General features: G+C 36.2%; 5 protein-coding genes and 1 non-coding gene across 6 annotated transcripts; 4 read left to right on the top strand and 2 right to left on the bottom strand.

The window, feature by feature from the left end:
- Positions 1 to 20,479: 20,479 nt before the first annotated feature.
- Positions 20,480 to 37,548, top strand: LOC131947857 (Fanconi anemia group D2 protein). Its single transcript, XM_059309234.1, has 28 exons — positions 20,480 to 20,565; positions 20,980 to 21,102; positions 21,279 to 21,349; positions 21,472 to 21,524; positions 21,790 to 21,837; positions 22,061 to 22,121; positions 22,527 to 22,585; positions 22,704 to 22,791; positions 23,073 to 23,197; positions 23,516 to 23,603; positions 23,815 to 23,919; positions 24,135 to 24,205; positions 24,377 to 24,461; positions 24,717 to 24,881; positions 25,464 to 25,598; positions 25,881 to 26,012; positions 26,179 to 26,292; positions 26,886 to 26,935; positions 27,084 to 27,183; positions 27,802 to 27,949; positions 28,159 to 28,324; positions 28,692 to 28,959; positions 29,362 to 30,263; positions 32,126 to 32,253; positions 32,707 to 32,929; positions 33,511 to 33,865; positions 36,289 to 36,435; positions 37,026 to 37,548. Exons 1-28 carry the CDS (start codon positions 20,505 to 20,507, stop codon positions 37,200 to 37,202), a joined length of 4,248 nt encoding a protein of 1,415 aa, XP_059165217.1. The 5' UTR covers positions 20,480 to 20,504; the 3' UTR covers positions 37,203 to 37,548.
- A 2,036-nt stretch (positions 37,549 to 39,584) lies between these two features.
- Positions 39,585 to 47,098, top strand: LOC131947856 (uncharacterized). The gene is made up of 5 exons (XM_059309233.1): positions 39,585 to 39,713; positions 40,372 to 40,538; positions 44,700 to 44,843; positions 45,899 to 46,124; positions 46,962 to 47,098. Exons 1-5 carry the CDS (start codon positions 39,647 to 39,649, stop codon positions 47,096 to 47,098), a joined length of 741 nt encoding a protein of 246 aa, XP_059165216.1. The 5' UTR covers positions 39,585 to 39,646.
- Positions 47,099 to 47,264: 166 nt separating this feature from the next.
- Positions 47,265 to 59,805, bottom strand: LOC131947870 (heat shock 70 kDa protein 14). The gene is made up of 14 exons (XM_059309254.1): positions 59,720 to 59,805; positions 55,063 to 55,143; positions 54,636 to 54,767; positions 54,270 to 54,375; positions 53,872 to 53,962; positions 53,662 to 53,766; positions 53,289 to 53,450; positions 52,867 to 53,022; positions 50,014 to 50,116; positions 49,656 to 49,784; positions 49,476 to 49,574; positions 48,660 to 48,821; positions 48,347 to 48,405; positions 47,265 to 48,047 (listed from the first exon to the last, which is right to left on the bottom strand). Exons 1-14 carry the CDS (start codon positions 59,774 to 59,776, stop codon positions 47,972 to 47,974), a joined length of 1,518 nt encoding a protein of 505 aa, XP_059165237.1. The 5' UTR covers positions 59,777 to 59,805; the 3' UTR covers positions 47,265 to 47,971.
- Trnah-gug (transfer RNA histidin (anticodon GUG)) lies at positions 56,584 to 56,655 on the top strand. Its single transcript has one exon. It is a non-coding gene; the product is annotated as a tRNA-His (tRNA).
- A 261-nt stretch (positions 59,806 to 60,066) lies between the features above and the next one.
- LOC131947872 (neuferricin-like) lies at positions 60,067 to 63,095 on the top strand. Its single transcript, XM_059309255.1, has one exon. The coding sequence runs from the start codon at positions 60,118 to 60,120 to the stop codon at positions 60,943 to 60,945; it is 828 nt and encodes a 275-aa protein (XP_059165238.1). The 5' UTR covers positions 60,067 to 60,117; the 3' UTR covers positions 60,946 to 63,095.
- Positions 63,096 to 63,639: 544 nt separating this feature from the next.
- LOC131947859 (putative imidazolonepropionase) lies at positions 63,640 to 71,307 on the bottom strand (the record flags this gene model as incomplete). The annotated part of the gene is given in 6 exon segments (XM_059309235.1): positions 63,640 to 63,894; positions 64,344 to 64,504; positions 65,302 to 65,520; positions 66,083 to 66,308; positions 69,730 to 70,007; positions 71,249 to 71,307. Coding segments are annotated over 6 exon segments (1,040 nt in total), but the record flags the coding sequence as incomplete, so codon positions are not given.
- Positions 71,308 to 72,089: the final 782 nt, after the last annotated feature.

The following is a 72,089-nucleotide window of genomic DNA, read 5'->3' as shown; positions in this document are numbered from 1 at the left end:
ATTACGATACCTTAGCCACTTTGGTTAGGTCGTGGAAATGGATTGTGTTGGGCTATAAGACTATAGGCAAAGAGCAGGGTTAAAACGTTTAAATTGGACTCAGGGTCGGGACAGTGAAGGGGGGGGGGGGGGGTGGTGGTTTAGGGGGGGGGCGTGACGAGGCGCACTATCAGATAATTACTCTCAGGGGAGAGAAAACTCCAAAATCAAATGACTGCTGCCTTGCAGATTGTTCCTGGCTGAACTAAGCCTATGGAAGATAATCCAGAAAGAAAAGCAGGTTGAAGTCTGAGTCAGTGGTCTATATGACTCATGACATGTTGACACGTAATACTTAATTGTGCTGTAGGAAATCCCTTTCAATGTTACAATTAAGAACGAAGAAGAAATATGTAGGACCCAGGGTTCAATTATCATTACTAGCGACACTAGGTTTGTTAATACCTATCTTGAAATATTCGATATGCACTTGTTATGTTAGGGTTGGTGTGTTTTCAATCTATATATATATAATTCTATTCTTCGAGCCGTTAGAAAACAAGCTGCAAACGCTCTCCCTACCTCCCCACCCCTACATGGTTTTAGTGAGCTGTGTTCACTCTAAATGTTTACAAGCAGAGCCAACGATTTTAAACGTAGGGGGGGGGGGGGAGGAGGGGGGGGAGGGAAGGAAGGGGGGGGGTTATGGTCCTTAACGAGCTACTTATAGTGTTTTAAAGAAATATTTCAGTGTCAGCGTTGGTACTGTCGAATTCACAAATTATGAATTATTGAAAATTAGAAACAACTAAATAGCGGCGTATGTTATGCCGCGGGCCGGCTCGTATTAAAATATTTTACCTAGCTCTGTTATGATAAAATTAGTAATCAAATAATATAACTATACGACTATCCCAAATCCAATTTAGGAGTCAATAACTTTTTTTTTCTTTGCGGACATCACCGGCTCAGGAGGTGTCTCCCATAGCCCGGCAGCCCTAAACACGGTCAACTCCGACTACTGGCTTGGGTAACGGTCGCTTCTGTCTTCGGTTCTCACCAGGCTTATCTTTCTACCCACTGAACGCAGGGTAAACTCCTACCCCACCGTAGGAAGCTAATAACTTTTTAAAAAAAACACACGTCACTTAGGTCAAATTAATGCATACTGACCGACAGAGGAATGCATTCTGAATAAGAATAATATTCCTCATTTAACGATATTCGAAAAAGTCGGCAGTAGCAAGAATGGAACCTTCGCCACGGGGCGAGCTACAGGACTGTTGTGGAATGGTTAGGGGAAAGGGGGGGGGGTTAGTGTTTTAAAGCAAATATTTTCAGTGGCAGCATTGGTACTGTCGAATTCACAAATTATGAATTACTGAAAAGTAGAAAATAAAACAACTAAATAGCGGCGTATGATACGCCGCGGGTCGGCTCGTAGTTTTTAACATAATAAAAAATGTAGACTTTTCACTACTCTGGTTGGTAATCGGAGAGACTCGAGTTTATAAATCAAATTTTAAAATCACTTTCTGGTCATTGTCACAAGAGGAATGTGTTTATGTGGGGGGGGGGGGAGGCGGGGGAGTATGGGTAGTATTTGGGGGTTTGGGGTCTACCTTGTTGTGACACCAGTGTTTCTTTCAGAATTTTTTCTCCTGGAGGGGGGGTGCACTTGAAAATCAGTGGCGTAGCAAGGTCGGGTGTCACCCGGTGCCAGAGGCGAAGCGAGGGGGGGGGGTGTGGACCGCACCGGGTGACACCAATTAGGGGGTGACACCAAGGTAAAAAAATAGCAAAATATATAGAGAAAAACTTGAGGGGGGGTGCAAATCGAAAGTTTGAGGGGGGGTGCAAATCGAAAAATTGAAAGTTTGTCCCCGGGAAGGGTCGCTACGCCTCTGGGGGGTGACACCATTAAGTGCCGCACCGGGTGACACCCGACCTCGCTACGCCACTGTCCGTTGCGGCACTCAATGGTGTGTCCCCCCCCCCCCCCCCCCCCCAGAGGCGTAGCGACCCGTCCCGGGGACAAACTTTCAATTTTCGTTTGCACCCCCCCCCCCATCTCAAACTTTCGATTTGCACACACACCCCTCAAACTTTCGATTTGCACCCCCCCCCCCTCAAATTTTTCTCTATATATTTTGCTTTTTTTTGCCTTGGTGTCACCCCCTAAATGGTGTCACCCGGTGCGGTCCGCACCCCCGCACCCCCCCCCCCCCCCCTCTCCTCGCTACGCCTCTGGAATTGATTCAAGTCAGTAGAACGTCCCTAAACCAACCCAGCTCTGATGGGTACCTAACTCACGTTAGCAAAAATAAAGGCGGTTTGGGCATTCATAAACCGAGGTCACTGACTCTACTTCATCTGCCCCATGTGTGTTGGGCTAAAACCGGAAAAGATGAGGATGATTTAGAAACGTAGTAAACAAAACAACGGATAATTCCGTTATCTCTATTTTAAGATGTGTGTACCGTGTAGTGGAAATTTACTTCCCTTTTAGTAAAAGGAGAAGGTACGAATTTCGTCAGCGTTAGTCATTGTGGTAAAAGTGCAGGCGAACAGTGGGCTATGTAGAGTGTAAGGTAGCCTGTATGGATGCATTCAGTAAGTTTAAAGTCAATGAAATTAAATCACAACAACACAAAAAGAAATGGTGATTTACGCTTTGCTAACTGTAAAATCCTGCACGTTGCTAATGTATGTTATGTTATTTTTTTTCCAAAGTAATATAAACATTTAAAAATCTAATGGTGGCCTAGCGGTATAGAACTAACCAGAAAGTCACGAGTTCGAATCCTGGTTCAAGTTAATAGAATGTCCCTGAGTCCACCCAGCTTACGTTAGGGAAAACAAAGGCGACTATCCCTTCGTATGCTGAGGTCTATGAAGCAGGTGAACTACTCTACATCTGCCCCATGTGATGAAAAACTCTATGGTTTACTGTAATAATCTGCCTTGCACCATCCAAACAGTAAAGTTTTTGAGCAGATATTATAATTTTGGTAACTTTCATCAGCCATGTCTAAAAACATCAGTTTTTTTTTGTAAATTATCACATGGTTAATTAATCATAAAGTTAATTACTGAAAGTCTGTACCTTTTTCTCGATCTTTCCCTATGAAACTCTCCAACACAGCCTGACCATGGTCAGCGCCAAGCCCAATGGTTGTCAGGTCCATAGTGTCCAGTTCTCAATGGTGAGGTCTAGACGTTGACTGTCTGGTTGTATGGTCCATAGTGTCCAGTTCTCAATGGTGAGGTCTAGACTTTGAATGTGGTCCAGTTCTCAATGGTGAGGTCTAGACGTTGACTGTCTGGTTGTATGGTCCATAGTGTCCAGTTCTCAATGGTGAGGTCTAGACTGTGTGTCTTGACTGTTTTAAACTTTTAGATAACTTGCAGCTATGACCAAGAGATAGTTTTTAGAAAGATAAAAATAAACAAAATGTATTCTCCGTATCGTTGGTTAGTTTGAAAAACGCAAGATCAAGTGTTAAAGCCAGTGGTGTAGGTAGGGGGGGGGGGGGGGGGGGGGTCATAACCCCCCATAGACCCCTCGGTATATATAAAGTATGAGGGGGGGTGCAAATCGAATGTTTGAGGGTGGGGGGTTGAAAATCGAAAGTTTGAGGGGGGATGCAAATCAAAAGTCTGAGGGGGGGGGGGTGCAAATCGAAAGTTTGTCCCCGGATAAAAATTGGACCCCCCCCCCCCCCCTTGAGACGACCCTGCTACGCCACTGATTAAAGCGAATAATAGCAAATTAAATGCAAGCAAATTACATTCCGTAAATAAAATGATTGCTAATCGAGTGTTTACTGAATCATATGAGCTCGTTTTTAGTCCATACGCCCGCGGTTCGAAAAAACTTCATTCCATTAAATTACTCTTAAAGTAAATCCTACTCAACAATCTTTAGTTATTTTCTATAATTATATTAGGACAAGTTATTATTGGTGAAACACAATTTTTTAATGAAAAATCCTGATTAAGGATATGCACTAGTGCCCAAGAATATATCTGGTGAAAGCGGCTGTTGAATCTCAATCAATTTTGTTTCTAAATGTCGAACTTAAAGTCTATTTTAAAAAATTAATTGAAAAGTTTACTTTCCTTATTTCCAATGTGACAACAATACACGTTAAAGCTGACCACAAAATGAAAACAATAAGAAATTCTTTATATTAGTCATATTTATATTAGAGTTAAAAATTAGGGTCGCTTAAAACAAAGTTTATAACATTAAAAATATTTAATTTTAACTTACATGATTTTTACTTTCTCGTATATACGTAGTATAGAGAAAGTATTGTAATCGTGCAAAAAAAAAAATCGAGATTTTTACAAATCTCGACGTTTTACACCTCACTGATACGGAAAAACATAATTTTGCAATCTTGTCCGTATGTCTGTGTGTGTGTGTGTCTGTGTGTGTGTCCGTGTGTAAACACGATAACTTGAGTACCGTTACAGCTAGGTTGATGAAATTTCATATATAAGTATTATATCAAAATCGTAGATCCGTATCAACTTTTGAGCGATTTCCGACAACCGGAAGTGGTACTTTTTCTACTTTGAATTTTTCAAAAGCCTATAACTTGAGTACTATTTCATATAGATAAATGAAATTTCACATGTAAGTAAAAGATCTAATTCTCTACCTTCTGTTAAATTTTGAGTAATTTCCGTTGACCGGAAGTAGTAATTTACGCTACTTCCGATTTCTCAAAAAACTAATGTAAATTTATTAAGTACTAATACTATTGCGCACTATTATACACACCTTTATTAGGCGTTCGCTTGGTGCGCAATTGTTTTTTACTGAGATTCTATTCTATTTTTAAAAGTTTCAGTATTTAAAATGGATTAAAAATCATAACTATATCCCCAGTTACCATCCCCTGTTGTTTTATATAAGAATATTCGAGAAAGTTTAGGGGAGATCACTACCGGTTTATTTTAAATCTAACAACCTACTGCTACAAAAATCTAAATCAACACTTGGGATGTATATTCATTGTATACGGTCTTAGTCTGTGCAAAGCAAAAGCGAAACACTAATGATTCACTCCTATTTTTAGCTAAACCTTGCGGGATAAGCCTTTGCACTTTTTAAGTATATCACTAGGCTTGTTGTTAAAGTTAAAAGTATTTCTTTTATATTTTTATAAATAGACGTGTTTACACTTTACAGCACTTTGTATTAATAGTACATAGACATAAACAAATAAAGCTAAATAGTATCTTACGTATCAGTGGTATGTATGTTATACAGCCTTGGGGAGAAGGGTTCTGCTTTACAAAAGTGTTGCTGATTTCCTAGAAAGCAAAGCCCAATACGTCTCCTAGACTATGATCCGAAAATCAATCAAAATTTTAATAATAGGAACCGCAAAGAAGGGTTAAATGTTGAAACGTCGCGTGATAAGAGTCAATGACACGTCTGCAAGTTAGTCTTCGTTAGAGGGGAAATTTTCGATGTATCTTTTCTCGACATGTTGATTAAAAATTGAATTATTATAAACATTGTTGAATGAACGAAATGTCAGCATGTACGAATGTGCAGTATATGAAGTTACCGAAAGACACCCGACCTAGAGACGCCACTGTTATATATTACACGGTTTGCAAAAAATTATTAATAGCAGTTTTTTATGAACCAGAAAAGTATATTTATGGGACGGCGTGGCCGAGCGGTAGAGCGCTAGCCAGCTAACCCGAAAGTCTCAAGTTCGAATCCTAGTTCAATCCAGTAGAACATCCCTGAGTCCCTTAGTCTCATGTTACGAAAAGTAAAAACGCGCTGGGCATAGTGCTGAGCCTTCACATGCAAAGGTCACAGAAACAGATTAACTCTACATCACTTGCCGTATGGACCGTCAGGCTTGGAAAGGGAACTTTACTTACTCACGTATTACTAGCTACGTATATCTTAGATCTGAAGACTACACTCCCTGATAGCAGCCAACACTGTAGTAGCATCTTGTTTTTTCTACTATTAAAATGTGTTTCCATTTTTCTTAACTTTTGTTTTTATCGAAACTTTGTCATTTATGCAAAAAAATAGTTTTGTTATTGTCATGGATTAAAATATTTTTTACTTCAAATCTGATTGTAAATTTTGTTTATCAATCAAATTAGACATTAAAGCGCCATAATAGTGATCTAAATATTCTAGCAGCGAGCTGAAGCGTTCATAAGAAAAACTATCCAAAAGGACATCTTCAACATACTATTGTAAAAAGCAGCAAGCGATCACATTCTTCACAGACGACATAGAATAGTTTAAGAAATCTGGGGGAAAACCCGGTACCAACACTCACGTAGTGTCTAATAGTGTTACAACAAACATTATTAGAATTTGTTTTGGTTTGGTTTGTTAACCAGAGTCAATCAACAAAGTAGCTTTCAAACTTCTCGTTTCACTCGGGTTTCTAGTACTCAAGAAATTACGCACTTATGTTTCCACGAAATATAAATAGTATAAAGAGATTCAATGTTTTCTTTTCTAATCGATAATTAGTTGTAAGAAAAACGGTTATTAACTATGTAAATGCAATTGAGTGATTTGAACACAATATTTCATGACCTATAATTTGTTTTATGCCTCGAGAAGATATTTAATATTTATTTAATCTTTCACAGCACCCCCACCCACACCTTTATCTTTATTGTGGAACTGCCTCCACCCCCCCCCCCACATACACACACACACACCAACACAACTTTATCTATATCCAGTGCCCCAACCCTTGTGGAACCGTGGCATTTGCCTCCACCACCCCCCCACACACACACACCCACACCTTTATCTTTATCCGACCCTTGTGGCTATTGCCTCCCCACCCGCCTTTCCCCCCCATCATCCCCCCCCCCCCCCCCCCCATCATTCCAGTTATTCATTTTCCAGTGGGTCATCGCTTGCTTGATTTGATCGACATTGCAATCACCTATTTGTCAGGTACCCACCTGTAGTACAGTAGGGAACATTCATGTCGACATCTACTTAGTATTTCTTTAACAAAAATAGATATTTAAAATAAACAATGGTTCTTTATTGTAAAACTCGGACAGATTGTGACTGTGGTCAAAAGCCTCGTGATGCAGAGGCGTAGCGAGGGGGCGGGGGGGGGGACATGTGTCCCCGGGCGCCGACCTTAGGGGGGGGCGCCAAAATGGGTTGGAAAAACAAATTGAAAGTTTGAGGGGGGTGCAAATGAAAAGTTCGAGGGGGGGGTGTAAATCGAAACTTTGAGGGGGTGGGTGCAAATCAAAATCAAAATCAAAATCAAGGGGTGGTGCAAATCGAACGTTTGTCCTCGGGCGCCGGGAAGGGTCGCTACGCCTCTGTCGTGATGAAATCTACTTTACTTACATTTTACATTAAAAAGACCTGCCGACGCAGAGTGCTTTTCAATGTTAAAGCAAAAGTTGAGTCCAAATCCATACTTGATTACGCATGATCGGTAATTCCCATAAATTTCTAAATAAAGATATGTATTTTGTTAGCTGCAATAGGCGACAACGACATAAAAACAATTAGTTTCAGCTTTTAGCAAAATGCATTCTACATTGAAATTACATAAGCGTGCTTGAAAAACACACAAGCAAATGTGTGTACATATGTTTTGATGAAATAGGCATACCCAACCAGAGGCGTAGCGACGGGGGGGGGGGGGTGCGGACCACACCTGGTGACACCATTTAGGGGGGGGGGATGAAACCAAGGCAAAAAAATAGCAAAATATATTAAAGAGAAAATTTTGAATGGAGGGGGATGGGTGCAAATCGAAAGTTTGAGGGATGGGGGGTGCAAATCGAAAATTGGAAGTCTGTCCCCGGGAAGGGTCGCTACGCCTCTGGGGGGTAACACCATTAAGTGCCGCACCGGGTGACACCCAACCTCGCTCCCCACTGTACCCAACTAATACACGCTACTTTAGTAAATGCGCAGCACTTTCTCTCGGGTATTTCCGTAAAGATCTCCGCCAACGGATAGTCAATCAGTTCTTAATTTTTTGAAGAAAACAAAATATTTGTATGCATAGTTATAGAATGTAGTTTTGCTTTTCCGTGAATTTTGTAAAGAAATATATTGTGTTGAACTTTCAAATGAAATAAATAAACGCAATAGCTATTTCAACATATGTAGTATCAATTATTCCTTGTTATTTCTTTAAACAGAATAAAAATAGATCTGAGTAAGGGATAGAACTTAAAAATAGATCTTACAAAAGAACATACGGCCTATAAGCATTTACTCGCTCCTCCCTATCTCTCTCCCTCTCTCTCTGAGTATCTTTCAGGCATCTCTTTGAAAAGGGCGGGGGGGGGGGAGTGATGCCACCGCTCCCCGGTTGAAAAAGAAAACAAAATTTATTTTTATATGGAAAATATATTTTTTGACCAGTGTGCGCCACCCCGGCCCCCTCGGAATTATAAGTGCGCCCCCCACCCCCGCAGAAAAAAGTGTGAAATATACATTGCTCTCTATCAATCTCCCCTACTCTCTCTCTCTCTCTCTCTGGATATATATATATATATATATATATATATATATATATATATATATATATATATATATATATATATATATATATATATATATATATATATATATGCGTGTTTGTGTGTTACTTTGTTAATTTTCATTAATTGGTTGGAATTCAGCTTATTTACTTTTTTATAGCCCATTACATTATCCTACCGCTGTTTTCTTATATATCAGCTTTTAAATTTTGTAAGAATCAGCAACGATTAACACACAGACATTTTAAAACTGTAAGAAACAGTTGAAACATTTAAACATGATAACAGAATATGTGAATTGTAATCCAGTTTTTTATTATACACAACGTGTCAGTGCTTGATTTAATCAGATACTTCACTCAATTAACACTCGCATCTAATTTATAATACACAATGGCAAAAGTAAACAAATATTTACTATAAGGTTATTTACACCATTAGCTGCCTATATAGCATCTAGCAAGATTTTTTACTAATTAAAACAGGCTAGAATGTGTAGGACGGACCTGAGTCCACCTAGCTCTGGTGGGTCATTAACTCACGTTAAGGAGACCAGAGCGGCTGGGCATAGTGCTGACCACTCGATACCTTCATGTGCCGAGAGGTCAGAGAAATACGTGAACTCTACCTCATCTGTTGCATGTGTCTTGGGCACGAAAGGGATAAGATGATGGTGACATAGAACAACAAATGCCTGAGACATCTTCAACATGGTTTTAAAATCTAAGTTAGTAAAGTTATACAAAGTTATTAGGCATACACACACACTCACACACGAACACACACACACACACACACATTTATATATATATATATATATATATATATATATATATATATATATATATATATATATATATATATATATATATATATATATATATATATATATATACTGGCATTTATTCTCGTACACAAATATTTTAATATACATTTTTTAAACTCAATGCGCTAGTGGTATGCATTTACGTAATCGTATGGGTTTAGCGGTCCAAAGCATAATATAAGTGGATTGTATGTGCATCTGATTCGACACCATGCTGTCATTGTGGATGGGTGGATTAATGGACATCACGTGATTCCATTCCTAGAATAGAAGTACAGAAGTTGAAGGCAAGTAATCGTGTTCCTTACCACTCCACCACTCCCTTCCAGTATTGCGTATTCGAATAGATGAGTCCAAGATGGTACTTCCACAGCCCCTTTTTCAATGAACTAATGGTCAAAATTTCCAAATGCGATAAGTTTTAACTTATACTAAACGCCATGAATATAAAATCATTACTCTTTATCCTTAAGTGTGGCAAAGTCTCTTGGTGTTGTGAGGAAATGTTGTTCTGTTGACTAAACTTGGTTTAATAACTTTATTCCAAAGCTACAATGGCGATGTAATGTATTCAACCAAGCTCTTATAATTTATGTTACAGTAACATAGCTTCGCCGATCATACATTTTCAAGCAGCCCGCGTGAATCAGGTTTGGGCTTGATTTCGAGAATCTTCTCCTCAACCTGTTTCAAGTTGTCATTGTAATGTCCAGCAGACCTGCGTCCGAAAAACCGGCCTCCAATAGAATCAATGCCAGAAACCCTTCGATACAGCCCGTAGATTGTAAACCCCACAGCCGGTAGTAGAAAAACCATGGCCAGTGCGATAAAGCCGATGGTCAAAGCATCCATTTTATCTGGCGAATCGGTACTGAGGTAGAAGGCTATTAGGGCCAAAATTTGAGTGGATAAATCTTGGCACTATGTACTCGTGCTTGTATATCTGATACTCTGTTGCGAGTCTCGCAGAGTGAGGTACCACTTTAACAGATTCTAGAAAAAAGATATGTAAAAATTTAAAATAAAACATTATTAATGAAATAAATCAATATATATATATATATATATATATATATATAAGAGATAACCGTAAGAAAGTGGGGCTGGGTAGGACACTTATAAAATCACAAGCAACTCTACACCATTAGTATTAATGTCCAACCCACAATATTAGATTTATTAAAAGAGCACCGACGTGAATATACCCAAGAGCAATTTAAAATGATCTAAAAATTATAAATAGAAACGGAGGTGTATTTTAGAATTCTTTCAGTACCATAGCATATTAGCAAAGATATTTTCTATGATGATATGGTGTTTTAAATGGCATGGCCTGATATAAATAAAATATCAGCGATTCGAGTTTGTCGGCAAATTGAGGCCTCGGCCTTTAGACCATAGCCCAAATCCTTACAGTAACAGGAGTACCGGCTTGAAAACAAAACTCCACATCAACATTATCTCCCCTGACAAGATAGGGGAGACAATCGCGTGCTTAATAAAAGTAAGTCAAATACCAACAGATGTCTTAAAGACGTTGACGAACTTGAATAACAGCAGACAATAATCCTCTTTCAAACAAAATGGGTGTTACAATTTTACGAACAAACTATATAATATTTCAGTTCGTTAAGAAATTCTCGATCTACCTCTAACGATCAGTCTACTCTGTCTTGAAAATAATTTTAATTTATAAAAAAAACGTGTGAATTTATACATAGGAAACTAAACGGGAATATCGATGACTCAAGTCTATTTTTGTATTAATATTCTACTCTTTAACAACAAATACTTATACTGCTTACAGACAAATGGCTTTTTTTTAAATGTGCATAAACAAAAGCATGACGTATGTTTATTTATAGAGCTTACGGCTACGACCTTCAATGTCAACCTTAAATATAGTTCCAAATTTCTTTTTTGCAGGAATTCTCATATAATTACCTGTGTGCGCAATTAGTGTTTGTTTATATTCCGGTCCGTGAACACTTTTAAATTTTAGTAAATATAATGTAGTATTACTTTTTTTAATCTAATAGCGTTTGGAATTCGATATGCTGATTAAGAGAAGTCAGTTATTATTTAACTTCTATCTTCTACAATCTACATGTATAGAAGGGTAGGACAATCATATATTCAATGAGACGTTTTTGGACTAGAATAGGTGCTAAAATAGTACCAGAAAAGTTGTAACTTTTTAAAATGGTCATTACATTAGAATTGAGCTTCTATGTTTAAAATTTAAAGGTAGACAACCAGAGAAATAAGAGTCTGTAGCAAGCCGACAAGAGTTACCCTCCGTAGAGAAAAAAAAACACCCGGTCAATGCTTTTTACGGAGGGCTTTGGTGGTTTATGCGGCATACTTTATATTAATTCATTTTAAAATACAAACTTTAAAGGAATTCAGTATTTTTAAACGAAGGTTCTTATCGCATCCATGTTTTCTCAACATCGATATACCGATCCGAGGCTGCAGATGTTACCCAAATCAGAAACACCGTAGTTCTAGATCGATCAATAATAACACGGTGTCGATATTCTCGATATACTGGTGACATTCTACGGATGTCAGCCAACTGGGTACTGAGCCAGGAGTCCCACTCAAACCCCCCCCCCCCCCCCCTTTCCAACCCAGTCCCCAGTGAGATAATAAAGTCCCTGCACGACATTGTCTTATCTCCCTTAAACAAAGATTCCGTCCCTTAGCTCGACGGTTGACGCCTTACATTTTAAAATTTGACCTTGACCTTTAGCCTCTCAATATTGACCCCTATAATTCAACAGCTAGGTAATAAAATTTACCGATAGATTACATTATAAGTTACTTGACAGATGTGTGTGTTGGGGGAGGGGGGGGGGGATTTATGATTAGATAAATTCTGATACCCACTTTCGCTTCACACTAGTCCATAAATAAATCTGAACCCTAACGCCACATTAGCTGTGCTTTGCTCTTTTTTGTTTAAGCCTATTTTGTTAGGACGAAACCGTTATTGACTCTTACAACAGCCAACACATACATAGCACATACAACGTAACATCTAAATGTATGCTCTACGTGAGATCTATTTGGAAATCAAATTCATGCAGTTTGGAAAATAACCAACATATTTTACGCTAAAGTTGAGGTATCTAAAAATGGGTTTGCAGTCAAGATATTTTCATGAAGGTGATCTACAAGGTAAATATGAATCATTTTTGGTTCAATACGCTAGCTCTATATTTAGTCTTTCAGTGGGGTTTTTCCAAGCAGTATTTGGGTATTTAAAAATTGGTAGTTTATATAAAAATCGATTATTTAAGATCATGTTGACTAAGTGCCTAAATTTAATTTAGAAATAAAATTTAAAAAGCATTACCATAGACATACTGTATTTAAACAAGTTAATTAAAAAAAGTCTAGTGACATTTATGCGCAATTTCCTTATGTTATCTAAAAATAGCTCTGACGTATAATGCTGTGGTGCGTTCAAGCTAGAAGAACGATCGGTTTGTAGGTGTTTATGTAATTTTAAAAATTTTGACCGAACGAGAGGATATTTTTGAAAACTTTCTTCGGCAATATTGTTCTAAATTATGGCAGAAATCGATTGGTACATGTTTCAAGTCGCTAAGTGGTCTGGTTGCCGAGATATGGGCCACAAACTGAATTTTTTCGAGGTTTTTTGGCTTTTCCGGGAAATACATGAAAGAAACCCGGAATTTTTATGGCCTATGCTCATTCTCGTAACTTGCTTAACATAATTGCTTTTGGAACTAGTCATCGATATTGCTTCGTTGAGGAGGAGATACGACTTAAAGCCCGGACACACATTCATCCATACATTCATTCATTCATCCATCCATTCCCAGAAATGACGAGTTAATAAACGCAATTCTCCAGAATGGAAATTGCGCTAAAAAAAAAAAAACTTGACATAGTAGTCTTGGCGGCCTTGCAAGGTGGCAGGGGGAGTTGACATAGACACAGTGTTTCTTCCAGACTTTTTTCTCCGGGGGGGGCACTTGAAATTTTCGGGGGGGGGGGGGGCGGTAGACTTTCTTCGGGGGGGGGCGGACACTGTTAAAAGTATATATTTTCTATATAAATTATATAAATTTCATTTCGCTCGGGGGGGGGGGGGGGCGGTAAAAAATCCCCCCCCCCCACCCGAAGAGATGCTTGGAAGAAACTCTGCATAGACATACTCATACAATAGGTCGCATAAACAGAAATGGGGGAGTGGGAACAATGTGTTAGGGAGATGTCAAAATTAGGGATAGTGACTATGTTCGTGAGAGCTGACGTCACCTAACAGTATCTAAATTTAGAAGCGGTACTTTCCTTAACGCCCAACTGTCCGATATATTTACATCGGAGATTTATTTCTCCTTTCAACAAAGGCTCCATGTTTTGACAATTTTTACTTTCTCGTATATACGAAGTAGGCCTATAGAGAAAGTCTTGTAATCGTGCAAAAAAAAAAATCGAGATTTTTGCAAATCTCGACGTTTTACATCTCACTGATACGGAAAAACATAATTTTGCAATCTTGTCCGTATGTCTGTGTGTGTGTGTGTGTGTCCGTGTGTAAACACGATAACTTGAGTACCGTTACAGCTAGGTTGATGAAATTTCATATACAAGTATTTTATCAAAATCGTAGATCCGTATCAACTTTTGAGCGATTTCGGATAACCGGAAGTGGTACTTTTTCTACTTTGAATTTTTCAAAAGCCTATAACTTGAGTACTATTTCAGATAGATAAATGAAATTTGATATGTAAGTAAAAGATCTAATTCTCTACCTTCTGTCAAATTTTGAGAATTTTTCGTTGACCGGAAGTACTTATTTACGCTACTTCCGATTTCTCAAAAAACTAATGTAAATTTTAAAAGTACTAATAATATTGCGCACTATTATGCGCTTTTTTATTCGCGTTCACTTGGTGTGCAATTAATTTGTCTACGAGATTTTATTCTATTTTTAAAACTTTAAGTATTTTAAATGGATTAAAAATCATGTCTATAGCCCGAGTTCCCATCCACTGTTATTTTATATAAGAATATTCGAGAAAGTTTAGGGGAGATCACTCCCGGTTTATTCTAAGGGATTTTCCGATTTTACTTTATAAAACAAACTGCAGTTCTTTAAACGATTTGTTTGACATAAAAGACTACTTTGTTAAGTCCAACTCCAGTTTAAAAATAGCTATGTCCACAAAAATAAAGATTCACGAGAAAAAGTTACACTGTGAAATATGAAATCCTTATGAACGACCAAGTTTATTCTCCATTTGTGTAGATCTTGTATAGATCTAGTATTTGTTTTCAAATACTAGGTAGTAGGTTGAAGTGGGGTTTTTTGTTGTTTTTTTTTACTGCCGGAAAACAGCTGACTTAAATTGGACCATGGCCAGGTGTTGTCCTACTTTATATGTGTGTGTGTGCATAGAGGGACAGTATATGCAGACAGTGAGGGGGGGGGGGTGAACAAATCTAAAACTTGTTGTTGTTGTTTTTTTTTAAAGCAGTGTATCCGTTTTGTATGATTTCATCATAATTATTTTAGAAGTAGTCAAATAGTAACAAATAGGTCTATAAAAGACGTGGTAATCCTATTTATAGTTATTTCGGCAATAATTTGACAAAGAAGTATTTAGACTACCAACTAGTTTGTTAAACCAGCGCAGTTTTTGTAGTTGTTTTAGAAGAAGTAGTTTGACAAAAGTCTACTTAGACTACCAAATAGTTTGATGAGGAGTCTTTGTGATCCTATTATTTAGTCTGAACCACTGTGGTCAGCTGTCATAAGGTTTTCAGGCTGCCATTTCTTATCTGCCACACAGCTGATGAAGGCACAGACCTTGACCCGTAACGAAATAGCTGAACTTTGTTGACCTCTGATATATTGGATTGTGTAGCTTTAATTCAAGATAGGGGAATCTGTGTCCTGGTTTAGCTGTCTTTAAACGAGATCCCACCCATGTCTAGATCCCACCCATGTCGAGATCGAGATCCCACCCATGTCGAGATCCCACCCATGTCGAGATCCCACCCATGTCGAGATCCCACCCATGTCGAGATCCCACCCATGTTGAGATCCCACCCATGTCGAGATCCCACCCATGTTGAGATCCCACCCATGTCGAGATCCCACCCATGTCGAGATCCCACCCACGTCGAGATCCCACCCAAGTCGAGATTCCACCCGTCGAGATCCCACCCATGTCGAGATCCCACCCATGTCGAGATCCCACCCATGTCGAGATCCCACCCATGTCGAGATCCCACCCAAGTCGAATGAACCCTAGCCGTTAAAAAATGGCTGGTGTGTTGACGCCATGAAAAGCCATATCCCATCACATGCGTTAATTTGGGTTTTGTTATGCTATAGCTCTTGAGTGTGTTAACAAGCCCCCCCCCCCCCTTTTATTACTAGTACAACGCGTAGGAGTGGCCTAGCGGTAGAGATATGGACTGCTAACCAATAAGTCTCGAGTTCGAACCGGGTTCTAGTCAGTAGACCGTCCACCCAACTCTGATGGGTACCTAACTCACGTTAGGGTAAGTAAAAGCGGCTGAGCATAGTGCTGACCACACTATCCCTTCATATGCCGAGGTCACAGAAACTAGTGAACTCTACTTCACTTGCCCCATAGACCGTCAGGTTTGAAAAGGAACTTTACTACAACGCGAACATGACCTAGACTACAATCCCAACTCCCTTGTAAAATATGAAGCAATGTAAGCCTAGCTCATCTTCAGAGACGCATGTGTGCATCAGTTTAAACCACGAGACACACACAATATAATGCTTGACGGAGTATAAGGCTACACATATACGTTACCTCTAGCTTTCGCCCTCTTCAAATCTATAATTACATACAGTTCTTAACGAACTTTTTTTAAGAAAACAAAATATACCACTTACCTTCGATACGCTAAAGACGGAACAATTCAAGTTGACCGACTAAAATTGATTCGACAGGGCCACTGTTCGTAGCTTCGGGGCCAAATTCTCTCCGTGTTCCTCTGATATCCCAAAGTCCAGTTTTTATAAACACCAGGGGCGAATACTCCTTGGTAGCGCCGCCGTGAACTAGTTTCTGCAATCTACTCTTCAGTCTTAGTGTTGGCGTCTCTATTATTTAACAAGTGACACATTTAATGGTAGGTCCACACAGAGGCGTAGCGAGGGGGGGGGGGGGGGCGCGGGGGTGCGGACCGCACCGGGTGACACCATTTAGGGGGGTGACACCAAGGCAAAAAATGGTAAAATAAATAGAGAAAAATTTGAGGGGGGGGGGCAAATCGAAAGTTTGAGTGGGGGGGTGGGGGGGGGTGCAAATCGAAAGTTTGAGTGGGGGTTGCAAATCGAAAGTTCGAGAGGGGGGTGCAAATCGAGAGTTTGTGGGGGGGGGGGTGCAAATCGAAAATTGAAAGTTTGTCCCCGGGAAGAGTCGTACGCATCTGGGTGGGTGACACCATTAAGTGCCGCACCGGGTGACACCCAACCTCGCTACGCCACTGGGTCCACATCTTGTCAGCCGGGATATCGTACACAGCCCCCCCCCCCAATTTATTCTTATCTAGAAGATTGCAAACTATATAGACCTACACACAACTATTAGATAACTAGTGACATAGTGGACAGAAAAGTTGAATAATATATTTTTTATTTAAAACTTACACTTATTTATTTCTGACGTAATATTAAATAAACCACACTATTTCAACAATCGTTCTACCCAGATTTTTTTATAAATAAAAGAGCTCTCATATGTATAATTGGGGTTATTGAGTTGGGGGAGGGTTGCTAAACTGTATTGCCGGTATGTTTGTTTTGTGAGAAGCATCAGAGAATTAGTTCTAGTTTTTAAGTTAGTTGTGTCGCTGTCATAAACCTTGTCCTACTTGACTACTGTCCTATTCTTCAACTATCAGTTACTTGTCTAACTCCTTATTTGACCAGCTCTGGTTTCTAAGTTTATGTCACCTCCACACCCCCCCCCCCCCCAACCCATCCAGATAATCTGGATTCTCCTCTGATGTACAGGTCGCTTGGCCCAGGTGTCGTTAGCCACCTTCTTGTGTTACGCCATAGATAAGAGAGATAGGAACTTTTGTTCACCGTTGAAAGTCTCCTTACCTGTATATGCTACATAGATAGCATGGTATCGAGTCCTTATTCTGGTGCTGTATGGAGATGCAGTGTAGAAAAAAAAACAGTGGTTCTCAAAAAAAGTGAACATGGGAACAGAAGTATTTAGGGGATTATCTTTTTTTTTAAATTGATTTTCACACCATTGTTACCCCCTGTTGTCGAATATCATAATAAAAAGTCATACTACTCTCATAAAAACGTCAAAAAGCAACATCATGCAACTCTCCGGGGGAAAACACCCCATGGCACTAAAAATAAAAACTATGTCGGAAATAGGCCTATATAAATAGGCCTATATATATATATATATATATATATATATATATATATATATATATATATATACTTTTATAGGAACGGCGTGGTCTAATTGTATAGCGTTCGGTTGCTAACCCGAAAGTTTCGAGTTCGTAAGACGTCCCCAAGTACACCTTGCTATTGTAGTTATCTGACTTAAGTTAGCAAAAGTAAATGCGGCGGGCATTGTGCTGACCACACATCCCTTCAAATGCCGAGGTCACTGAAACAGGTAACTTTACTTCATGTGCCCTATGAACCGTAAGATTTCACAACGCACTTTACTTTTACTTTTTATATATAGCCCTACTTTACCCAGAGCCCCCCCCCCCCCCCCCTTCGGAAATAATTTTATCATTGAGTAAAAAGTAAAAGCAAAGTTGACATTTTTTACTATTCCAAATAAGTCTGATATCATCACCAATGCTGTTCTAAAATAAAAATACATATTGTTTCATAGTCAATCGATTTTCTACCCAAATAATTTTTTAGTGGTATCAGTATCAGCAAAGAAAAGCTCTCTAAGACTTTCCAATCTAATACCATCTTATTCACTTAAACACTAGAAAGTCTCGTGGTAGTTGTTTTTTACTAAGGTGGCAAGTATAGTATTACTCGGTGATAGTATTTTGGATGTTTGAGCAATAAACCTTACGTTTTGGTTTATGACTAAAAACAATTTTGTCCATGATCCCTGGGCCATTTGGCAAGTTGTTTCGGTTACATAATGCTGCCAGGTTTGATAAAATGAATGCCAAAACCTAAAATAATAAAACTCTTTAATCATAACACATCGATTCTGTAAATTTAGTAGATCGCACATAGTCTAGATCTAAGTAAAAGAAATTTTAATATATTGATTATTTTTACAACTGCATTTAAACAAACAGTAATTGTTAATCTATAAACCAATATCTACTTTAATCAATTTTTTACTACAATCAATTTTGGCTCAAGTTGATCGCGGGAAGTTAGAATCTGTCTGCTATTTTTGTTATGAAACTGAGTTAGTGAGTTAGTGTGTTAAGGACTGTTAGATTCGACCTTATCTCATCTTATCTAGATCTAGATCTAGATCTAGCTATTTAGATTTAGAACTCTACATCTAGATCTAGATTCTAAATCTATATACTTTTTTAGGCTATATAGTCTACATCTAAAAATCTAGAAATCTATATTCCAGTGAAAAGATTATGCTTCACTGTAAATAAAAAATATCACTGGACTGTTACTTCAGTGTTTGTGTTACTGTACTGTAACAGACAGTGTTACTTGTACAGTTACACTGTACACTAGTGTACACTACTGTAGTACTGTACAGTTAGACTAGACTGTTAGACATAGTGTTATACTGTTAGTGTTACTGTGAGACCTAGATCTAGCTGTTAGACAGAGTTAGAGATCTAGAATTCATTGAACATAGTTCTAGATCTAGATCTAGTACGTCTTATGACCGTCATAGTCATACACGTACGTAAACGTAGTAAATCTAGATTAGATAGTAGATAGATCTAGATCTATATTTTATTCTAGATTAGATTTAGATCTAGAAATCTACATAGATTCTATTGTATAATTATAATATAATCTATGTTACTACTTTGACTTCTTAGTTTTAGTGACCTTTTCTTTCTAACTCTTAGTTCTGAGTCTTGACTTGGCTAAAAGGCAAAAGTTACTTAAAACAAAAATAACTTACTTAGTCTAGCAACTAGATCTAGATCTAGATAACTAGAGTCTTGCTAGACTGTAGATTTAATTAGATCTGGAATCTATTCTAGATCTACTGCTGTTAAGTTCTACTCAAGAGAAATTACACTTGTAAATCACTTAATTAGTAGGGGGTCATCCATAAATGACGACATGCTTTTTTTGACGATTTTTACCTCCCCCCTCTCCTCCATCACACGTCATCACAAAAAGCCAGACCCTCCCCCCTAAAATGACGTCACACCTCAGCATACAACCCCCCTCAAAATTGCAGTTGAATTTTTTTTTAAACATGGATATTTTTCTAAAATTTTGTCTGAACTCTGTCAAAATAGAGTATTTTAATCAATTCCTATTACAATTTATTAAAACAGTTTTCTAAAACGCAAAATAACGTCTATAATTCGTTTTCTAACATTGCTTTTTGATAATGCAAAAGTGTGACGTCGCACCATCTGGACCCCCACTACCCCTCATCACACACCGTCACAAAATTACGGACCCCCCCCCCTCCCCCCTACGAGTGTGACGTCATTTATCGACGACCCCTAGGCCTAATACTATAATTAAGAATAGTTATTAACAGTCTCTAGCTACATTGACAGTTAAGAAGGGTATGAACACTGGTTGAAGTATAGTATAGACCTATAATTATAATTTGTCTAATTTGTCCAGGAGAGGGAAGATGTGGACAAGGTGGTGGTGGGGGGGGGGGGGGGGTTGCAGTGGATATCCCAGCACCCTCCCCTCCTAGAAACTCTCTAAATCTGGTTACTATTTAATAAGTATATAGGCCCTAATAATTAACACAATTAATTTTTGAATGACTTTAATAATAAATAGATATGATGTAAATATTTTACTATTATTTCTGTATGTTTGGCATATTTCTATTATTCCAAATACCCTTACAAAAATTAATCATTTTAATTACTGAATAGGTCTAATTAGGCTAATGGTCTCTTTTTTACCCCAAGCAGTAACTGGCCCTTTCATATCTGAATAATGGTGAACACAAAGGTTACTTCAAAAAACAAGCGGAGGCAGTCATTTGTACCCCCTTCTGGTAAGTACCCCTCTTTGTTTAATTACTTTTACAAGATCTTTCAGTGCTGAACAAAATTAATAAACTAAGTGTTAGTTGATGTTTTTTTTTTTTTTGCTTAATTGGAAAAAATAGGCCTATCTATCGGCTGAGGGCCTAGGTCTCAAAGTGTGGATCTTGTTATTATGTATTTTACTTCAGTCAAAACTGTGACAACTAGAAATGAAGGTTTAACTCAAAGATGAAGTAAAATTAGTAGGCATGATCTACTCATTATAGATGCATTCTTGCCCTTCTTTTTAGACCCTCTCTGATGATTTAAAACATTTGCTTAAGTTACGGAGAGTGACTCAGTCCTCTAAATTCCCCAACAAAGCTCGTATAATAATTTTACATTAGCTTTTTCCGTTGAGTCTGTTTCAAAATTGTCCTCAGCAAGCAGTGCTAAGCAAGCCAAACGAAGTGACAGTTCCTTTGATGATCAAAACAACTTGCTCTTTGAGATAACTTCTGAAGCGGGTCTGACATTAAATAATGGAGTTGACGCCAATGAAATCAGTAAAATACTAAATTGTGTTTATTTTCTTGTTACTTCTGAATTCTTCGTAAAGATAAAAGAAAGATTTTATATAACTTAAATTTTAATTTTGTCATTTTATGGTGTATTTTAGCAGATTTTTCAATCTTTCCTTTTCAACTATTAGCTATAAATAAATGTGCCAATCAATTTTCAGGTGTTTCGAGAGTTATATTTCAAAAACAGATGGGACTGGCTTTAAAAACACATAGCGGAGATCTGTTACAGGTGACTTGTGATCTCATGAAACTTGCGTCCTGTTACAAAACAAAAAATCAAATTTATTTGAAAGTTATCTTTTTTTTTGTATTTAATTTGATTGATCACACTAATAAGGATCTGTTTTTCAGAATGTTGAAACATTTATTGAAGACTTTGGAGATTACATAGATGACCCAAAGAGGTGAAAATGTGTTATAATGTGTTTAATTTAGTCAAAAACAGGATACTACAGCTGTTATCACTTTTGTGGTTACTGATACCATAAGGCTAGCGTTATGTTAACAGTAACACCTTAAATAATAAACCCAAATTTTTATCCTGCCTGCATTTTATTATGAATACTCTCATTTTTCCTAATATTTTCACTTAACTTGTATTGTAAAGAGATGAAATTTATTTATAATTCAATAATTGTATAGATAGTGTATTGATGTTTTTAATCACAGGTTTCACAAAAGTTTGATGCCCTCTACTTTCTCAGGGGAAGGCAAAAGGTAATGGAAATCAAATGAAAATTACTGATGCAATTGTTTTCAATAAAAATTGTAATAACACTTTAGCTGAACAACCTGTGTATTATGATGTACACTGTATCTCTAGCATAGTTTGTTGGTGATAAATAACTTTTTATATGCAAAAAAAAAGTGCTTGAAAAACTCAAGCTTAAGACTTAATTATTAAATTTTAATTCGTTGTATGTTTAAAAAAATATTTCAGTGTCCAGAATACAGTTCCAGATTCTGTTGTAAGACTACTGCTTGGAGTTGATGTCATCCAGGTAAACTAATAAGTGTCAAAAAATGTGTTCAGCAAATTTATATTACGCCTTTGTTTTTGTTTTGTCTTTGTTAGCAATGGCTAATAAATGTTTTGTAGAGTAAAGTTTTCTTTCAAACAGGTTGGTCTACGGGCAAGTGAAGTATAATAAATATTTTGAAATATCATTTTTGTTTTCGATGCAAAAAAAATCAGTAATTGTTTTACAGTATCAAACACAGTTTTTACTAAATTAAATATATTGTAAAATAAAGTTCCCTTTCAAACGGGACGGTCTACGGGGTAAGTGAAGTATAATACTATTTTGAAATATTATTCTGTTTTCAATGTAAAAGATAATCAGTAATTGTTTTACAGTATCAAACACAATTTTTACTAAATTTTTCTCCTTTTTGTGTGCTTTCAGTCCCCTTTGATGAATTTACTGCTTGATAAACTACAGCAGTTTACAGACGATGAAGATAAGTAAGAAAAATTTATTATCTTCAGCATGCCTAATATCTTGTTCAGATATAATCTAACAAAATATGTTCTGTCAGTAGTGCATAGAACAGACACATTGTATCTCCGTGTTTTGTTACAGCTTCATCTTTCAGAATGGCCAAAAAGTTTATATCCCTAGACTTCTACTCAGCCAGTTTAGGTTCCTAGACAGAATTGTTGATGGAAAGGTAACTCAATTTTTTTTCAATCTACATTTTAAGTATTTAAGTTTCAATTTTAAAATGGTAAATTAGCCTGACTTGGTTTTTACTTTTTTACTATTGTATTTAAAAATACGATTGTAAATTTTATTCAAATAGTATTGTTACGCAGTGTTTGTTTCTCACTTGCTATTTTTGTTGTCATGATTGAAGAAAGACTTTTTGTGATGTTCAGGAATTTAAAAAAAAAAAATTTAAAATGTCTCAAAGTTTAATACTTTTGAATATAGAATGTATGCCATATTTAGGAATTGTCTAAGAAACTTCTGGAAGTTTTGAGTACAACAGCTCTAGATGTGCAGAAGGAAATTATGGCTTGTATTCCTGACATCGTGGAGGACTCTGAGCATGGCGATGTAGCCAGAAAACTGAGGTACCACATATTTTAATGTATGTTAGACTGCGATAATTTAAATTTGCAAACTTCCTAGAGTGTGTTTTAGAAGATAAAAGAGGTACTATATATTTTAATGTATGTTAGACTGTGATAATTTAAATTTGCAAAGTTCCTAGAGTATGTTTTAGAAGAGTAGAAGATAAAAGAGGTACTACATATTTTAATGCATGTTAGACTGCAATAATTTAAATTTGCAAACTTCCTAGAGTATGTTTTAAAAGTATTGTACAAGGTGCCTTTTTCTGTGACAAAAAATATATATTTTTTGTTTTTCAAATGTACAATAAAAATTAGAGATGAACTGATGAGCAATAAAGCTTTGATTTGTCCAGTGATTGATGCTTTAACCTACCTGAATATTTCTTCAGATTTAGTTGTTGAAGTAAGTATGAAAATTGTTGTTGCTATTTCTACTATAACTAGTTTTAGTCACTGTAAAACATTCATAGGGTTTACATAAAGCTTTCTTTAGACATATCATAATATGCTCAGCACAGTTTGACTAAGATTGTTTTGTGATTGTGTAATATTCCTTCATGTTTTTTATGAAAAGTAAATTGAATTATATTATTTCTATTTGAATTTTTGTGTAGGTTCGCAACTCTGTAGTAGATATCCTCAAATCTTTCAGTCTACACGACCTCCCGATTGTCATTAATTTCTTGCTGCAATCTGTTACCTCACAGGATGCCTTGGAGGTTTCTTGTTTGTTTGTTTAATTAGGGTTAAATTAGTAGGGCTTCTATGTTTGCGTGTTTCACATACAACAACTTTCATAACACTGATGTATCATGTACTGGAAAGCTTGTAAATAGTTTAACACCAAGCTTATGTTATTTTTTTAATAATTTTTTAGAAAGATTTTTATATTGCATTTTATTTTGGTATTTATATTATATTTTACATCTTCCAGGTTGTGAATGAGATCAGATCCAGCATTGATTTAGTGGCTTATCTTACCTCTAAAAAGGAAGATTCAGAAAAGTGAGCACAGAAGTATTTTTATTAAATTATGAAACACTGATACTTTTAAAAGTTTTGATGTGGTAGTCTATGTTACATAACTTAACATAACTGTTGTTCATTGTGTGATCCATTTGAGTAGCTAGTAGAAAGAATATTTAATGCTATCTTAAATATCATCATTATTCTTAGGATAAAAACCAGCGTTAAATTAACCATTGACGCACTTAAAGGAAGAATACAATTCCAACGAGTTGTTGCTGATGCTTGGGTCAAGGTAAAGTTGGACCATAAATAACCAAATTAGCTCTTATTTCAAGCAATTAAAATGTAACTAGCCTTATCAGCTGTTTACTTTTCATCTTTTGTGATTACCCATTTCAAATATTTTACACACTGTTAAGATTTTTTTATCTAAAAAAAAATTTAAAGAGGTCACTTACTACTTGAACTAGAAAACAAAAGTAATAATAGTTTTAAAATTTACTTTGTAAACCATGAACATGACAAGATTGGAACTTCTACCCACTAGGCTCTCGATGCTGCCAAAGACTTCACTGTGATCGATGTCTTTGTCTTGCTGATTCTCCACTGGCTAAACAATAAGAAAACTGTAGAGAGTGTGGTGCGGAACAAAATACGCTCTGGTGTTATCACAGAGGTGCTGCTCAGTAAAGCATTCACATCATTTACAATGGTATGTTGTTTTTGTTTTATTAGTTAAAGAAGCTTAATAAATGTTAAATTGTTTAAAATTATGTCTGTAGGACATCCTTGAGTCCATCTAGCTCTGATGGGTACCTGACTTACGTTAGGGAAACTAAGGCAGCTGGGCTTAGTGCTGACCACACTACTCCCCTGTATGGCAAGGTAGGTTAATCGAACTGATGTGTCTTGGGACCAAACAGGAAAAGATTATAAGATGTATAGTAACTGAAATATAGAAACAAATAAAGCGTTTACACATGATTGGGGACAGTGGTCAAATGTTGAGCTGATGATTACTAAACCTAAATTCTCAAGTTTATATCTTGTAGGACATACCTGGGCCCACCCAGCTCTGATGGGTATCTGACTTACATTAGGGAAGCAATTGCAGCTGGGCATAGTGCTGATCACATTATCCCCCTGTATGCCAAGGTCATTTAAACAGATGAAATCTACTTTATCTGCCCCATGTGTCGTGGGCACGAACGGAAAATATAATGGATAACACATTAGATAAAACCTATCAAACTGTGTATGCATCAAGACTCATTAATTATATCTGTCACTGCAGGTGATGAGAGATTATTTCCCATCCATCTTGTCTGTGGCCCAGTCACTACTTCGCTCACCAGAGCCGTCTGTGTGTTACATTGGATGTTTCATGTACAAGATGTCCTTCTCATCGTTTGACTCCTGCAGCAAACAGGTCAGGAGGTGGTTCTGTGTATTATATTAACCTGATAAAAATGGAATGTTAACAGCATACAGTTTTACTTGAGTAGAAGCTAAAGTAATAAAAAAGATAATTTAAGCTATCAAATAACAAATAATTTTTTTATTATAACTATCTATTGATATGCATTTTGTATCATGTTTGCAAAAAAAAAATTAAACTTTTTTTGTAGATTAATTTGTAAAGCAATATTTTTGCTTCTAGCTATTTAAATAGATTAAAAACATTAAAAAATATTGTGATGTTGTAAATCAGGAAATTGTGGGAAAGCTGGTGAACCACATTGGGAGTGGGTTTGCTGGAGAAATTGAATCCTCACTAAACATCTTGGCTGACTTGGTTAGAGATGAGATCCTTGCCATGACCCGCTTTGCTGCTTATTTAAAGGTAATTTTTTTTTTTAATTCTACAACTACTAATTCAAAATAGAATCACTAATAGAATTATTTTGCCCGTTATTTAAAACTGTAATGATGGCTAAAATATTTACAACACCCAGCAGTTTTATTTGTTAAAAAAAATGTACTAACAGAACTTTTGCTTCAAACTACAGCGTGTCCTGGACTATTTAGACCACAACAACTTAACTGTGGCCCAAATAAAGAAGTTGTACCTGCTGCTGGCCAAACTGGCATTCCATCCCTCGCAGGACGGCAGCTGTCTACAGGTAAAGAAGACAGTAAAAATATTATTAATCTTTTTTGTACTATTGACCTTTCTCTTTTTAGCTCAGTAAGTTTATGTAAGTTCTTAATAAGTGTCTCATTGTACTAGCTTTTATCATGGTTGACATATTTTTTTAAATTGTTTTTTTACTGTTGCTTTAGTTTGTTCTGGCATTTATTTAGTTAGACAACACAACTTATTAACACAAGATTAGGATGTGAAATCTGGCAATTGTGTACTTAACAGTAAAAAGTAAAGTTCCCTGTCAAACCTTATGGTCTATGGGGCAAGTGACGTAGAATTCGCCTTTTTCTGTGACCTCGGCATATGAAGGGATAGTGTGGTCAGCACTATGCCCAACCACCTTTACTTACCCTAACGAAAGTTAGGTACCCATCAGAGTTGGGTGGACTCTAGGACGGTCTACTTACTTAAACTAGGAATTGAACTAGAGACTTATGGGTTAGCAGTCCAGCTCTCTACCGCTAGGCCACTCCATCCGAGTGCAGTGTAAATGTGACAATTTTTATTGTTTTAATGTCATGCTTATTTAGCCTTTAAGTGTTCATTTTAATAAATTACTTTGTTTTCTAGGATGATCTTCATATCATCATTAGAAAACAGCTAACTAGCTGCAATCCAAAGTGAGTTAACTTTCTCTTTATGAGTTTGATTTATTATCTTTTTATAATTTGCTTGAGCTGTAAAGAAATAGGTGTGTTCAGAGCCTCATTTTGTTTTCTTTGATACAACAGTCAAGAAGAAGGCAATATTGTGATCTGTCTCTCACAGGTATAAGAGAATGGGTGTGATGGGAGCCTTATCTATTATACATGCAGTGTCAGAGACTACCAAAGATAATGAAGCTTTACCTAATGAGGAGCTAAAGCAGGTATGGGTTCAGTTGGTCACTTGAGGGGTAGGTAGGTTCTCGCTGTGAAGGAAAAGCTAGCTGGGCTTGATGCTGATTACACAAGACCATTAAGTGTTAAGAAAACTCAGCTTAATTAACCCTAATACAAATTACTGAGAATCTCTTATTGACTTTGATGCTGTATTTTTTAAATTGCTTTAAAACAAATGTTATTAGAATAATTCTCTACCCTAACTTTCTAATGCCAACTTTGTACTACATTAAATATACAAAAACTGTTGAGTGTGGTGTGACGAAATTGAATCAATTACACACACCTAATACCACCCCTACTCAAAGTTACTTACCATACAGCAAAGTATGGAACCTGAAATTCTGTACAGTTCCTTATATTTTGTACTCTGCCTTGGCATTCAATAGAACTAAATAAATTGTAGAACTAGCTTATTCCACCCAAAGTTCCAAAATATTTCCTAACCTTAAAATTAACGAGCAGGTAGGTTTAGGGTTAGGTTTATGATCAATTTGTGATTGACAGTGTTTGGGTTGGAGGGTAATGTACAAGGGTGTGACATCCTGTACCACTATTATACTCTCTATCCTATGTTCTACTCTACTCTTTTCATTGTGAATCAGGTGCTTCAGCTGCTAGAGCTTGTGAACACCAGTGGCAAGAGAGATCCAGCCACCGCTGCCTTGTTCATGGACAGTCTAGCCGCCATGATCTCATCAGGAGAGCTGCCTGGCAATGTGGTGGAATGGATCGCACAGAACATGACCAGTGGTAAATATTGTGTTCACCTTGCTCTGTGGAAAATTGAGAAAGAATGTTTAGGCAGTGGAGCATTTCATGGACCCCCTAATTTACAGCTGTCATACCTTAAATTTCGCTTTAGAAGATTTTTTTTTTTGTTTTTTTTCCCCATTTCAATTTTTTTATTTTGATCAGTTTTTAATTTCTTTTAATTACGTTTTTTCCCCCTTTTGAAACAGATTTTGAAGAAAATTATGTGGTGGATCTGGTTGAAGATGCTGAACTAAAGACAAAATGCTTGGTGCCTGTTGATGGGCTGTTTGGTTTAAACAATGAAGAGGAAAGCACCATTGTCATTAGCTTGATCCCATTAGTGGAGAAATTCTGCGAGGGACAGAAAATCGAGTAGGTTGCTTTTAATCAATTTTAATAATAGTTTTTATTTAAATAGATTTTTTTTTTATATATTCTATCACATGTTCACTATTCTTACACTTTAAAATTTGTAATTATCCTCAACTACAAAATATCTACAAAACAAATTTACATATTTTTTGATTGCTGTGAATTTGATATTAATGAGTAAAGTGGTTGAAGTTGAATAACTAAGTGAAACTTATCCTGTCATCCAACTAGGATATATTCCTCCTTGCTATTATGTTTACCTCCCTTGTTTTCGACTAATTCTATCACAGATCATTACACATCCCCTTGTGCTTAAATCCCCTGTTGTTATGTTTACCTCCCTTGTTTTCCACTAATTCTATCACAGGTCATCACACAGCCCCTTGTGCTTAACTCCCCTGTTCCACCTAGTCACAGCCTGCGAGATGAGGCAGTCCAATGAAAACTTGGAGAACATTGATGCCCTTCTAGGGTGTCCCCTGTTCATGATCAAGCCAGATGTGTACGACAAGTTTGACTCCCTCGCTCCCAAAGAAAAGGACGTTGTTTGTGCAGGGCTTTTCTTCTGCATCAACTGGTTTAGAGAAGTTATAAATAGCTTTGCTGCAATGCCCCAGCCTGAGATGAAAGGCAAGGTAAATCCCCAATTTATTATATACAGGTCAATATAGCTTATCTATTTTTTACTAAATTTTACATTACTTAAAAGATATTATTGGATAAGCTTTCACACTTTGATTTTCACATCAACTTTTATTAGCCAAGTCGGAATAATCACAAAATGATTATCATTAGTTGGGTTCACACTATTCAAATGTGTTTATTTAGCTATTTAAGGCATAATTTCTGTCTCCTTCAATTTTTATATACAGTAGGTTTTTTTTTTATTGGTTATACTTTAAATGAGGCTAGAGATATATATAGAGTTGGGGTAATTGTCAGAGTTAGGGTAGCAATCCTATTAACAAAGTAACCTCTTTGATAGCATCCTACTGTTATTTTATTGACTTTCTACTTTCTGTTTCCCCTCCACCCAGGTTATAATGAGGTTAAACCACATCACACAACTCATGTCAGCGCTGGAGCGATGCCTAGCCAGCCACCCGACCTTTCAACCCCCCATGGCTATATTTGACATGGAGGCAACTCCAGTTGTTGTAGCCGCAGCTGTTCCAACCACCTCAGGGGCAGAGAAGAAAAAGGGAAGGAAGCCAGCCGGAAAGAAAAAGAAAGGGAAACCACTCACTGATTCTACCATCAACACATCAGATATTGACGAAACATTTTTTCCTTCACAACCTGCTGAATCTGAGTCGACTGGGAATAAAAAAGATAAAACCGTCGACCTTTCAAATTTCAAAAAACATTTTCGGGAACTGGATTTCAAAGTTTTTACAATTCTGAAAACAGGTATCATCACAAGAGCGGCTCTGGATTCTGAGATGAACACGAAAGCGACCGAGCAACTCCAGATAGGAGTACCACAGCTGTGTTTTCTGTTGGAGGACCTGTCCAGTAAACTCTCTCACTCTCTGTTGACCTCCGCCTCAAAGAGGAGGACCTTCTTCAGAACCAAGGGAGATAAAAATGTTGGGTTTTCGCTTTTGGAAAACCACTCGCCACGCGAGATAGTCACACAGGTCGTTGAACTACTGCCGAGCTTGTGTGACCATCTAGAGGAGGCTTGTACGTATTTCCAGACTCAAACATCAGACGACAGCGTTGTGGGCGAGGACGCCACTAGAGTTTTAGACGAGTCGGCTAAAATGGCCTGCTGTTATAACTTGCTGTTGAAGTGTATTATCTCCCTTCTGTCGTGGAACGGGTTCTGCAGTGAGGAAAACAAAACACTGCTGGTGGACTCCCTGATGGTGATGGTCCGCAGGATTCGTGTGGCTCAGGATGCGAGCTCTTCTGTGTCCCTGTCTGATGCCCTCAGGTAATTTTATTTCCCCTGGTTAAAAAAATAATATGCAAAACTATCGAGTTTGGATACCAGGCTTGTGTTCGTATGATGTCCCTGAGTCCAACCAGCTTTGATGGGTACCTGACTCTCATTTTAGAGATGCGGGGCAATTAGCTGATCCCTTAATATGTCAATGTCACTAAAAATAGGTGAACTCTACCTCGCCTGCTCTATCGACCATGAGGTTGGCAAAATTATTTTTTTCATAAACTAGTTTTATAGACACATTAAATAACGTGCTTTTCTTTAGAGATGAGGAATCATCTGTTTTTAAGAACTGTCTGAAAAAATTTAAAACACGTACACAAACAACAGTAAACCTCTTCTGCTGAAACTAGCATATTTAGCAAAGTATTTTATTGAAATAAAGTAATACAAATTACCTTTTAAGTTAATTGTCATGTTATCAGGTGCTTTCAGATTTTTCATGTACTCTCCAACTGTGCTCTCAGATATTTTGTCTACTCTACAGCTGTGCTCTTAGATATTTTGTCTACTCTCCAGCTGTGCTCTCAGATATTTTGTCTACTCTCCAGCTGTGCTCTCAGATATTTTGTCTACTCTCCAGCTGTTCTTTCAGATATTTTGTCTACTCTCCAGCTGTGCTCTCAGATATTTTGTCTACTCTCCAGCTGTGCTCTCAGATATTTTGTCTACTCTCCAGCTGTGCTCTCAGATATTTTGTCTACTCTCCAGCTGTGCTCTTAGATATTTTGTCTACTCTCCAGCTGTGCTCTCAGATATTTTGTCTACTCTCCAGCTGTGCTCTCAGATATTTTGTCTACTCTCCAGCTGTGCTCTCAGATATTTTGTCTACTCTCCAGCTGTGCTCTCAGATATTTTGTCTACTCTCCAGCTGTGCTCTCAGATATTTTGTCTACTCTCCAGCTGTGCTCTCAGATATTTTGTCTACTCTCCAGCTGTGCTCTCAGATATTTTGTCTACTCTCCAAATGGGCTCTCAGATATTTTGTCTACTCTCCAACTGTACTCTCAGATATTTTGTCTACTCTCCAAATGTGCTCTCAGATATTTTGTCTACTCTCCATCTGTGCTCTCAGATATTTTGTCTACTCTCCAAATGTGCTCTCAGATATTTTGTCTACTCTCCAGCTGTGCTCTCAGATATTTTGTCTACTCTCCAGCTGTGCTCTCAGATATTTTGTCTACTCTCCAAATGTGCTCTCAGATATTTTGTCTACTCTCCAAATGTGCTCTCAGATATTTTGTCTACTCTCCAGCTGTGCTCTCAGATATTTTGTCTACTCTCCAGTTGTGCTCTCAGATATTTTGTCTACTCTCCAGCTGTGCTCTCAGATATTTTGTCTACTCTCCAAATGTGCTCTCAGATATTTTGTCTACTCTCCAAATGTGCTCTCAGATATTTTGTCTACTCTCCAAATGTGCTCTCAGATATTTTGTCTACTCTCCAGCTGTGCTCTCAGATATTTTGTCTTCTCTCAGATATTTTGTCTACTCTCCAGCTGTGCTCTCAGATATTTTGTCTACTCTCCAGTTGTGCTCTCAGATATTTTGTCTACTCTCCAGCTGTGCTCTCAGATATTTTGTCTACTCTCCAAATGTGCTCTCAGATATTTTGTCTACTCTCCAACTGTGCTCTCAGATATTTTGTCTACTCTCCAAATGTGCTCTCAGATATTTTGTCTACTCTCCAGCTGTGCTCTCAGATATTTTGTCTACTCTCCAGCTGTGCTCTCAGATATTTTGTCGTCTCTCCAGCTGTGCTCTCTGATATTTTGTGTGCTCTCCAACTGTGCTCTAAGATATTTTGTGTGCTCTCCAGCTGTGCTCTCAGATATTTTGTGTACTCTCCAGCTGTGCTCTCAGATATTTTGGTAACCTGGTTGAGACCAGCCCTGACCTTGACACTGCCGTCACCCTGATCAAGCTTCTGATGGTTCTGGCAGACAAATGTCAGAGTGAAGAGCTCAATGAAAAACTGGGTAACTTTCTTTGTTTATTTATTATTGCTAGTAATATAAACTTATGGAATTTATAAAAAATAATACTTAAATTACTGATTTATTAATTACTTAAAAGACTGCGCAACTTTTTAAATTCTAAGAATAAAAAAAATTGATGTTAAACCTCAGCAAATCTGGATGGGAACTTTGTGGTTGGATGGTACATTATAATAAGTTTTGATCCCAGTCTTGAGTCAACAAGACTTCCCTAAGTCCACCCTGCTCTGATGGGTGTTGGACTCAAGTTAGGGAAAGCAAAGGTGGCTGGGCCTAGTGATGACCACATAATCCCTTTATATGCCAATGTCACAGAAATAAATAAACTCCACTTCATCTGACCCTCGGGTTTTAAAATGGGAACTTTTTCTCCCTAAAACCTTATAATTGTTTTACTGTCATATGCTCTGATGGTTTTGAACCCCTTTCATCTAGTGGCACATGCCAAGACTTTCCTGTGTCGAGACTGGCGTGGAACAGATGGGGAGAGACTGAAAGGAGCAAAGCACACCGCCAACCTGCAGGTGATCATCACCACATACATAGTCTACAGCACTGAACCTCTGGAGTCTCTGGAAGAACTTGCCACTAAAGGTCTGGCTGAGCTGGCCAACATGGACAAGAAAGGCTGTGCTGATGAGTTTGCTTCTCTCAATAGGTGCCGGATACTTTGTTTATAGTGTGTTGTTGGTCAGTTTTTGTTAACATTGTGTTATTGACCAGTCTTTGTTATTATTGTTGGCCATTTTTTGTTTATATTGTGTTGTTGGTCAGTCTTTGTTTACATTGTGTTGTTGGCCAGTCTTTGTTTACATTGTGTTGTTTGTCAGTCTTTGTTTATACTGTGTTGTTGCCCAGTCTTTGTTTATATTGTGTTGTTGGTCAGTTTTTGTTTTTATTGTGTTGTTGGTCAGTCTTTGTTTATATTGTGTTGTTGGTCAGTCTTTGTTTATATTGTGTTGTTGGTCAGTCTTTGTTTATACTGTGATGTTGGACAGTCTTTTTTTATTATGTGTTGTTAACCAGTCTATATTTATTTTTTGTATTGTTGGCCAGTCTGTGTTTATATTATGTTATTGAGATGTTAGGGGGGGAGGGTAATTTGATTACTTCCCATTTGTTTTTGTTATTATTCTGGGTTGGGGAAGAAGTAAGACATGCGCAAATAAATTTTATTTTTCTATAGATTTTCTAGCTGATCACTATCAATTCCCAAAACAAATTTTCCCTCCCCAACAGGCAGACATTGCCAATATTTTATAAAGTCCTGCTGTGTGAACTGATCAACAAGCTGAAGAGAATCCCGGCCAGCAAGAAGAGTGACCCTGAGAGTGTCCAGGAGGACAAGCTCCTCTTATGGACCCTGGCGGTCAAGGTTCTTCATGTGGCCGTCAGCCTGACCAAAGTCTTCAGTGCCCGCAGTAACCTGGGCGCTGCCTTGAAGTACGGGCGTCAGTTCCTGGAGATATTTCTGCGCCAGTGCATGCCATTGTTGGACATAACCTTCAGGCGGCATCATAGTGATGTGGAGAGATTGTTAAAGACATTGCAGCAGAGCACTCGGATGCTGCACCATCTGTGTGGTCACTCTAAGGTTAGCATAAATTTTGTGTGGTCACTCTATGGTCAGCATAAATTTTTTTTGGTCAATCTAAGGTCAGCATAAATTTAGTGTGGTCATTCTAAGGTTAGCATAAATTTTGTGTGGTCACTCTATGGTCAGCATAAATTTTTTTTGGTCAATCTAAAGTCAGCATAAATTTAGTGTGGTCATTCTAAGGTTAGCATAAATTTTGTGTGGTCATTCTAAGGTTGGCATAAATTTTGTGTGGTCACTCTAAGGTTAGCATAATTTTTGTGTGGTCACTCTATGGTCAGCATAAATTTTTTTTGGTCAATCTAAGGTCAGCATAAATTTAGTGTGGTCATTCTAAGGTTAGCATAAATTTTGTGTGGTCATTCTAAGGTTGGCATAAATTTTGTGTGGTCACTCTAAGGTTAGCATAAATTTTGTGTGGTCACTCTATGGTCAGCATAAATTTTTTTTGGTCAATCTAAGGTCAGCATAAATTTAGTGTGGTCATTCTAAGGTTAGCATAAATTTTGTGTGGTCACTCTAAGGTCAGCATAAATTTTGTGTGGTCATTCTAAGGTTGGCATAAATTTTGTGTGGTCACTCTATGGTCAGCATAAATTTTTTTTGGTCATTCTAAGGTTAGCATAAATTTTGTGTGGTCATTCTAAGGTTAGCATAAATTTTGTGTGGTCATTCTAAGGTTGGCATAAATTTTGTGTGGTCACTCTAAGGTTAGCATAAATTTTGTGTGGTCACTCTATGGTCAGCATAAATTTTTTTTGGTCAATCTAAGGTCAGCATAAATTTAGTGTGGTCATTCTAAGGTTAGCATAAATTTTGTGTGGTCACTCTATGGTCAGCATAAATTTTTTTTGGTCAATCTAAAGTCAGCATAAATTTAGTGTGGTCATTCTAAGGTTAGCATAAATTTTGTGTGGTCATTCTAAGGTTGGCATAAATTTTGTGTGGTCACTCTAAGGTTAGCATAAATTTTGTGTGGTCACTCTATGGTCAGCATAAATTTTTTTTGGTCAATCTAAGGTCAGCATAAATTTAGTGTGGTCATTCTAAGGTTAGCATAAATTTTGTGTGGTCATTCTAAGGTTGGCATAAATTTTGTGTGGTCACTCTAAGGTTAGCATAAATTTTGTGTGGTCACTCTATGGTCAGCATAAATTTTTTTTGGTCAGTCTAAGGTCAGCATAAATTTAGTGTGGTCATTCTAAGGTTAGCATAAATTTTGTGTTGTCACTCTAAGGTCAGCATAAATTTTGTGTGGTCATTCTAAGGTTGGCATAAATTTTGTGTGGTCACTCTATGGTCAGCATAAATTTTTTTTGGTCATTCTAAGGTTAGCATAAATTTTGTGTGGTCATTCTAAGGTTAGCATAAATTTTGTGTGGTCATTCTAAGGTTGGCATAAATTTTGTGTGGTCACTCTAAGGTTAGCATAAATTTTGTGTGGTCACTCTATGGTCAGCATAAATTTTTTTTGGTCAATCTAAGGTCAGCATAAATTTAGTGTGGTCATTCTAAGGTTAGCATAAATTTTGTGTGGTCACTCTAAGGTCAGCATAAATTTTGTGTGGTCATTCTAAGGTTGGCATAAATTTAGTGTGGTCATTCTAAGGTTAGCATAAATTTTGTGTGGTCATTCTAAGGTTAGCATAAATTTTGTGTGGTCATTCTAAGGTTGGCATAAATTTTGTGTGGTCACTTTAAGGTTAGCATAAATTTTGTGTGGTCACTCTATGGTCAGCATAAATTTTTTTTGGTCAATCTAAGGTCAGCATAAATTTAGTTTGGTCATTCTAAGGTTAGCATAAATTTTGCGTGGTCACTCTAAGGTCAGCATAAATTTTGTGTGGTCATTCTAAGGTTGGCATAAATTTAGTGTGGTCATTCTAAGGTTAGCATAAATTTTGTGTGGTCATTCTAAGGTCAGCATAAATTTTGTGTGGTCACTCTATGGTCAGCATAAATTTTGTTTGGTCACTCTAAGGTCAGCATAAATTTAGTGTGGTCAATCTAAGGTCAGCATAAATTTTGTGTGGTCACTAAGGTTGGAATAAAATTTTCTTGTGTGATTTAATTTAGGTTAGGGTGGTGTGCGGAGGCCAATCTTAGGTCACCAGATTTTTTGTGTGTCTTATAATAGCCATGATGTATGTATGATGATCATTCTTAGGTTGGCATGATTTTCTGTGGTCATTCTAAGGTTGGCATAATTCTCTGTGGTTGATTAGTCTAATTAATGTTAGCCTATTGCTATGTTGTTTATTCATCCTCCTAAGTGACCACTTAGAATTAACCAAAAGCTTTTATTGTTCTAACTTAGGTTTCATTCAACCAGATATTCACTACATATGAGAACTTTACAGCTAATGTTGTTGTCCTAGTGTAAATTGGAATAGTGTTACAGTTACCATTGTTGTCCACAGATTACTAAAGATGTGGCACTGACCAACCAAGTGCCACTGTTGAAAAAAGCCTTGGAGACTTTTGTGTTTAGGGTTAAAGCTATGCTGGCCTTAAACAACTGCCAAGATGCATTCTGGGTGGGAAATCTAAAGAACAGAAATCTTCAGGTTTGTCTTGGTTTTGTGTACTAGAGTAACTTTCTTTGGGGTTGTATATGTGTAATTTGTGCTAGTATAGTTGTTTGTTTATTGGTTGGTGTACATACTTAATGTTGTATTCCTATTAATAGTTTTATATTTAACGAGCCGACCCGCGGTGTATCATACGCCGCTATTTAGTTGTTGTTTTATTTCTACTTTACAGTAATTCATAAAATATGAATTCGACAGTACCAATGCTGCCACTGAAAATATTTGCTTTAAAACACTACCCCCCCCCCCCCCCCCCCCCCCCCGTGAAAGCAGCCTCCTCTTAGTTACCTCCTCTAAGTTTAAAATCGGTTCAAACTAAATTATCTGCCCCTAATAGCCGTCACCAAATCCGGCTTGTAAACATTTAGCGTGAACTACAACTCACCTGACCATGTGAGGTGGGGGGGGGGGGGGGGGGTGGTAGCGATAGAGAGGAAGAGAGTGGACTGCAAGGCGCGCTTGCAGCTTGTTTTCTAACGTCTCCCAGAAGAGAATTATATATATAGATCATGTGTTATGAAAGAAAATGTTTTTATTTGAAAATTTTATTGTCATTACCCAACCAGGGAGAAGAAATTCTAACCCAGAATTCTGTAGCAAACAGTGGTCAAGCCAGTGGGGATGAAGAAGAAGAGGACGAGGAAAATCAAGCTGATGATGATGAAGAGAGTGATGTTGAGATGACCCAGGCAGAGGAAGAAGGGTCTAAAATCACTGGCGGGTCTTACAGTGAAATTTTTTAGGGACTGAATTGTGTTTTTGTTGTTGCCTGCGTTAAGATTTCTTACTGCACTGTATTTTAATTTTTCTGGCTGTTAATTTAAACCAATGCAACTGCTTGTTGATCTATTCAGACAAAGCCATTTTAAATTAAAAATAAGTTTTGTATACAGTGAAACCTGTTAAAATACTTTGTTCCTGTGAAGGACGCCAATTTTTTTTTTTTTTAAATAAAATTTAATTTTATAATTACGAGTGCTTTCTAAGCAAGGATAGCTTCCTATTGTTGAAAACTGGTTGTTTTTATTTAAATCTTATTTATTTACAATGCTCGTTGTAAAAGTCTACAGGTTTATCCTGCTAGTAGAATCAATAGGTAACAGATTTAAATGAGCCAGTAGCACACACAAGGCAAACTGGGCAGATTTTTATCTCCCTTTAAATTATTCCTGAGCAGAGATTCTGTATACGTTTTTTTAATGTTGGCTGAGTAAAGTATGGACCTGATTTTGAAAGACAAATTAAAGCTGCTGTTGTTAAAGTTTTAAGTTTTCAAATACTTCCACACATCAACTTGATGAGACGCCAAAGTTGTTAAATGACAGTCATAGAAAAAAAAGAAAACTAATAATTATAATATGTACTTATATTAACAGAGCATTTACATTTTCATGAAAGTAATTCTATTATTGTCATTGTATTTAGCTACAAGAAGTTGTTTATGACTGACTTTTGAAAGCTGTTTTTTGTACAAAATTGTGTTCATTAATAATATACAACATAAAGGGATTATGCATGTTATAAAATGCACTAGTGGAGTTGTTAATTATTAGTTATATTGTGTAAAATGGGGGAGGGGTGATATACAGCAATGTTATTGCTGAATTTCTTTATTATTTAGTCTCTTCTATTTCAAAGTTTTGCATCAACAATATGATACAACTTAATTAACTAAATAGCAATTTTAAAAAAAAAAAAGGCTTTTCCAATTTTCTATAGAAAACTATTTACCCTATAAACACTTTGCTTGTGGTACACACTTGTATCATTACTTGTAGTTAGGTAGTGGTCTTAGGAAATTTTTAAATAACTAAATACGGGTTTTTAAAAATAGATACAAAATTAAACATTTTTTTGTTAAAATGTGCACAATCTCTTAACTTAACCTTATCTCATGCTTTCAAAACATTTCCAATGACAGTAATAATGTTATTTGTATTTTAAAATAAAATATTTTGTAATATTAATAAATGATAAAATAATGCTTCTGCGTGTTCTTCAAAATGTTTCTTTCCACTCTAGGCCTACACCACAACATAGAGATTAAGTAGTAGATCTGTCATTAGTTGGGAGGTCCTCACAGCTGAGTTTAATAAAGAGACATTTCTCTTTACACCACCCCTCTCCCTCCGATTTTTTTATTTTGGATCAAAATTGCTGTTAGCTTTTTTTTTTTTTTTTTAGTGGGATCGAGCAATGGAGTGAACTATTCTATTCCTAGCAACTATTCCATACCTGGGTTCCCCAATTTGTTTGGATTGGGCATCTGTGTTGACCTCAAAATTTTCTCTTGTCGAGAGGTCACTAACACAGGTGAACTCTACTTTATCTGCCATTTTGATCGTCAAGACAGACCGGACATTGACCCCATGATGATGTAACTGAGAAGACGGCACGGTCATTCTGAAAGGGATTCATACCCGCAGTTCATTTTTTGGCTTACACAAATAAAATATCTAACACGAGCCGACCCGCGGCGTATCATACACCGCTATTTAGTTGTTTTATTTTCTACTTTTCAGTAATTCATAATTTGTGAATTCGACTGTACCAACGCTGCCACTGAAAATATTTCTTTAAAACACCATAAGTAGCACGTTAAGGACCATAACCCCCCCCCCCCTTCCGTTAAAGTAAACTCCACTTAGTTTCTCCCACCCCCCACCCCCCACGTTTAAAATCGTTTTAAACTAAATTATCTGCCTCTAATAGTCGTCACTAAACCATGCTCTGCTTGTAAACATTTAACGTGAACCACAGCTCACCAAACCATGTGGGGGTGGTAGGGAGCGCGCTTACAGCTTGTTTTCTAGCGTCTCCCAGAAGAGAATTATATATAAAGATAGATTATTCTTCACAAATCGATATTAAGACAACTCTTCACACTTAAGACTGAAGAAAGATAACTGAGTCGAGGTATTTAAGAGGGATAACTAAGAAAAGATTAAGTAGGTCTATAAGTTAAAAAAAAATAGGCCCGTCAAATAACTACAACACACAACAAAGATGGCTTAGAGCTATTTTTTTTAAATAATTATTCCGCTTTTTTTTGCATACCGTCTGTATGTTAAGTGCACCATTACTTGGCACCACTTTCCACTCATTTCGAACGTTGTTTTCTTAAATATAAGTAAACAAAACATATTGATCCTTATTAGGGTGGTATTCTTATTTTTAGCTACAGAAAATGTTCTCCAAATGCCAGAAATGTTTTCTAATAAACGCACTAGTTCTCTGCCTGACCATTCACTACGGCAAGTATTTATTTTTTGCACGTATGTGCCGTCATGATTCACTTGTACCCACCGATGTCGATGCTTTCACCATAAGGCTTCGTTACGTGAGATATTAGTTACGTCCCTTACTTTTATAATCGGAGATCGCCGGTACGGCAATACGCTTCCCAGTAAAAAGCGCACACAAAAAAAGCGCAAACAGAAATGTGCGCCCATTGAAACATGTTCACTGAGAAAAATAAAAATGTGCAGAGAAAAGTGAGCACACTTAAAATGCGCAAATAGAAAATTGCGCACACAGAAATGCGTACACTGAAAAATGCGCACACAAATTATAAGCGCATAATTTAAAATATGCATATTGAAAATTGCGATCGAAGAAAAAATTGCGCCATAAAGAAAATTCCACACAGCACAGCTATGAGAATTAGGCAGTATGTGTTTATTTTTATACAAGCGTGTTTCAGTTTCTAAGTTTCATTTTTTTTTGTTTTAACAACCCCCACGCCTCTTTTTATTCTGTATGAATAGTTGTAGGCTTACGTGTGAGTTTTATCTGTATCGATGCACATTTCTCTTTTGTATTCACTCATGTTGTACTGTAATCAATTCACATTTTTTAACTGAGCTGTAATCGGTTCATATCTTTTTTTGTTTTGTTTTTTATTGTGTGTAGTTCTGGACGTCAGTTGTGAAAATGTAGGTCAAGAAAAGTCGACGCCCAATCCTGCGAAGGCCAACGTCCAGCGCCACGCCCCGAACTTGACCCAGAAAGTTGATCAGCTGCGCAAAAAGTTAATTTTGTTACGACAAAAAGGAACGGATTTATTAAACGCGCAAACGGTAATAATCTATATATATATATAATTCTCTTCTGGGAGCCGTTAGAAAACAAGCTGCAAGCGCCTCCTTGCAGTCCCCTCTCTTTCTCTCTATCACTATCACTACCACCCCCACCCCACCCCCACATTGTCTGGGGAGTTGTGGTCACGCTGTTTACATTTTACAATCATAGAGACGGGTTTGGTGACGGCTATTTGGGGCAGATAATTTAGTTTGAAACGATTTTAAACTTAGAGGAGGTAACTAAGAGGAGGCTGCTTTCACGTGGGGGGGGGGGGGGGAGGGGGGGTTTAGTGTTTTTAAGCAAATATTTTCAGTGGCAGCATTGGTACTGTCGAATTCACAAATTATGAATTACTGAAAAGTAGAAAATAAAACAACTAAATAGCGGCGTATGATACGCCGCGGGTCGGCTCGTATTTTTATAAAACAAAAGGGTCATTTGAACCCGTCGCTCTACCCATTTTAACAAGAAATAGATACTTCTTAGACAACTAAATCATAAAAATCACTTTAGATATAATCAAATGTTAAGTCTTCGGGGTCATCCATGAATGACGTCACGATTTTTATGATTTTTTACCTTCTTCCCCCCTCCCCTCCGTCACACGTCGTCACAAAAAGCCAGACCACCCCCCCCCCCCTAAAATAACGTCACACCTCAGCCTACAACTCCCCTTAAAATTGCAGTTGAAATATTTTTTTTTAAACCAGCGATATTTTTCCTAAATTTTGTCTGAACTCTGTCAACACAGAGAGTGTTCTAATCAATTTCTACTTACGATTTATTAAAAGTTTTCTAAAACGCGAAATAAAGGCTAAAATTCGTTTTCTAGCATTGCTTTTTTTATAATGCAAGAGTGTGACGTCACATCCCCCCCCCCCTCATGACACACCGTCACAAAATTAAGGACCCCTACCCCTTAGGAGTGTGACGTCATTTATGGACGACCCCTTCTTTTAAAACATCTGTTAGGCCTTTTTGTGTTTTAAGGGGCCACTACACTGCAAAAACCAAACTAGCACACAGCAGAGATAAGCAAGTAACAATATACTATTATTAATAGTTAGCAACTGTAAATAAAAATTCCACATTATCAGGACCTAATTATGCATGGTTGCCATGGTAACGGCGGCCATCTTGAAAAAAACACCTTTTTTACAAATCTAATGTTTCAATAATGTGAACAAATAATGATGGTTTTATTTCTGTTTATTTAACTAGAACCATTCTAGAGTGTCCAGTAGCAGTTTGTTTTCATTAAAATGTAAAAGAAACATTTTTTTCAATTTTTATATAAAATGTATCATTCAAAACAAGGCATACAAGTTATGAAATTTCTTAAAAATAAAAATGTACACAATGCACATCATTCTCACATGTATAGTTACACCATAAAATGAATAATGAAAAAGTACACCAAGTTTCAGTGGGACGGAGTGGTCTAGTGGTAGAGAGCTGGACTGCTAACCCGTAAGTCTCGAGTTCGAATCCGGGTTCAAGTCAGTAGACCGTCCCTGAGTCCACCCAACTCTGATGGGTACCTAACTCACGTTAGGGAAAGTAAAGGCGGCTGGGCATAGTGCTGACCACACTATCTCTTCATATGCCGAGGTCACAGAAACAAGTGAACTCTACTTCACTTGCCCCATAGACCGTCAGGTTTGAAAGGGAAACTTTTTTTTTACACCAAGTTTCAAGACATTATCTCTGCAAACAACTAAAACATTAGAGTTACAATAAGCAAAAATCTTGAAAAAACAAGTTTTGAGAAAATCAACTTTTAAACATTTAAAGTGCCATAAAAAAAAATCTATCAGCAATATCAGGAAGAAACTTTTAGTATTCAAAGTTCAACATAAGCAGTTGAAAAATAAACCATTGCCAACTATAGTTTGCACATTCTTCTGAAGTTTTACTACTTATAATCTTATAGTGGTTAAGTTTGCACAATTCCGCAGTTTACTTGCACTAAACGTTAAACCTTTCTCATCAACTATTGACATGTGTAGTTGCTATTTTCTTTTTCCCAGACTAACACAAGCTTGATATAGTACATTTTAGCATATTTGAACTATAGTTTAATACAAATTTGACAAATAATGTACTAATAATATTCACATACAACTTTAGCTTATGACGACATTCACAATTCTGCTTGAAGAGGGTGAGCTCAATAACTTGACAACATAAGTTATTTATAGTAGATGGGCACTTTGCTGCTGTATTGCTCTTAAGTTCTAGTACAAACAGCATTTATCTTGCTAATAAAAACATAAGCAGCTTTAGTGTACTTACTTAGTAGTATCGCAGCAAAACTTTGCGCAACAGTATGTAAAATGATGAGAGATTCATTGTTTTTTTTTCAAATCCATTCACTAAGTAAACATCTGAATTTTGAGAAACTAACACCACTGTCTTTATAGATAACATGGCTCTAATATTGACATCATGATGTAGGTGTATCTAAAGTGAGCTTCTTGTAAACCATGAGGTCAAATTTACATTTCATGACATCACATTTCCTTGCGGAAAGCCCAAAGTTTTATCCACAATGCTTGCACAGTCCTAATTGTGGCATATCTTCTGTATATGTAGATGTCAGCAAGCAAATAATGTAAGGGACAGTTATATTTCTTGATTCTTGTTTGCAGTCAAAACTGATTTGGGTTCACACACAACCAGCTTTTTTGGCATTCATTGTAGGAATTGTTGGACTGTAAAATAAAAATAAAAGAACAAATTTTATTCAATTTTAAAAAGTTAATAATATACATAACTAGAATGACTAATATTAGCAGTAACTCATCCTATTGTAACAACCTAATAATGTCATAGTCAACAAAATTGTATTTTGAAAAACTAATCATAATGAATAGTCAATATAGGGCTTATATATTATTATACTGACCATAGATCAAAACACAAGGAATAAATCTAACCATAAATTTAGAAAACTGCTTATACTAAAATTTAACCAATATTTATATTTTAGTCAGTACTCAGCAGATGTTAATTTCTAAATATACAACTACTATCAACTAGAATCTAGATCTAGACTATTCTAGACTAGATCTAGATAATTCTAGATCTAGGTCTACTAGATTCGTGGGTAGTTATGACTGGGTTCTACAGTTTCATTTATTTAAAAATAGTAATTGACAAGCGTGTTTAACATTGGTAAATAGTTAACTAAATTAATTCTTATAAAGGAATTAAGCTGTACTACTAGACAACATATTAGTAGATTTAGAAACTAATGTCAGCGCGTCAGTCAGTGAAGTCAGTGAGATATCGCAGTGTGTGGTGGCATGGCGACTTCACTAGATCTAGAATCTAGATTTAGCGTCTAGTTATTAAAAAAAATTACCTTCAAATTTCTTTCGCTGAACAATGAACTCCTGTCATGGTATCTGTTATTTCGAGCAATAACTGCATTATTTACACGCCATGTTGAAAACAAATGGTTTGTTACTGCAAAAATTGATGTGAAGACAATCACGTAGCCATGTTTGTTTGTTGACAAAAATCCGTCGAACTCGATCACTGCGCATGCGCAGAAAGGTCATTACTAAGGTACGGCTTGAGAATACAAATCGGACCAATGAAATCGCTTGATTTGCGAAATCTTTTATTAAAATATCACATTTGCAAGTAAAATAACTGTATTCGAATGTAGAGTATCGTTTACGGCTCAAACAGACGAAAAAAATGATATATAATATATTATATTTTTCTTTATAGTTGCTTTATAAAAATCAACTCAAAATTTCAGAAATTTGATTAAAAAGTTGATTTTTTAAGCAGAGGGTGGTGTCTTTAAAATTATAATTAAAATAGAAAAATGTATCGTGCAAGTGTACTTGAAACTGTTTTCGATTCTAGGAATATGAAATTTATTAAAACATCAATTTCCTAAAAATATTTTTTTCCAAGTTTAATTAGCATTTTTTACATGTAGAGGCCCCTTAAACCAAAAAAAAAATAGTTGCTTTTATTCTCCAACCGGACTCTAGAGCTAAATACCCGCATTTATGTTCCAAATAGACTTTCGAGCTAAATGTCCGTTTATATACTCCAACTAGGCATTTGAGCTAATCCCCGCATTTATGTTCCGAATAGACTCTTGAGCTAAATACCCGCTTGTATACTCCAACTAGGCTTTTGAGCTAAATGTAGAGCATGTCCCGGAGAACAGAACGGAGTTTTCAGGGGAGGTAATCAACAGGACACGGACCAGACGATATACGTACGAGGACACACACAACTGGCCCAATGATGACTCACAGGATTACGATTTTGACGTGAGTCATCGCTTAATTTTTATCTGTAAGAACTTTGCACTTAGGCCATTTACACTCTTCCATGCTTTCTGTTCTTTGCTATTTTTTTCCATTGCTTCCTAAATCCTTCCCATAATTTTCATGTCTTTCATGATATCTATAGACTATCAGGTTCTTGGGTCTACCGCTTTTTCTTGATCCATGTGGATTCACGATATATCTTGGCTGGTAATGCTTGTTGCCTGTTTCCTCAACGTATGGCTAGTGTTTCTTGCAGACATTTCTCTCCAGGGGGATGTGGCTCTGCTAAACCTTTTTTTTGGGGGGGGGGGGGGAGGGGTCGCGGACACTGGGAAAAGTATATACTCACTATATGAATTATACTTTGTTCGGGGGAGGGGGCGCTACCTCACCCGAAGAGGTGCCTGAAAGAAAATGCGTATGTCCGATTTAATTTTCCTGTTACCTGCCGTGCCTGAAATAGAATAACAATAAGTACGGTAGAAAACTACAGCATAACCTAACAAAATACTGTAAACTAAACAGAATAATATGGTTCTGTACAATGTTAAATAGGCCTAATTATCCCTTTTTTTAAAAACAAGATTCAAACGATCGATCAACATTTCAACAATACAGTGTGGAAATCACATGATGTTGGTTACTCCCTATCTTTACAGAACGCACGCTACCCGGATTCCAAATATTCCTGCCATGCGCAATGCAGCCATTAAATATGTTAAAACGCCAAAATTACCATTATCGAGAAGACATTGTCGTGGTGTCAAAATTAGTGTCTAGATTTCTGCAAATACAGAGTTATGGACCAGAGGCGTAGCGACCCTTCACGGTGCCAGGGGACAAACTTTCGATTTGCACCCCCCCCCCCCTCAGACTTCCGATTTGCAACCCCCCTTAAACTTTCGATTTGCACCCCCATTCAAACTTTCAATGTGTTTTTCCAACCCATTTTGGCGCCCCCTAATGTCGTCGCCCGGAGTCATATGTCCTGTCCCCCCGCTACGCCTCTGTTATTGACACAAAGAACACAACTGAACTCGTCTTTTCCTCCATAGGAAAACGGGGAAACAAAGGAGGTGCCTTTCTGGGTCAAGGTCTCGGACAACTGGCAAGTGGTGGGCTTCAGGATGATCTTCCTGCTCAGTGCCGTCTCCATCCTGCTCATGATCTGCTGCTGCTGCTGTAAGATCTGCTGCCGGATGTGCTGCCAGTCCATCAAAGACAGCATCTTACCGTGTAGGGCCTTTTTGGACCTGCTTACTTCCTGTTACGAGGATCCAAGTAAGATGGCCGACTGCTGTCAGTTGTTTTTTGTTAGGAGAAGAAAAGGGGGGGGGGGGGGGGTAACCAGAAAGAAGCACAACGGGGAAAAACGCACACAAAAAAGGAAGCATTGGGGATTTTTTTTTTTTTATATTAAAGCAATAACTCATGGTCGTTAGCAAAAAATGACCCTATGTCATTTGAAATGCTACATAATAATTAAAAAAAAACTTTCTACGAAATTCGACCAAATGAAACTATTTTCGTATATTATTGAGTTTGTATTTGGACTTTTTTTCTAGTTTCGCATTTTTTTGTATCGTTTTCTTCTGAGAACGTGTGAGGGGAGTGGTCTATTTTTTTTTCAAAAGAAAAAAAAAAACTTACAAAGGATGGTAACAGCTACTGCTGTTTGTAGCAATCATTCACAACTCTAAGGCTGTACCTCAGAGTCGAACTGATGAGGTAGAGTTTAGCGAGGGATAGTGTCTCCTGCTGAATACCTTCGCTGAGTGCACCACTTGACCGATGCTGAAAACACCATCATCGACAGCCTACAGTTAGACTAGTTTAACAATAGTAACTGAATGTGACTGTAGTCAATGCTGCAATCTTTGGTCTGGCCGACACGGCCCCTAATCTATGCAGGTAGATTTTGTGTCACCTTCAACTGATATTGCTTACAAAATGTATTCATTATAAAACAACTGCATCCAAAGTTGTATATTTTTCTATTGCAGTGTTTAACAGTTTAGTTTATCTTGCTTAAATCTTTTATTTCCTCTTCCAGCCAATCAGGAACATTTCAGTAAACTAAAATGCTGTTAATATATTTCTTGATCCTTTTTCCTTTAGTGTACAAGAGGGCGAAAAATCTGGCCGAACTGATGGGACTAAAATTAGACTACGCCACTTATTTAAAGATCAAGGCGAACCATGATGTGGGTGGGACTGGTACCTTTAACCCCCTGGGGCTGCCGTACATGGCATAGCCAGCAGTATAAAAACTGTGGATGGCTGGAGTTTTCAGTTACAAATAAAGTTGTTTGCCTGACTTTGGCTTTTTTTATAACAGAAAGAATGGAACAACAGGATGAATGAAATGACGTTCAATACAACTCGACATAGAAATAAACATTTTATTGGTTTGTTAAAAAAAAATTGATGAAGGGATAACAATTTAATTATGTACAAATTAGAAAATGCACTGGGTCCATTAAAAAATTGTGATACATAAACATTAAAACAACTACTGCTATTGCATTAGCAGTAAAGGTATGAAAATATATTCACCTTATCCCTGACTTAATAATCTATTAATTTCAACGTTCCACTTAACATCCAGTATTGGCAACCACCCACTGATCACACAACAATCAAATCTATACATCACAATTGTACACGGGGACTCCAACTAAAATATGGCATCAACTAAGGTGCCTTCATGCCTATAGATACAGATGGTGTTTAATGCACTTCATACAATGTTAAATACAAAATTTGAAGCAGCTATGGAAGAGCTAAAATTATGTTTATACCCACTAACTATGTAGTAGTCACTAGAATAAATAGAAGACCAGTCATAGAAAGATCAGTCAAACACATTCTTTCACCAACAGCAAACATTCAACAAGTTCATTACAATGACACTAGTAGCTACATCAGTCAATTCATAACCGCTCACTTACTTGACCAATCTCTTGAAATATTTCCTTGTTTACCAAGTACTAGTATTTGGTTTTATAAATACTAAAGAACACATCATGCCCATCATGAATGAATGTTTCAATAAACAACACCCCAACAAGTCAATACCCCTGGTCTAATATCTGCTATCACACCTCAAACTAAACACACAGGTATCATTAGTGACATGGGATGGTGACACTCTCTGTTTTGTCTGTCGTCACCTCATGACATGATATATGAAGATCTCCTTCTCTGGAAAAAACATTTGACACAGGGAGTTAACCTTAAGGAACAATTAGGTCTTTTTCACACAATTTATTTAAAGTAAAAATAAGTTAATGAAAGTGAGTTTAAGATATAGACATGAACAAGATCACAAGAATAACATCAAGATTTTACAGCAGCAAGTAAAGAAAAGGATTAAAAACCCTTAGACTATTTCCTAGGGACTACCAATGTAAGAAGAACTTTTTTTAGATTATACAGAGAGGATATCTAATCCAAACCAACGAATACACAACTATCAAAATAAGTAAATAAACATTTCTAACCTCTTTAAGTGGAAGTTGGATTTGATTGTAGATCCAGGTGGCAAGTCACGCATGACCAACTGTTAATGATAAACACATTTAGAAATTTTATTGAAGTATGTTTTTATTATAATAAATAAAATTATAATACAAATTATAAAATTGATACAACATATTGGAGAATAAATACATGGAACAATAGAAATGACAAGAAGATAATAAAAACTCTGGCCTAAACCTAGTATTAACAACTACCAAGTACCTTGGCCTAAACCTAGTATTAATAATGGCTAAGAACCTTGGCCTAAACCTAGTATTAACAATGGCTAAGTACCTTGGCAAGTAGTTTGGCTGTCTCTAAAGTGGCTGGCTCATCAGCTTCAAATATCTCTAAAGCAACAGCAGTCTGTTGTGGGTCAAGTGTGAGGGTGTGTTGTCTTCTAGTGGGGGCCAAACTGTGCTGGGGGACCACAACCTCCAACTCATCTTTGCTGACCTAATGACAAAGTCAAGGGCTAAATGTAAGAATTTTAATGGACCAATGGAAGAGGAGAAGGAGGATAAGGAAATGAGTGGCAAACTGTCTTGGGTTATTACATTTGTTACATAAAACATGAATAGGAAAATTCTTCCATTAGATACATTTTTAGTCCCAATCTGTAGTTAACAATTTTAGTGCCAATCTGTAGTTAACAATTTTAGTGCCAATCTGTAGCTAACAATTTTAGTGCCAATCTGTAGTTAACAATTTTAGTGCCAATCTGTAGCTAACAATTTTAGTGCCAATCTGTAGTTAACAATTTTAGTGCCAATCTGTAGTTAACAAAATGGCTCTGACTAAGCTCCTCACTAGCCTGGTCATTCTGGCTGAACAAGAGATTGGCTGTGTTTTTTTTTGTTAGTCAAATTTTAGTTACATAAGAGCCCGTTTAACCTTCTAATAAGTTAGAAATTGATTAACTGCATAGGTGTACATCAAATCTAGGTGAAAATATTTAAAATATGATTCAGAGAGGTGACACAGCTGATGCTGTTTGATTGACATTTTGTTGGGAACTCTTGGGCACACTGAAAATAATGACGCACACTAAGGGAATAGGGTGCACAATGCAAGTTGGGATCACATCTATCAAACTATTCTTTAACTTACTCGTATACAAAGAGATTTAGGGAAAATCTTGAAGTTTACTGTGGAAGCCTCGTTATCAATACTGATGTTTCCTGTGTCATTCCCTACCAATAGGGCTGCCTGAAATAAACATTGACAGGGGTTTAGTATTTAAGTCATGTTCAACAATTGTACTCATAAACAATTCAAACTGTAACTCACTTCTTTAGCAGCACCTAAGGCTATAATTTCATCCTCTGGTATGGAGTTGAGTAGCGTTGAAGACGACAGAAAATCTCCTATAACCTTCTTTAAGAGAGGAGGTTTGGCACCACCCCCACAGATTATCACCTGTAAACAGACATCAACATAAAACATTCTAGGATGGAGGAGAGGGCAAGGGAATAAAAACATCACACCTTACATGGTAGACAATGTTACAAGTTTGTGTAGTTAACACTGACAGATTTATAGCTTGCAAATAGATGAGAAACTTGGAATCAACATACATGTAAAAAGTACATACACAATAACAAATGTAATTAAAAATTCGCAAAAAAAAAAAACCACACTTCATTACCTTGGAGATATCTTCTTTGTTGCAGCCAGCACTTTTTAAAACTTCCTCTATTAGACCTGTACATTTGGACAGCAGTGGCATACACAAGCTATCAAACCTGGCCCTGCAGATGTCAAACCAAATGAGCAATGAGTTATTGCAGCAGTCCTCAACACTTATCACATAGTAAAAGGCATTGTTTTCTATTCAGTTAGTGAGTTATTCAGGGTTCGTACTGCTTTTTGAAAATGAAATTCCAGACTTTTTCCAGACATTTTCCAGACTTTTTGGAAAAATTCCAGACTTTAGACAGATAATTGTGTTAGCGAATAATTTTTTAAAATGATGCACTATTTGTACTGTCATTATAATTACTTATACTAAATTGACATTTATTTTAGGCTATATTCACAGTGAACTTTCTCTAGCCAAATTGACAAAAAAACATTTTTTCTAAGTTTGCCTACTCCACCCTACCTAAAATTTTAACAATTAAAATAATTGATTAAAATGATGCAACTATTTTGTTTCCAACATTAGACTTATGTAATCTGTTCCTGATCTAATTGCTTATGTTTTCAATTAAACTATCATTAAAATGGTATTGCATAATAGTGAGAGTTAATTACTATAAAGAGTAATAATGTAATGTATTAATGTAGGTCTGCTCTTGTTAAGTAGCCTAAATAAATATAGGTTACTTGTACAAAAAAAAATGTAGAGCAAAAAAAAAAAAAAAAATCATTCACTGTTTGTGCTTATAGTAATAGCTGAGAAACGGGTCTGCAATTTAAAAAAAAAAAAGTTGCCGGTATCCTTCTTCCCCCCCCCCCCCCACATACACGACACGGTGATGGGGTCACTGTGAGGTCATAGTAGTCTAGACTTCAGTATGCCTGTTTAATACGTCATAACAGGAACTGTGCTGTGACTTATACCCCCTCCCCCACCTTACTTACCAAGCGGTACCAACTACGCACTTGGGGTCACGGTGAGTTCACACAAAGGACCGATGTTACAAGGAGGGGCGGGGTAGTCTAACTTTAATCGTCAGCATTTGCAAAGATTTCAAAAAACAGTTTAATGGAAGGTGAATTAAAATTAAAGGGGACATCCATTTATGACGTACACATGGAGGGGGGAAGGGGTCAGAAGATTTTGTGATTACATTCTAAAACAAACATAAAACTTGTATCTTGTGAGTAGAAAGTAAAATTAAGACGACTGTGTTAGTGTTTTAAAAACCATCACAGCGTGTAAACAAAACACGGTATTTATATCTGCCCTAACATTATTATAAAACCCTCCTCCCGACTTTCCGGAGTGTGACGTCATTTATGGTCGACTCCTTAATAAAAATAGTACCTCTTGGTTAAGCTGAAGCAAACAGAATTACAGGTATGAACCCAAGGAGGCCTTGCGACTTATTAATCTTATAAATGCTAATATTAATCCAAAGTAAGTGAACGCGTGTGGACAGAGGGCGGGGAGGGGGGGGGGGAGTGGGGAAAGGGGGGGGGGGGTCTAAAATCCGAAAAATTGTTGTAATTCATAAATGGATGACGCCTTACAGACTGATACATTATATCTAAACTACCACTCACACATCTCTCCCATAACTTTTGTTATGACTGCCTGCATGCAAACTCAAACGATGAAAAAATAGCGGGTAAAATCGAGAGCCTAACAATTCTGACGGCGATCATTCTTTCAATAAATGACAATTGTAAGTACTTGTAACAAATTCACACGGTCAGTCGTGCCACAAAATATCTCTTCCCTCCCTTCCCCTCTTCTCCCAATGACGTAGTAACTGAGCATTTTTTCTGCGAACCAGCGAAAAAACGTGACAACACAGTGTAAACCCGCGCGATAACGCGGGAAAAAAATTGGAGTTAATTCACTTAAAAAAAATTCATAAAAAACGTTTTAATAACAAGCTTTTATGTAATGATGCACTAAAAAGTAGAAAATAAATTATAGACTACTATTTAAATAACTATAAAGAAAAGCGTGGGTCACTTTAGTATCTATTGGATACCTTTACTAATGTTAAGGAAGACACCCACGCTTTTCTTTATAGTTATTTAAATAGTAGTCTATAATTTATTTTCTACTTTTTAGTGCATCATTACATAAAAGCTTGTTATTAAAACGTTTTTTATGAATTTTTTTTCAGTACTTTACATGTTTTATCTACAATAGAGTTACATGACTAAAAACCATTGCGCGCCTACTGAATATCACGTTCAGTAGGCGCGCAATGGTTTTTGAACGCAGCCATTACGTGGTCGTGATGGCGCAGCTATTGATGACGCGTGTGGTGTGGTTGGCTAGACATGCCTACTAATTCGGTCCAAATTTTAATTAATTCATAAAAAATCAATTAGGCATCCAATTAAGTCAAATTTAGTTTCAGATTGCATTGTCTTCATGTCTTGACCCACGTGCCAACTGTGAATCGTGTCGGTCAAGTAGAACTGTCCGAATTTTCACTCCTGCGTTTCCGTCAAGACAGACTTACGACAGACAGAGGAAGTGAGTTAAATAAAAGCTTGTAAAAATAGCAATTTTTTAAGTTGGAAAATATGGACTACGAAGTTTTGTTTCTAAAACTAGATTCCAGACTTTTTCCAGACTTTTAAAAAATCCTGCCCAAAAACTAGCGATTTTCCAGACTTTTTTAAGTCTTAAATTCACTTTTCGAAATTCAAGACTTTTTCCAGACTTTCCAGACTGCGTACGAACCCTGGTTATTGCAGCAATCTCCAAAACTTATCAGATAGTAAAAGGCATTGTTTTCAATTCAGCTTGGAACTTAATGTCAGTTATGCTTAAAATTACAAAAAATAGAATTAAAGAAAAGCAGTTGACCTGGACATGTTGTAATGAAAGTCACAGCCTTCAAACAGAGAGTCCACAGCACACTGGGCAGTGATCATAGTGGTGAGGGCGTGTTTACAGCGCTCAGCTGCCAGTCCAAGCTTACTCACTGACCTCTTGTTGGTACTCATGTTCAGACGGAACTGTCTGTTCAAACAAATATTTTGGTTAGTTCAAAATTTAAGTTACGTTATTCTGTATTTACATCTATCATAAAAATTTATATTTAAATATTTTAGTTCACCATTTCAATTTTGTATTTATATCCATTATTTGAGTCTAAACAAATATTTGGTTAGTTTAATTAACATCCAAAGTAAGTTATACTGTTTATTTATTATATACTAATACAAAAAGCACCAAGTTAACTTGAATTATAGTAGTATAAATAGATTCAATACAATCAAGCAAACCTGTTGAACTCTGAAGTAAGAAATGCCTGAAGGACTTCTGTGAACTTGTCCCCACCAAACTGTGTGTCTGCAGCCTTGGCTATAATTCTATACATGCCTTGCTCAATATCTACAATAACAGCCTCATGAGACGTCCCACCCAAACGATAAACAAGTGTCTTGCTGGCAAAATGAAGACATGTATAATTAATACCCTCACTTGAGGCAAGAAATGTTAGTAAATAATGGCTCAGTAACATATTTTTTTAGATTAAATTATGAAAGATTTTAAACTAAAACAACATTGACAACAAGATATTTTCAATTACTTCAATTAAATTACAAAATGAAAATAGCCGTTCTTAATATAAAAAGCATTACAAAAGAGACGTACAAGTGTTCTGTTTGGTCCAACTGACCAACATCAAAAGCCAGCAATGCAGCAGACGTTTCATTGATGACTCGCAGAATGTTAAATCCTGCCTTGGTTGCTGCCTCACTGCAACAGGACAACAACATCAGTTTAAAATGGTTGATGCTTATCACAGACCACGGCATAAGACATCCATTAAGTTTGATAACTAGGGCTACAATAGTTTCTTACCTAACAATGGTCCTTTGTTTGACATCAAAATCTGGTGGGACAGCTAAAACTGCATCTTTTATCCCACTACCTCCATGACTTTGTGCTGTTTCTATTCAACAACAGGGAAGAAAATAAATCTACATGATACAACAATTTATTTTCAGGAAATTACTATCTATATTTTAAAATAATGAGCTGAATTTTTGTGTTAAACTTAAGTAAAGAAATAACCCTAACATGAGTAACTATTATTAATCTGAGATACATGATAAAGGGCACAGAAAGTAAAGGTGCGTTGTTCCCCTCCAAGTTTTAAGTCTTTCAGTAACCTACAAAGACATCTACAAAACAAAGAAATTCTGTAGTTATATTGTTGTATATTGTTGTATTCAACAATAATCAATAAATCCACTTACCTAGCAATTTTTTATAAATTAACTCCATGATTTGGCTGGGGGTATATCTCAGTGTCTTTCCTTTCTGTTCAACTTCAAACAAAGGCAGCCCATTATCCTTGACAATCTGTTGCAAAATAAATAGTCAAAATGACACATTTTTTAAAGTAAATCACTGCCAATATTTTTTTTATAGTAACTTCAACATAAATGGTCAATCAACTAAATCATTTTACAAATTTTGTACATTTTACAAATTTTGTACATTTTACAAATTTTTAAGTGAATAACAATGAAATAATTTTAAAAAATATTTTGATAAATATATTTTTAAGGAAATTGAAACAAACAAACTTGCCCAATGCACAAGCAACAAATAAGACTTACACGGACGCTGGTAGATTCTATGTACTCCTTGACCAGTGGGTCATCAAACTGACAGCCCACCAATCGTTTGACATGAGAGACTGTGTTTGAGGCATTGCGGATTATCTCCTGCTTGGCTGCAGCACCGACAGACTAGAGTGTTACAAAGGACATGCAGATACAATTATAAAATACTGATCAAATACTTGAGGGGAAATAAATCTGATAAGAACAAAATAAAATAATTTAAAATAACATACATTTGATACATCCAGCTCTGGTTATTATGATCGTTTAAAAGAAATAATATCTTTGCTCTAACACAATTTATATCAAATCCAATTTTACAAATTATACACTTCAATTTCAAATTTTTCAATTCTGTAGCATACCAGAATTTTCATTCACTGAATCCAAAGAACAGTGCATACTGTATACACCAACTTACAATTTCATGGTCTGTAAAAGCCACAACAGCAGGTGTTACTCTGTCTCCAAGATCATTTGCAATGACATTAGTTTTACCATCCTACAAACATAACAAAAAAACATAAGCTATAGTCATAGTGATCCATTAAAAGATTTTAGGTCATATAATTTCACAGCCTTGGTTTTTATTTAATTCTGGCATTCAAAGTTTAAGCTATTAGCTAATAAGCTCACTAGTTGTAACTAAGTTTGAACAAAAGAAGGATTTGTTCAGTATTTTATATGAAATGTTAAGACTTTTAAAATGTACTGAGCTGAAATACTTTTATTGTGACTAATAAGTAATTTTAAAAGGAGGAGCCTTGGTGAAATGCAAGATGGCTTAGCTGTCTGTCTTTGTTACAAAGAATACATTTAAAATCTGGTAATCTGTATTCTATTATTTTAACCTGCACCTAGCTTTGGTGCTGAAATAACACTTTATGTAAAGATTGAATTGCTAATAGGCTAAGAGAAAAAAATCAGGCAGTACTGACATCTATTCTTAAAATGCATTTCACTCAGTGAACAGATTTAGAAATTAGAGAATCATTGTGTTCCGCAAAATGCTGCCGCAGTGTATTTAGATCCAAGTCACATGTTTTATCAATTTAATGTCAAGCCACCTACATTTTTAATCTACTGAAAATTAAAAGGCCGATGCTAGCCGGAAAAAGATACACATGCGCAATGGATAGAAACTACGACTTTCCATCGCAGCGATGTTTTCTGTGGTACTGCGCATGCGTGTGTTTACAACCGCTGAACCCTAACACCAACCCTACTTCTAGCCCTAACCCTAGGTCACTGCGCATGCGCAGCTATCTTATGCCGACTAAGTGGAGACAAATCTTCCGAGTAGTCACTTCGAAATTAAAATTTTATTCTCATATTTCTGGTTCCTAGAATGAGATTCTGCCATAGAAGAACTAGTTTTACTAGACAATAGACATCTAGATCTAGCTACAAATAATTTTATGAACAAATGACAAATAGGCCTAGATCTAGTGAAAAAAAATGTGTCCATAACAATAAAACAAAAATTGACAATAGTCACGATTGAAACTTTGATAGTGATACTGTTACTAGATCTAGAGATACTATGATACAAACACTATGAAAGTCCAGTCATTGTCCTCTACTCCTTGATCTAGTCTCTGGAAACTGGAAGCCAAGTGGGCCCTTTTAATCTATTTTAACACGTTTTTCTTAACTCAGCTTCGCGTTTATTTGTTTGTTTGTTTGGATGTTTGTTGTTAAAATTGACATCGAAAATTAGCCCACTTCTGATTGCTCTAGAGATCTGAAATTTGGAATGCAGGCTATTTTCGCCTAACAATTTCAGATGCAATCATAAAAACTAGCAATTAGAGACCTAAATTAGCTTAATTAAATTACGCCCCAAGGACCATAAAATCGAGGACATGATTTCTAAACATACCGACAAGACTGGAGGCCTATTGACACAGTTACTTCGGCCCCAATCGATGTGAGCGCGCTGGCCGTGATCGTATAGTGGTTAGTACTTCGCGTTGTGGCCGCGACAACCCAGGTTCGAATCCTGGTCACGGCATGTAGGCTTAATTAAATTACGCCCTTTCTCTGTTTAAAGCGTATCGGTCGCTCAAGATTTTTAGTCCGCGTATTTATAAACACTTAGTCAAGTCATACTTAATCAAGTCATTAGATAAAGTAGAAAATAAACTATATAAAAAACTTTTTAAAAAACACGTTTTTCATGTGTAGCAGCGGACTAAAAAGGAGAAAATAAAATAACTAAAAAATTTAAAAAAAAAAAAAACACGTTTTTCTTGTGGACTAAAAAGTAGAAAATAAATTTTTCTTTTGTGCTTCCTCGAGCTGTGCAGGTTCTTGTGATGACTGACAAAAAAACGTGGGTCGGGCAGATGGGTCGGGAAATTTGATGGAGAACGTACCCACGTTTTTTGTCAGTCATCACAAGAACCTGCACAGCTCGAGGAAGCACAAAAGAAAAATTTATTTTCTACTTTTTAGTCAACAAGAAAAACGTGTTTTTTTTAAAAGTATTTTATCTAATCTAGATATACTAATATTAGTATTTCTCTCTAACTTGGAGGCGTGGTCCGTTGCTAACAACAATATGGCGTCCGGACTGGACGCTTGACTTCAGACGATTTTTCGGCCAAATTCCAGAGACCTTCTACTAATTAGTTTTTAAAATGTTTACCACGCACAAAATGGCGGGACTTTCACGTTATAACAACAAGCTATAGGTGGCAGGGCTATATATGCCAGAAAAGCATTTTAAAATTTGCGTTGGAGAATGAAGGCTAAATTTAAAAGTTGGTTTCATCAAAAATACTAGAACTTTTTAAATATCGATTTCCATATTACAAAATTGATTTCCATAGTAAAGCATTATTAGTTTTATCAGTCTATGAAAAAATAAATCAAATATCGTCAACCGTTTTTTTATAAGACCAGCCGCAAAAATGACAACCAAATTTTTTTTGAAAAAAAAACCACGTGACCACTATTTGGAGATCACTAGTGAGGAACTCTTGTGCATGGCCACTTAAAAAGTCTAACCTGATTTGTGGTTTTCTTTACCTTCAAGGGTTAGAAGAGTTGTCATGGAGAGATGTGTTGGACATGGCAGTGATTGACAATAAATATTAAATTAAGTAATTTAGTTTAAAAAGAACTAAAAACTCCAAAGTTAGTGCCTAATGGATTAAATATGGATGTCTATTATTAGGGTTGTCGGTATCTGCCGAGATCGCTGTAAAAACATGACCCGAAATCGCCCATTACTTTCTGATACCGGGGGCACGAGATTTGGTTTTGCATACTAATAATTTTTTAATTTATGGTAATTAATTAAGTTTAAAAGGTCATTTCCTAATTTTAATTTAAAAGTAGAATGGTTTTCCCATTGTTTTGATGGCTTAGCGATCTGATTGCACGCTGTCTCTGCTTTGGTCTTCCCCCTGTATGAAGGCTAGTTTCAAATACGTTGGAATCACGATTTTTTAAAAGGTTATTCTAGATGAGTGAAGATTACTGAGCAGACATATCTTATATATGTGGAAATGATATTTGTTTTTGGATATTTTGACTCTGACATTAGATATACTCGTTTAGAGGTGGTCACTGTATGTAGGTCGCGTTGCCACCATTGTTATATTTTTTCATCCCGATCTCCGGCCTTAAGTTTGATCAACTAACAACAGCATTCTTATGGAATGTGCAGTGCAAACAAATCTCCAAATTTTTTATTTCAAAATATATTTACATACCCATCTTTAATTTTTTCAGCTCTAGTTCTACAGAATATGTTTTTCCTAAAATCCAATTTTGTCAGACTAGACTGACAAGAGTCAGACCTAGATCTAGGTTACCTGTCTGTTGCTATACACTAGCATTGTGCTAACTGTAATTTTAAGTATTCAAGTTCTACTTACCCTTAGATATAGTTATATGCTGAAAATAAGAATCCATACACAATTCACACATAAAAACATTGATCTGATAACTTCATTTCACTTATTACAAAATGGCTTTTATATGGACTCTACTTCACCTTCCCAAAATAACAAGGCAGTTATAGACATATTACAGTGTTCAAGTCATTTACTTTAGATTTCTGACTATGGAGTTCTTTCATTCACTGTATTTATATAAAATATTGCTTTAGAAACATTTTCATATTGCGCAGCAGTTTTATAACAAAATGGCTTAAAGATGGACTCTACTTCACCTGCCCAAAATAATGAGGCAATTATATGCACATAACAGTGTTCAAGTCATTTACTTTAGATTTCTAACTTTGTAGTTCTTTCATTTGCTGTATTTATATAAAATATGGCTTAAGAAACATTTTCATATTTGCGCAGCACACAGTTTTTTGGGGTTATGGGAGGAAGCCAACACAAAAATATAAGTTCTGTATTATTTTTATTCATTTCAACAGCATTTACAAGTTCTATATATCATTCTAGTTAAACTCTGCAAATATGAACAAAATACAACTGCAAGTAAAATAACTATGCTCAATTTATTCAGGTATACCATGACTTGTCACAATTGGCCAATGCAAAAGCAAGGGGATTCCACCCCTCACAAAAAAATTCGCTAAAAAAAAAATATTTGAGCTAGACAGAAAATTTTTTTTTGTTTTGTTTTCATTTTGTTGAGCTCTACAAGAATATGTAATTTTTATTTTTATATGATGATTAGTGCTTTTTTACCAAAATCCCTACTATTATTCAGTGGTCATGTTTAAATTGATAATTGCGTAAATTCTAGATTTAGTGAGAAAAACTAACTAATATAGATCAGCTAATTAAAACTTGGATAATGTGTTCATATTACAGATCAATAAGTTATATTAATCGGCCTACAATATTGGCCAATACTATTTCTAAATCTGAGTAGTTTCTCTAGCTCTAGTGACTAGATCTAGAGTGTCTCATTCATTGTTGTTATTTCTCCCTCCTCCCCTTCCCCACTTTGCTGTCGAGTGTCGTCAGTTTCCAACCACCATTAGCGATAAATTAGGGAAAAAGTGGCAAGAATCAATATTTAATCTAGAAAATATTCAACAACTATAACAGTTGTTCAAAATGTGTAACTTTAAATTGATTAACACTTGCCCTGTAAACTGCTAAACAAGCAGAACACGTGCCGAGATGTAAACCGAAGGCTGCCATTTTGACGCTTTTTCATAACTACATGTTCCAGGTTTTTTAACTGAAAGATGTTAAATGAAATGGAGGCTCTAAACAAAAAACTAAAATGTCGGAATTGATGAACATTTTAAAATTAATAATTTATTCTAAATTCAAAATATTAGCTATGATCGTTATAGTTTTGAGAAAGTAATTTTAAAATTATAACTATGCTATTGCTAAAGTTATTATGTTTTAAAAAGTTGCTTAGGGCCTAAGGAAATCAGAATATTTTCGAAGGCTACTTCCGGATATTTAGCTACCCTGGCAATCACTCAAGTGGAAGCCTAAAACAATATTTACAACAACACAGACAAGCGAAAATGTACAACAAAATCGTTCTGTCTTTATCAATAATCATGTGCATTGTTGCATATTATTTCAGCCCCAAATTTGCAACAGTGCTGTTAAATAAAATATCCGGCTCATTATTAGGCCAAAGCGCTCCAGAAGAAAAGGTTAGGATTTTTAGTAAAGAAGAACTAGCCACTTTCAAAGGAGAGAATAGCAATGAAGTTTACCTAGCGCTTGTTGGTCATGTTTTTGATGTTTCAAAAGGAAAAAAACATTATGGACCTGGAGGTGGTTATTCTTTTTTTGCTGGTGTGGATGGATCAAAAGCTTTTGTTACTGGAAAATTTGTTGAAGAGGATTTAACTGATGATATATCAGAGTTAACAACATCAGAAATTCTGTCTTTGGAAAATTGGAAAGCTTTTTATGAAAAAGATTACAAATGCATTGGTAAAGTAGAAGGAGCTTTCTTTGACAAAAATGGCCAAGAGCTCCCAATGATGGAATTGTATCGTAAAAAGCTTCGAACAGCACTGCTAGAAAAAGATGTTATTGAAAATGACAAAAAGCTGTTTCCACCATGCAATTCAGAATGGAGTCAAAGGAATGGTGGTAGAGTTTGGTGTTCAACAAGAAGTGGTGGAGTGGCCAGAGACTGGTCAGGTGTGCCCAGGTTGTACTACTCAGCTGGAAGTACTCAGCCTAGATGCGCTTGTGTCCGCACGACTGGGCCACCTTCCCATGATCTGCAAAGCGAAACACACAAGGGTCGAGGAGATCTTGACAACCCAAATTTGAATGTGTATCCAAACTGCGATGCTATGTCTGAATCATGTCCATTACCAGAAACAGCATAAATCATTCTTAGCTTTTAAAATGTTTTTGATAAGTTTTACTATTTTCATTTTTTTTTACTTCTGAATCATAGTGGTTTAGGCTAGTTATTATTTATATAAATAGTTTTTAATATCACTGTATCATACACATCTTTAATGGCCTTGATTAATTGAATAATGCCATCCACGTAAAACATATATGGGATGTCTGAATGAACTTCCAAAATAGGCCAGTTAATTGTCAACTAGACCTACTTAAATGTGATTAATAAAATGTGCCAGTATCTATGCACGGCTCACATAAATTTAATAAACTGCCAAGCTCACTCTGTATTAGTTTTTTATAGTTTGATTGTATACTTTTTTACATTGACATTTTTATTTTAAAGTATTGTTAAGTGATAAAAGTATGTTTAAGTGATTGTATCACTATACATTTTGAACTAATGTCTGTCAGCAATGCCTATTTCATTGTTATTTTTGTGAAAATACATGTGTTCTTATTATTGCAATTTGCAATAACTTCGATAAAACAAATTGTTACATTTAAAATTTACAAAAAGGCCTAATTGTCACAGAATTTTAATTTGCGTAATAATAAACAAAAACATTTTTAAAAAATAAGGCACCACTTAAAGTTAATATCATTCTATTGGATCATATTGGGCTTTTTAATGTCCTAATTAAGGCAAGCATACTGTATGTAATTGGCAAATGATTAAATCTTAACCACATATTGGTAAAGTCTAATCAATCCTTCCTTAATGTGTCCTTTTGAAAGTCAGCATTTATTATACATTCTGTTAATAAACAGCAGACTTATGATTTAAAAACCTATCAATAAATTTATTTGTATTAAGTTTTAAACATCCCATGTCAATACTACTGTAAAGTAGAGCTGCATGTTTAATATAAGATGCTCAATACACATTTTTTAACTCCATTAACTGTATTAGTATAGAAACACATTTCACTTTTTTTTTTTTTTTAAATCAAATGGTTATAGGGTATATGTTTTTAAATTTTATTTGTAATGCCAATAATTTATGGACTTGTTTTTACATTATATATATAGTGTGTTCAATCTAGTTCAGTTGAGAATTGAATGTTAATATTTAAATATGCTGCTGGTCTATGTTTAATAAAAAAAAATAATTGTTGATTTATATTTGTATACATAATTATACCCTCCAGTTTTAAACTTAGCATAACTTAGTGATTACATTTGAAAATTCACGTCTGTGTGTTCATATGAAATTTGTATCACTTGCATACAAATTAGCCCTATTTTTGTGCAGTATAAATATCTTTACACTAGGCGTATAATTGTTTTTTATGTGCAGAAAGAAGATACCCATTTTGGTATCATTAAAATTTGTGCCTGTCAGTGGAAAACTGTTGAACAAAAAAAGATATGAATGAACGTGCCTAGCCATGATTTCATGCTGATGCTTAGACTTAGACCCTGTCTATAAAATGTATTATATACACATTATTGTAGCTAGTGTTATACAAAAAAACCTCAGAGGCACATCTATTTGTAATTAATAAAAATAATTAAGTGAATAACTTCAATAAGAATGAGATTTTTATTTTATAAATAATGTTTAGGGGTTTTGATTTCCTTGCCTACTTTTCAAAATAGTTCGCTGAATGAATCCTTCTTCGGAAGTGTTATGGTTATGGGTTATAGGTATACTATTTTTTAGAAAAATTTGGATACAAATATATACATTATAATATAGTAATATGGGATGTGTTCGTTGGAAAAGAAACAGATTGTTTTTTGAATGAGGTAAAGTTAGAAAAGTTTAGAAGTAGCTGTTGTAGACATAACAGAGTGGGACCTGTTTAAGTAAAGGACTGACATATTTTAATAGAAACTGCCTAAGTAATGGTACTAAATAACTGAATTTGCTTCCTAAGAAAATTTATAGAATGCTTGGGTAGATCTTGTCATTGATGTATATTTTATGTTTTTTTTTACTTCCATTTATCATAATTCTGATTTCAGGTTTTATTTAATTTATGTGTACTAAATATACTGAAACATATTTGATACATGTGATTTAATTTATAAATGGTTGGCAATAATATGTGATTCACATGCATTTAATTTAAAAATCAAATTTTATTTTGCTTTCACCATAACAGTATGATCAAATACATGTTTTCACTAATAATTCTTGGCTTCATGGTTTCTTTTTATGTTGCTATTTGTGTTGTGTAAGCCTGTTTATTGTACCAGGATTGTAAAATATTTACTCAAAAATTGCTTGCTTTTCTGCAGTCTGGAAAGTTATGGCAATTTAAAACTTTAAAAAATTAGGTAGGGAAAAAATTATCACAATTTTGCTCATTGGATGTTTAATTTAATTTTAAATCTGTCTCAGTGTAGAAAAATTTTAACTACCCTTGCAGACCTGATAGTTCATGGGCCAGATGAAGTAGAGTTCACCAGTTTTTAACCTTGGAATATAAAGGGATTGTATGGTCAGCACCGTATTTTTCCAGACTTGAGTCAGGTAGCATACAGGAAGGTTGGATTCATTGGTATCTTGTGGAGAATGGAACTTAAGACTTTTAAATCAACATTCATATGATCTGCTACTTAGCCAGATCTTTGATCTCTTTACAGTAACTATAAACTTGAGCAAAGGAATGAATAACATTTTAAACAAATAGAGTAAAGTACAATATTTTTTATTTAACTAATAACTAAACCTCACACTTTTGTAAATCTTAATATCAGTAAACAAAAATACAGATCAGTATAGCATCTTTGACAATATCAGTGATGTATTTTTAATTTGGACAGAGTCAGTGTTGCGACAAAGACAACAACACTGTACAGATAGGAGATAGCACCGCATCTACTGTTTGCTTCTGTCATACACTACTTCTCCATGCCAGATGACAGATGAAATGACATTTCTGCTGTTGCCCATTTGGTAGATTAAATGCTCCCAACTGGAAAGTAAGAAAATCATTATTTTAGGCCTACATGCATTGTGACAATAACAAAACAAAGGCACATTAGAAAGTCATTTGAAAGTTATATTAAGTAGGAATTTAGGTTCGTCCGGATTTGCTGACATTTATAAAAAATTTCAGAATTCAGTCACTATAAATTTCCATACAAAGGGAAACTACTCAATTAATATTTAAAACAAAGTCACCATAACATGGTTATATCCCTTTATGAAAAAAAAAAAAAAAGATAAATGAGAGGTAACGTCGTCGTTTGCAGGAATCCCTTTGCTCAAATTCAACTGTAGCTCTTCTTGTAAAAGCAAGTTTAAACTGTGTTTATTCATATCGTAAAAAAAGAATTCATCATTTTATCAAAAACTATACCCAGGTGTCAGGGGTACGACCTTGAACCTTCCCAGCTTTGGTAGAAAACCCATAAAGCTCACCTGGGTGTGTCCAGCAGAATCAGGTTGCCCCACTTTCCCACCTCGATGGACCCGTGGCTGGTGGATCTCCCCAGGGCGTGGGCGGAGTTAAGTGTGGCAGCTGCCAGCGCTTCCGGCATCGACATTTTCATTGTGACACAGGCTAGGTTCATCACAAGGGGCTGGATGGAACAAAATTATGACATTTTCATTGTGACATTTTCATTGTGACACAGGCTAGGTTCATCACAAGGGGCTGGATGGAACAAAATTATGACATTTTCATTGTGACACAGGCTAGATTCATCACAAGGGGCTGGATGGAACAAAATTATGACAATTGGTAAATTGGAAACAATTTAGAAAAAATGTCATCAGTGTACGAAATTATGACACATTTTAAATTAAAGTAAACTATGACAAATGGTAACTGGAACGAAATTATGACAAATGTTAACTGAAACGAAATTATGACAAATGGTAACTGGAACGAAATTATGACAAATGGTAACTGGAACGAAATTATGACAAATGGTAACTGGAACGAAATATGACAAATGGTAACGGGAACGAAATTATGACAAATGGTAACTGGAACGAAATTATGACAAATGGTAACTGGAACGAAATTATGACAAATGGTAACTGGAACGAAATTATGACAAATGGTAACTGGAACGAAATTATGACAAATGGTAACTGGAACGAAATATGACAAATGGTAACGGGAACGAAATTATGACAAATAGTAACTGGAACGAAATTATGACAAATGGTAACTGGAACGAAATTATGACAAATGGTAACTGGAACGAAATTATGACAAATGGTAACTAGAACGAAATTATGACAAATGGTAACTGGAACGAAATTATGACAAATGGTAACTGGAACGAAATTATGACAAATGGTAACTAGAACGAAATCATGCCACAATGTAACTGGAATGAAATGATGACAATCGGCTGGATAAACATACCATGTCTAAACAATAGGCATTCGGGTTGAAGTCTGTCCCCAGGGCCACGATGACCCCTGCGTCTATCATCGCCCGGACAGGGGGTGGCCGCAGGCGCAGGTTGTAGGCCGTGGTGGGGAGGACGACTGCCACAGTGTCCGAACCTGCCATGGCTTGAATGCCTTCCTCGGAAATTTCTTCCAAATGGCTGATAGCTTTGGCACCGAGTTCAACTCCCATCTAGAATTTGGTGGGGAAAATATTTAAATTCTCAGTAAAAGCGTCAAACCCAATTGTCTAGAGTTCTGTTCCCTAATATGGTGTAGAGGAAAGTAAAAGCCAGGGGCGTAGATAGGGGAGGGTGGGTGGGGCGGTTAGTTAATTTCTACATTGTAAGTAATAGCTAGTTTTTAATATTATTATAATAATATTAAGCTTGCTTGAACTTTTATCGGGGCAAAAATTCCAGTTGTCAAAAAAAAACATTTTTGGGGTGGGGTGGATTAAGTGTGACGTCATTTTTAGGGGAAATGAATTTGGTGATAATGGGGCGAGGGATGAGGCATGTACAAATTTTATTATTCTCAAATTATGGAGAGGTTGTGTTGTTCAACCAGATTGCTAACGGGTGTTTGCAGTAGAAATGGTCAGTTTTTTTTTCTGGTCAGTGAAGTCAACTAAGTCGCACCATTACTTTTTTTAATAATGCAAATCATAAAAGTTGTCTTTAAAAAAAATAAGACCAATATTGTTAACGCTTAATGTATAAATTACTTAGTAACATTAAAAAAAGAAAGACAACCTCTGCTGAATGAAGTCTATGTAGCTCTTCACCGTGAAAGTTTATCTGAAGCCCGGCATTTTTCCCCGCCATTAAAATAGCGCGGGACTGCGTGACATCGTAGACGCCCCTCTCACAGAACACATCAATGTTGTCCACATGCATCTCGCCCGAGGCCATCAGACTTTGGATGTGTGGGATGTGGTGGCTGATGATATCATCGGTTGCTTCTTGGGCGCTTTTGCCTCTAGATTAAAGTTAAGTATATATTTTTAGCCTCGGTATCATGAGCAGTGTTCCTTCCAGACTCAAACTTTTTTCTCTTGGGGGGAGGGGGCACTTGATATTGGGGGAGGGGGTGTGGACTAAATTTTCCGTGGAGGAGGGGCATTTGTATTTGTAAGTATTTGTATTTATAAGTATTTGTTTATTATATAAATTCCATTTCGTTCGGGGGGGGGGGGGGGGAAGGGGGGGGGAGGGGGAGGACTTTCTTGGGGTGGGGGTGGAGGTGAAGAGATGCCTGGGAAAAACTCATCATGAGCATTTGTGGTATGATTGAGAGCATACTGATGTAAGGAGCAGAGGCGTATCCAGGTTTTCGTTGTAGGGGGAGCGAAATGAGCAAAAAAAGGCGCCGAATATTTAACACGTTCTATATACGTTCTATATATATATATATATATATATATATATATATATATATATATATATATATATATATATATATATATATATATATATATATATATATATATATATATATATATATATATCTGTATGTCATTAATTCGCTGTGATGTAAAATAAATTGAAAGTAGCACTCTGAAGAAATAAGAAAAAACACACAATGTTGGCCGACAAAACAAAAATTGTATCAATCTAAACAATATATATATATATATATATATATATATATATATATATATATATATATATATATATATATATATATATATAAATATATATATATATAAATATATATATATATATATATATATATATATATATATATATATATATATATATATATATATATATATATATGTAACTAGGGTAGTTACCATACTATTGTAAGAACGTATTACAGTCTGATGCAACAGTTGCAGGACTGATAACGAACACCAGGCCGCTGCGCAGTTAATAGTTCTGATGCAACAAATGGTAATGATTACGTATACGAGGGGATGATGGGAAGGCGACTGGTAGAGAGAGGCAGTATCAAGTTGGTTACTGAACGGGGTAGACGTATTGTGTTATGTGAGGATAGGAATTATGGACACGTGCATTCTGTTATGTGAGGACTAGTGAGGACAGTGGGGGTCAGTTGGTTCATTGTATTCTTGTGGAACATTGGTGCATTGTTATAAGGAGCATTTCTATTGATTCATGTAATAAAGAGATCAATGTAAACCTGCATTTCCGAGTATCTATATTGTGGTCGATGTTGTGTGCTGGTCAAAGGTAGCACGAGTAAATACACTCGGTAACATTTGGCGCTGTCAGCAGTGAAATCGGTAACATTTGGCACTACAAGTAAATAGACTCGGTAACATATATATATATATATACATATATACATATATATATATATATATATATATATATATATATATATATATATATATATATATATATATATATATATATATATATATATACACTACAACCAAAAACAATGAACGTAACGTAACACAATCTGTTTTGTAATTCTTGTAAACAAAATTTCTTACATAATAATTCCTGGGGAATTATTTAAGACAAGGGAAATAGGGGAAATAATCACTCTCTTAATATAAATATGTATATATCTACATATTTAATTATAAATGTCAAAACAAATAATTACTTTAGAATAAAATGAAATTGTTTAAGACTATTCGTGTTTATAAAATGTTTTTGTCTATAATCAGAATTTAATATATCGTCATCATAAATGCTAAAACATTACAGCATAATGAAAGTTTTTAAAATCAGAGTTGGTATAAAAGCACTCTTTTCGTTAACTAGAAAAACATTCGGAATAACAACCTACATATAACTAAATATCGGTCTTTCAGTTCAGTACATACATTTTGATTAACTACTGCTTCTTTGTGTTCTTTAAAGATCATTTTTTTAACATAGTGATAGGTATGGGTTAGATCACTGTATTGATCACACACCTTTTTACTGGTAATTTCAAAAACAATATTCACAGAGTGTTACGTTTAAAATGCTAATTTTCTGGCGGAATGTTGCTTTGGTACATCATTACGCGTTCTCTACATGTACTTAACAGATCAGTTCGGGGTGGGTTGGGGGGGGGGGGGGATGGGTTCAACTTCATTCACCACTGTCCGTTCACTTTAGGTCAATTATCGAACCCAGTGTATACCTAGGTGTGACGTTATTGTCGCTCTACACAATTGTGGTGGTAAGGGGGGGGGGGGGGAGATAACCAACTCAGAGTGAACATAGCGTCAGTTTTTAGATGATTGTTCTAAACATACAAATATATTACACAGATATATATTACAGAAATAGATTTAAATAAGTAGCAGTGGTATTATGACAATATTTTTTTACAGAGGGGTCCATGTGGGAGGGGGGGGGGGTTGTAACTGTTTTATATAATTTGTAATCGTAATCACTATCGCCCAAACTGTTTCTGTATTGTAATTTTAAAAAAAAATTAATTACACGATTCAAACTGTATATATAAAGTAATTATGTGTGAAGTTTTATGTATAACATTTTCTAATTCAATTATTCGTAAGCAAATACATTATACAGTTGCCTTAAACACCCCTCTTGCCAATTGGTACTACCGTAGAGGTATTTTAAAAATTGCAATACATCGTAATGGTTATTTTTAGAATGGCAAACTGATGCAGCTGTTAATATGTGTTGTAAACGTAGACACTACTAGACTAGAACAATAATGCAAAATATTGCTGCATGAAAAGAAATCTTGTGATTTACATAGATGTGCCGACCAAAATATTTTTTAACAACTATCATTGTTTAAAACTTTGAACTTAAAAAGTTTCCAAAAAAGGCGCCACTTTGCTGAAAATGGCCAGAGGGGGAGCGGCCGCTCCCCCTGCTCCCCCCCCCCCCTGCGTACGCTACTGGTAAGGAGTGTTGTTTTTTTTTTTACTTAGAAAATTCTGTAATGTAACTGTAAAATCGATCTCAAACACCGTTACTTATTTTAAATAACCAGGGTATAATATTGCACAAGGACGAGTTAAACTATTGGATAGATTTTCTACTATTGTTGAGTTGCAAGCGAGTGGACGCCAGCATTAACAAGTACAAACTATTTATAGGTTAAGTCACAATACCAATACTTGTGATCTATACGTTAGCTACAATGTATAAACAAAAGAGATTAAGTGTATGATATATGTATCAATTACATTCTATAAATAGCATAACACACTTAGACTACGACTTATTTATCAGTGACAATCTATTTATAGCATATTATACTTAGAATAAGACTTTTTTATCAGTAACAATCTATTAATAGCATATCATACTTAGAATAAGACTCATTTATCAGTGACGATCTATTAATAGCATATCATACTTAAAATAAGACTTATTTATCAGTGACAATCTATTAATAGCATATCATATTTAAAATAAGACAGTGACAATCTATAAATAGCACAACATACACAGGCACGGCGTGAGCACCGCAGTAGGTGGACGAGACATCGATCTTCTCCCTCCGCCTCGCCTGGTCTAGAACCCGCAGCATCTTCACCTCGTTCTCCAGGTCCAGGCCGTATCCGCTCTTACACTCGACCAGCGTGGTGCCGGAGCTGACCATCTGACGTAGGCGGGAGGTCAAGGACGAGTAGAGCGTGACCTCACTGGCCTGCTGGGTGTGGCGGACTGTGAAGTTGATCCCCCCGCCCATCTGGTGGACGTCCATGTAGGTCGCTCCCGCCAGCTGGGGAGGGGGTGGGAGAGGGGGGGGGGGGCGACGACATTGAAATGGGATGTTTATTATTAAAATAAAATATTTCAAAGTTATGGAACAGTTTATATCTCTTCTAATTCTACTTCTCTTATTTAAAGTATTATTATTTTGATTAAAATAAAATTTAAATATTTCAAAGTTATGGAACAGTTTATATCTCTTCTAATTCTACTTCTCTTATTTAAAGTATTATTATTTTGATTAAAATAAAATTTAAATATTTCAAAGTTATGGAACAGTTTATATCTCTTCTAATTCTACTTCTCTTATTTAAAGTATTATTATTTTGGTTAAAATAAAATTTAAATATTTCAAAGTTATGGAACAGTTTATATCTCTTCTAATTCTACTTCTCTTATTTAAAGTATTATGGCGAAGGAAGAGGACAGAGGGGTCGTCCATAAATGACGTCACACTCGTAGGGGGAGGGGGAGTCCGTAACGCTGTGACGGTGTGTGATGAGGGGGAGGGGGGGGGGGGGTTCAGATGGTGCGACGTCACATTTTTGCATTATAAAAAAGCAATGTTAGAAAACGAATTTTAGACGTTATTTTGCGTTTTGGAAAACTGTTTTAATAAATTGAAATAAAAATTGAGCAAAATACTCTGTTTTGACAGAGTTCAGACAAGATTTTGGAAAAATATAGCTGTTAAAAAAAAATTCAACTGCAAATTTTTAGGGGGGGGGGGTTTAGGCTGAGGTGTGACGTCATTTTAGGGGGGGGGTCTGGCTTTTTGTGACGAAGTGTGGGGGAGGGGGGGGGGGGGAGGTAAAAATCGTCAAAAAAAAAGCGTGACGTCATTCATGGATGACCCCAGAGATTAAATATCATAAAAAAAAGTACGAGTCGACCCGCTGCGTAGCATAAGCGATATTTAGTAGTTTTATTTTCTACTTTTTAGTAATTCATAATTTGTGAATTCGTCAGTACCAATGCTGCGACTGAAAATTTTGCTTTAAAACACTATCAGTAGCTAATGAAGGACAATTATCCTAACCCCCCCCCCCCCCCCCCCCCCCCCCCCCCCCCCCCCCCCCCCCCCCCCCCCCCCAAAAAAAAATCAGTTATTTTACGTAAAAAATTTAAAGATTAGCAATTGGGAAGGAAGATCAGACTAGGTTAACTACTATTTTCAATTGACAAAAATCAATATCAGCAGACTACAAGTAATCTCACGGGGGTAATTAAAAAGTTGGATTGGATACAAACCTTCATGGCGAACTCGTGAACTCTGTCACCTTCCCATATGGGGTGAGTATGTGCGTCAACTAACCCTAGGAGAATAGAGGTTCATCTATAGGGGTCATCTGTTTTCTAAATAGTTCAAATATAGGGGTCATCTGTTTTATAAATAGTATATCTATAGGGGTCATCTGTTTTATAAATAGTATATCTATAGGGGTCATCTGTTTTCTAAATAGTTCATCTATAATGGTCATCTGTTTTATAAATGGTTCATCTATAGGGGTCATTTGTTTTATAAGTAGTACATCTATAGGGGTCATTTGTTTTATAAGTAGTACATCTATAGGGGTCATTTGTTTTATAAGTAGTACATCTATAGGGGTCATTTGTTTTATAAATAGTTCATCTATAGGAGTCATCTGTTTTATAAATAGCTTATCTATAGGGGTCATCTATTTTATAAATAGTTCAAATATAGGCAGGGGGTCGTAGCGAGGGGGGGGGGGCGGGGGGTGCGGACCGCACCGGGTGACACCATTTAGGGGGGTGACACCAAGGCAAAAAATAGGAAAAATATATAGAGAAAAACTTGAGGGGGGGGGGGTGCAAATCGAAAGTTCGAGGGGGGGGGGTGCAAATGGAAAACTTGAGGGGGGGGGGTGCAAATCGAAAGTTTGAGGGGGGGGGGGGTGCAAATCGAAAACTTGAGGGGGGGGTGCAAATCGAAAGTTTGAGGGGGGGTGCAAATCGAAAATTTGAAAGTTTGTCCCCGGGAAGGGTCGCTACGCCTCTGGGGGGGGGTGACACCATTAAGTGCCGCACCGGGTGACACCCGACCTCGCTACGCCACTGAATATAGGGATCA

The sequence above is a fragment of the Physella acuta genome, unplaced genomic scaffold (genome assembly GCF_028476545.2).
Source record: "Physella acuta isolate Inbredline_101_S28 unplaced genomic scaffold, ASM2847654v3 ptg000610l, whole genome shotgun sequence".
NCBI classification, from domain to species: Eukaryota; Metazoa; Mollusca; class Gastropoda; family Physidae; genus Physella; species Physella acuta.
The sequence above is the reverse complement of the archived record's forward strand: the minus strand, read 5'-3'. Positions and strand labels throughout refer to the sequence as shown.

What these genes read in the sequence shown, in the direction of transcription:
- LOC131947870 (XM_059309254.1), bottom strand. Translation starts at nt 59,776, where the DNA reads ATGGCAGCCTTCGGTTTACATCTCGGCACGTGTTCTGCTTGTTTAGCA. An exon ending in AATTTATAAAAAATTGCTAG is followed by an intron (nt 53,963 to 54,269) that starts GTAAGTGGATTT and finishes GTTGTTGAATAG; the next exon opens with AAACAGCACAAAGTCATGGA. An exon ending in TTTCATTACAACATGTCCAG is followed by an intron (nt 50,117 to 52,866) that starts GTCAACTGCTTT and finishes TGACATCTGCAG; the next exon opens with GGCCAGGTTTGATAGCTTGT.
- LOC131947856 (XM_059309233.1), top strand. Translation starts at nt 39,647, where the DNA reads ATGTTCTCCAAATGCCAGAAATGTTTTCTAATAAACGCACTAGTTCTC. An exon ending in CTGCCTGACCATTCACTACG is followed by an intron (nt 39,714 to 40,371) that starts GCAAGTATTTAT and finishes TATTGTGTGTAG; the next exon opens with TTCTGGACGTCAGTTGTGAA. An exon ending in TTCCTGTTACGAGGATCCAA is followed by an intron (nt 46,125 to 46,961) that starts GTAAGATGGCCG and finishes TTTTTCCTTTAG; the next exon opens with TGTACAAGAGGGCGAAAAAT.
- LOC131947857 (XM_059309234.1), top strand. Translation starts at nt 20,505, where the DNA reads ATGGTGAACACAAAGGTTACTTCAAAAAACAAGCGGAGGCAGTCATTT. An exon ending in AGTTGACGCCAATGAAATCA is followed by an intron (nt 21,103 to 21,278) that starts GTAAAATACTAA and finishes ATCAATTTTCAG; the next exon opens with GTGTTTCGAGAGTTATATTT. An exon ending in GATGTAGCCAGAAAACTGAG is followed by an intron (nt 23,198 to 23,515) that starts GTACCACATATT and finishes AATAAAAATTAG; the next exon opens with AGATGAACTGATGAGCAATA.
- LOC131947872 (XM_059309255.1), top strand. Translation starts at nt 60,118, where the DNA reads ATGTACAACAAAATCGTTCTGTCTTTATCAATAATCATGTGCATTGTT.